Below are 52,934 nucleotides of genomic sequence, written 5' to 3'. Positions count from 1 at the left end.
TAGCGCAAATAGCCCTCGTGTAGCAGTGACTAAAGACTAATTGTAAGATTGTGTGATACTCTAGAGTAAGGGTGTTACATGAGTTTTGATTTTCTATGTTTGTATAGTAAGTGTTCTGCTAAGAACAATTTAACAATAACAAACCGTTATGTCACATTCTGATACATAGTGTTATTAATTCATAACAAGTTAGTGTAGAATATCCTGTTTGTTGTTAACATTATTCATACCTGTTCTACTGTTATTTACAAAGTTAATGTTGTACTTTGACTTCATCCATAGCTTTTCACACTCAACATGAGAAGTGAGCCGTTAAAACAGGAGACAGATGAACTGATGGACAGACACCACGGTTCACAGTATGTATAAAACAAGTAGTACATAATGTTCTCTGTCAAAATTTTGACAAATATTGTCTACAGCTGTTTTCAAAGTCAGTCTTCACTGATTGGTGTTTATATCGAATTCTGTAACATCATAAAAGGGTGAGATAAAAAGTCTGTAAAAAGTAAACTTCTAAGAAAATTGTACGAAAACGAGGCTTGAGTATTTACTACTATGTCAAAAAATGAGAATTAGATAACAAATACAATAATAGGATTTGGGATAAGAAGTTAAAAAAAAAAGGTAAATTGTATACTGGGGAATCTCGTCAGACTTTGGTTTCTCACATCTTTGTGACTTACACTAAATAAATATTACAAAATTATAAAGTCCAAAGAAAATCTGAGTAAAATTATTCGTACAGATTTATAATTGTTATTTAATGTTGTATGTTGTTCAGTTGTACAGGGTAATTTAGTAAACCAGACATGTATGTTGTTAAGTGGTATCTGTAAAGTAATTAACACGATATGTATGTTTTACAGGATGCTTAAGTACTCAATCAGACATGTATGTTGTTTAGATGCACTGTGGGGAGACTTTCTCATGGTTTATGACGCTTCCACACACGACACTGCAGACAGCAGTTTGCCCTTGTTTTGACAGTACAATAAGCATGTTTTGTTTCATCAATGGTTGAATAACTTTCCTTATCTGTTTCTGTATTTAATTAATTCAAACACTAAATATTAAAAATGTTTTGATAAAAGAGTAACATACGAGTACTTACCATGAAGAACTCGAGAGGACTGTATCGATACGACTCGTGTATCTGTATGAAATTTGGCAAACTTTCAGTACACATAATATATATTTGTGCTGACATTTAGTGATTCAATAAAGAGGTGCACTGAGTAGTACATGTTGTCTCATTTGTTTGGTAAACATGTTACCTGCAAAGTAAAACTTACTTTGTTAGTACAAGCTATTAAGTAACATAACAAATTTATAATGACAGAATGGACAGACAAATATTACGACTGTGGTTTTGAAGCGTGTGTCGCGGACACCTGTGAACATCGATCAAGCAAGCTCCTTTTGGTTGTGATCTGTCCAGCAGTGTCTTGTGGTACAAACAATGCATTCCCGATGCTTAGTCACAGGGTTGAGTGCCCCAAGTAAAAATTTCAGTCTGCCCGCGAGGGCAGTTCAGTGTCTAAATTAGGCTTTTCTGCTAGCTATGGGTTAACTAAAATTGGGGGAAGACCTTATCGTGGTTTATGTTGTTTCTATACACGACACTGCAGATAGCAGTTTACCCTTGTTTTGACAGTAAAATAACCACGTTCTATTACACGAATGGTTGAATAACTTTCCGTATCTGTTACTCCCGTATACGTTTATACCCCTCGTCCCTAAGACATGTGTCCGACAACGGCCACTTGCAAACTCTCTTTCTTAACCTGAGGATGACCTAGGAAGGTCGAATCGTTTTTATCTCCTCAATAAAAGTGTCAGTACCCATAGCAGCCATTGTGATACACAATACATGTGTTAGTACCCATACCAGACATTGACATATACAAGTGTTAGTATCCATACCAGACATTCTGATACACAATACCAGTGTTAGTACCCATACCAGCCATTCTGATAAACATTTTATCTGAAGTAAGTTTCATCATCAAGATTTTTATTTTTTTTGCTTTAAATACTAAATCTGCAAAATATTGAAAACTTTGTCTCTGTTCCCTCTGTTGTATTGAATCTATTTCTTCATCTTCAATATAGTTATAATATTAATCATCAACCTTGAAATTTGCTTTCGTTCAGAAACATTGTTCGAAACGTTAATCCAAAGTTTCTCCACTTTAAAGAACCAAACCGAAATGTTCAAAAGTCGTTAGATTATCAGATTTGTCTGAAGAGACTATTGCTTTGTTTTACATTGGGCTGAAGCTACACGAGGGCTATCTACACTAGTCGTCCGAAATTTAGCAGTGAAAGAATAGAGGTACCTAGTCATCACCATCCACCAACCACTCTTTCACAAACGAATATTGAGACTGACCCTAACAATGTTCTCCTCACCCCACACATATCATAAAGGGTGAGCATGTTTTGTGGAGTTGGATCAAGAATTTCAAACAAAGCATCAACAGAACATAAATTTCACTGAAACAGTTCAAAGTGTTCTGTACTAACCATAGAATCGTTGATACCAGTGTTGATTACACCATGTACTGAACAAGTGGAACTAATAGAACGAAGACAAATTGTTCAGCGTGAACATGTCCAAAATTTGAGTATGAATTGACTGACTAACAACATTCATTCCCTAGCTTCATCCTGACGACCAGATTGTTAACCTGTGTAATTATAACATAAATAATCAGTGTAAATCAGTGCTAGCTAAAGGTCTTCAGTTCTCTCTCCACCACGTAGTCTCTACGTACCTAATTTAGTTTACACTTTCAAATCACAATACAGACACCTGAAGGACCTTCTTATGAAAGATAAAATAACTCTTTATCGATTGAGTAACATTTTTATGACGAAAATAAAGAACTTTGCCTTTTCTACTTCTTGTGATTTTATCCCTAATGTTCGTCCTTACCGTTTAAGCTCTGAAGAAATATTTTAAAAAAACTGTCGTTAAATAAAAATATTTATGTTACATCGTCCGACAATAACATTGTTATTCTTAACTAAAATAATTACTTGATTAAAATGGTGGTTATTCTTTACAACAAAAGCACATTTAAAATCCTTATTAATACCTATTAATTCATTATCATCGAACGTAACGAAACATTTCAAAGATACCTGAGAGAACTTAGAAAGAAAAATATCGTAGACATTTGACTGATAATGAGACGACACCAAGTAAACCATCACAGTGTATAAGTCGCTATTGTGGGTTATATAGATATAATTATCCTAAATTTACTAAAATCACGAACTAAAAGCACAGTTAATTAATAATACAGCAACATGGTACAGGCTATCTATTAACCATTGCAGAATTATCGACCCCCAGTGGCTCAGCGGTATGTCTGCTGATTTACACGCTAAAATCCGGGTTTCGATACCCGTGGTGGGCAGAGCACAGATAGCCCATTAATTATTGGCCTGGAATGGCTAGGTGGTTAAGGCATTCGACTCGTAATCCGAGGGTCGCGGGTTCGAATCCACGTCACACAAATATGCTCTCCCTTTGTCCCCAGTGGCTCAGCGGTATGTCTGCGGACTTACACGCTAAAAACCGGGTTTCGATATCCGTGGTGGGCAGAGCACAGATAGCCCATTTTGTAGCTTTGTGCTTAATTCAAAACAAAAGCAGCATTATCTTATACTGAAAAATATATTTTAGTAAATCCAATATAAAGTATTAATTACGTTATATTTTCTAATTTAACTATTATCTAAAGGACATGGCGTGCATATTTGTATCTATGTAATCGAAATAACAAATACATTGTTTCACTATCTACTAAATGGCACCACACAAAACAATCTATAAAAATCCCACTTTGGTATTCTAAATTCAGACAATTATAAAAATAACTACGATACGTATGACAAACCTATATTTATAAAGAACAGAATTTTAAAGTAGGGTTCATAACAAGAACCCGACTTTCACTAGAACTAAATCTGAAGGTTTTATTATATCTTTATTGATGTAATATCTAAATATAGTTTTAAGGAAAGGAGTTAAAAACTGTTAATTTTTAAATAAACGATAACACACTTAATAGACCAAAAATAATGTTTGCTTTGCACAATGATAACAGTTTTCCACTGCATTAATTACTGTAAAAATAGTATTTTTATCTTAAAAAATGACCAATTTTTCAGTACGACATTGTCAAAAACAGCCCAGTACTTGTTAAGCCTAATTGCTAAGCCTCTCACAGGTTGAAGAGTAAAGTGAATGTTACTTGTCTGACTTTTGCTTCTTATTTCAAGAAGTTGATTGAGATTTTTAGAATCATCTTATGTAAATATACAATAAAAGTATTCATACAAAACTTTAAACCAACAAATTGTACTGGTCGAAATATCCGTGGAATGTGAGATTGGTAATGTTTTGCTATAAAATTTTGTTATTTCTTCTCAAAGTCGGCTTTTATTTTAATGTCTGGTCTCCATAGTTACTATATGCAATTATTCAGTAATTTTGTGGTTTAACTTTATTGTTGCCTTTCTTCACAGTTTGTATTGGTTTCAAGTGTAACTATACTCTTGAATCAATTGTTGTTATGAAATGACGTTCGCCAAAGAGAAGGAAATGATACAAAAATAAAACTGATAACTGAGCGGTAGCAATGGGAAACCTCAGAAGATATTCAAAGTTGAGTGATGAAAACGAAATTTTATCCTTTAAATCTAATAAAGAAATTGTACCTAGATTATAAATAAAAGGTTTTTTTTTCGCGATAACGTGTATGATGATTTGTCGGTGTAGATCTTAAATGTGACAAGTTTTTTTATCGTCTGTAGATTTATTCTGTACATACGACTTTAACCTTTTATATATATTTATTTATATTCACTATATGCGTGTATTATATAAAATATAAAAATAGAGAGAACCACAAATATTTTAAGATTATATTAAAGTAAACAAATAGATTCTGCTAAGAAACAAGCATTTAAAGTTTAAAGGTATACACGTTCACTAACAGTGATAAAAACAAACTGTAAGATCGGGTGATACTCGTGGTTTTTTAACACTCCTACGAAAAAAATATTTACATCCACTAAAGTGATTTTGGGGCCTATCAGGCCCCATATATTTTTCCAATAGAAACACAGTGATTTAGCAACATTCATTACAAACAACTTTAGAATGGCTCTGACAAACATTTTTTTTTACAATTTGAGCAAACAATTTTCGACTGTCTATCTTTTGATCTGCCGCACAAATGGCATCGTCCTCTTTTTGCCCTCTTTGCAGGCGGTTCACATTATCTTTGCAGTAAATTTCTTTGATTTCAAGCACCAATTGCCGTATAAATTCTCTTCTGGCTCTTGATTTATGTTGACGAAGAAATTCTGGATGTTTTGTCGAGTATAGAACGAAAGCATTGTACGCAGCAAGATCTAGAATGTTATAGAATATGCAGACTGACCAGCGCTTTGATCGCCTCTTTGTTGTATGATATCTCACCAGTTGATCGAGAGGGTCGACACCTGCCTTCGTTGCATTGTAAAGATTGACGATTTCGGGCTTTCCATTCTCTTCTACTTCACCAGACTGATGCTGAGAACTCAGTAGTAGCACATATTTTCCTGGTTTGTCTGAGTGCCTGAGAAGAGTGATGTCGTCATGGTAGAAAAACTTTGGTGATAACTCTAGATTTTGCATTTATTTCAGGAGGCAGGAAGGTTCTTGATTTCCGTTACATAGTTGTTCATCCACTGTCAGGTATTCGCTTGGGTTGTAACTGTTTTTGCAATTTTCAATGAAAAAATTCCAGACTCCAGAGATGGCGGCATCTTTGATTTCTCTATTTCTTTGAGAGTGGATGTCAAATCTGATTTTTGAGCTCATTTTTTTGAATTTGTCTTGTGTAATCAGTTTTCGCAAAAATGGCAAACCGAATTCGGTTGAAAACATTTCGTCTATCGATGCATTTTTGGATTTGCTTATTCCAAGGAAAAGATTAGCTGCGATCCATTTCCAGAGGTCTTCTTCAAAAATTGGTTCTTTCATGACGGTGTTTGTTGATTGAATGATCTGTTCCATCATATTATCAGAAATGAAAATTTTGAATGTTTCAAATGGTGTAGAGTCTCTTGGAGCAGCTTGCCTTGTTATGTCTGGGTTCCCATTGAATATATTGAGAGCTGCGGTTCTCCTGATGATCCTTGAAGGTGTTGTTGAATAACTAAAATTCTTATCTTTGGACAAAAGTTCGTTCACTGGCATCGTAGTAAGATCTTCTTGATTACTTTCTTCACTTTCAGAAGGGTACGGAGCGATTTGTTCATCATTTTCGGCTTCAGAAGGATCATCATTACAACTTTCAGAGTAGTCTTCGAAATTATCATGTTCACTTTCATCGTCGGATGGTTTTGTCAGTAAATGTACAGCTTATCAAGAGATATCATTTTTGACACGGTTTGAAGATTTCAGCTCCTGTATATATAGGATTTGTGGATTCTTTTAGAATATTCTAGATTATTCTAAATACTTCTGTAAAGTTTCTAGAATGTTCTAGAACAGGCGTGGGCAAACTAGGCAATAATCAGGACCGTCTAAAATTATTGTTGGAGTAGAGTTATTATTCTAAATATACATCTTTTGAAAAGAAGTTGTAAAATTAATATATTTTTACTATAATTTGCTTTTTTCGGTTGCCCAGGCCTGTTCTAGAATTATTCAGGAAATAAATAAAGTCATTTTTGTTTTTCGATCTGGGGCCTAATAGGCCCCAAAATACCCTTAGTGGATGTTTTGAAAAAAATTTTAAATATTATTTCGCAAATGTCTGAAAAGTCAAAATATTATTGCTCCTTAAAATATAAAGGATAGGGTCAGTTAATGGTAATTTCATTTAAATACAAAATTATTAGCCTAATATTAATAACATTTCAAGTTGCTCTGTGGCCTATTAGGCCCCAATTTTCGTAGGAGTGTTAAACTATAATTCATGGAGCCCTTGAAATTAACGTATTTCTCATTTACTTTCTATGTTTTAAGTAACACAACAAAAATGTAAACATTAATGAATAAATAGTAATATGCATGTATACATTATACAGTAATGTACGGTAGCCGAAGTAGTGTAGTTTTGTAGGCAAATACGTTGTTAGGCCTACTGCATTTGTGTTATTGTTTAAACTAAGATAAATTTAACACCGCATTCAAAACTTGACAACTTTAAAACAAGAGAACAGTAAATTTTATGAGCAAGTGCACAAATAACACTTTCATACACATATGCTGCGAAATTCGACATACATAAACTGGATGAGCAGTAGCACTGAACACCTGCGACCTCAGATTCTACAACAATGGTTCCCAACCTTTTTATGGCCCGCACCTCTAAAAAATTTTAATATGTTCTCGCACCCCTCACATTAATTATTTATTTAAGAATAAAGGTGAACGTGGTCAAAACAAATATTTATAATTAGTTTTATTGATATGTAAACAAAACGAAACATTTGAAAAAAAAAAATATTACAACAAACTAAAAGTTGCATAAACTCTACATGGCCAACAAAAATATGTTATTTGGTTGGGAACCACTGTCCTACAGTGTTTACTGAACCGGCGAAACTTTGAACCATATAATTAATATTTTTACACATTTTAATTACAATTTTATTACCTTTCAAATTTCTTTTGTAAGTGTTGTAGGAAACATAAGATTTAACTCTGTAAAAGTATTCGACCTTTCACTGGACCTGAACCTGAAAATGTGATTATATCTTTAATGGTATAATCTATATAGTTTTAAGGAATGGAGTTTTTCTTAAAAAGTATTTTTTCAACAAATGATACCACATTTAATTGATAAAAAATAGTCTATATCAGTGCAATCTGAACACTTTTCGCCCGTAGTACTTGCTGTAAAATAGAATCTTTTTTCTTATAAAATATTCACTTTCACTTTTGTTTTCAGTATGACATAATGCAAACCAGCCCAAAGTTTGCTAACCCTAATTGCTTAGCTTCACACAGGTTATATAGTGATGTAAATGTTACTTACTAGTTGTCTAATTTTTGTTTCTTACTACAAGAATTTAATTCATATTCATACAAAGAACTTATGAGAATATACAATTAAAATATTTATACAAAACGTTATACCTACAAATTCTACTGGTCGAAGTACCCATGAAATGCAAGGTGAGAAACTTTTGACTATAAAATTTAGTTCTTTCTTCGCACAGCTCGGTTCTTACTTTAAGATTTCGTCTCCTTAGTTACTATATGCAAATATTCAATAATATTATGCTTACATTTTATTGTTGTCTTTCTCAGTTTGTATTGGTTAGAAATCAAGCAATATATCATGCTTGAAGTACCTGGCTGCCAGATGTTCACAATGAATAATACAGTGAACAGGGAGAAACTCTGTAAAGCTGGGATCACTTTCATAAGTGCAATTAATCCTTCATTTTCCCCACCATTGCAGGTGCTACATCTGTTGCACACTGACGAGTTTACCCAGTGGAATATCAGTATTTGTTCTGTCAAACGCATATTTAATGTCAACACCACGAGTTGTTTTTTTTAGTGCCAGAAAGTCCAACATTTCTTTCACAGTTACATCAGAAGAAACATAACGAATAAATACCGCCAGTTGTGAGTTGTCTTGTATGTCTGTAGATTCGTCAAGGGCTAAGCTGAATGCAAGAGAATTCTTTAAATCATTTTGCGTGCGACTTCAGTACTGATCTGGGAGATACGTCTCTCTTTAGTGTGGCGTGAAGCTATTGGTTGTGCTGTTAATCACTGAAGTTTTGTGTTATTTGAAAGTGACACTGCAGTAACTTCAGCGATATTCTTGTTAACAAATTCACTATGATAATATGGGCGTTTAGTACGAGAAATATTCCATGATATAACAGAACTAGCTTCAGTCGTTGTATCAACTTCCTCACTGAACATTGTAATCAGTGTCTGCTGGCTATTTATTGATGATTTTAACACAGTTAACTTGTTTTATCTGTAATTATGATTTAGGTGGATAATCAGGCGATACGTTTTTGTGATTTTTTTCACAGTGTTGTTTCAAGTTACTGGCTTTGTAATGACTGAATAACACGTTGCAGGTAATATATAAAGATTTACCTCCTTTAACGGTGAATGTAAAATATTCCGCCCACTCTAGCTTAAAATTTCTGTTTTCATCTACACACAAATAAGAAATGTTTGCTTTTTTGAATTTCGCACAAAGTTACTCGAGGGCTATCAGTTCTAGCCGTCCCTAATTTAGTAGTGTAAGACTAGAGGAAGGCAGCTAGTCATCACCACCCACCGCCAACTCTTGGGCTACTTTTACCAACGAATAGTGGGATTGACCGTACAATTATAATGCCCCACGGCTGGGAGGGCGAGCATGTTTGGCGAACCCGCGACCCTAAGATTACAAGTCGCACGCCTTAACGCGCTAGGCCATAATAAGATTGACCTAAGAATAACTTGTGTGATCTCGACAGATACCACGTACATGATGTAAATAGTCTTAAATACCTCTCCCCTTTTAACATGTATTTAAGGAATGTTACACAAGCTGACCACTACGCACTAGTTGTTGTTGTTGTTTTGAATTAAGCACAAAGCTACACAATGAGCTATCTGTGCTCTGCCCACCACGGGTATCGAAACCCGGATTTTAGCGTGTAAGTCCGCAGACATACCGCTGAGCCACTGGGGGGCCTACGCACAAGACACTTAATTATTGTTTTCCATTATTGTTTCATAATTTTCTTTTATAATTCTCTTATATTAATTTATTTTATTTTATTGTTACGACTAATAGTAGTATCGTTTTCTCTATGGAGAAAAGTAACATATAAAAAAAATATATTGAAATGAAAATCAAACAAAAAAAAAAGAAAAAATATTTAAAAAATTTCTTTTCGTGTCCATGCATGGACTGTGTCCTGAAGCGGGCCCGAGTACGGTGTTACACTCTATCGGCCTAGCCCAAAGCTATAACAACTAACAAACCCTGAACGTCATCAACGTTCGGGAAGGAGGAAGAGGCATCTGACCTTTCTGGGTATTTCACATCAATACCCAAATACCCACTTAGAGCGAACGAACGAATGTAGTAATTGAAAGCTTAGTAACAAGGTTTATTTGTAAGTGTAGTCATTGAAATTTGTAATTAGCGTTAATCATTTGATTCTTGTTAATTATTTTTTTTATAAATCACAACAATAATATATTATTAATCTGCTATTACTAGAATATCTTCATTATGCGGACATATTTAACACTTAAACTTTGAAGAAAATATAGATTATAACTCAGAATCCAATTCAAACTGAATGAAATTGGATGTCTTATTCGATTTCGAGCCAAATTTAGCTATCTGGAAACTTAAGTGACACACCAACTTGTTATGTATATGTAGGCCTCTTGTAACCAGGCTTAGATTTAATTATAATTTTAAGTTGTGAATGTACATATTGTAAGTTATTAGTAATAATGCGCGAAGGAAGTTGTAATAATGTGATAAAAATGTAGTAATCATTAAGAGTTTGTTTGTTTCTGAATTTCGCGCTAAGCTACTCGAGGGCTATGCGCTCGTCGCCCCTACTTTAGCAGTGTAAGACTAGAGGGAAGGCAACTAGTGATCACCACCAACCGCCAACTCTTGGGCTTATCTTTCACCAACGAATAGTGAGATTGACTGTACCTCATAACGACCCCACGGCTCAAAGGGCGAGAATGTTTGGTGCTACGGGGATTCGAACCCACGACCCTCAGATTATGCGGGCCTTAACCCATCTGGCCACGCAGGGCCACTAAGTAAGAGTAAGACTTAAGATAATTTGAATTAGGTTGGTTAAGAATCCCAGTGGTAGTGACACTACATTAACAATAATCTGAGTAAATGAATAACATATATTGTCTATAATACTTACAGAACCATTTTTCTAAAGTTTTATTATTTTAATCTTGTTAGTTTAATACTTGTAATTAAACCATGAATTATGATGTTCTTGCTTCATAGTTGAGGTCTAACAAATAACTTAATACTTAGTATTAAATATTTGTACTGACAGTACAATAATGTTTGATACTTAGAAGTTTTTACAATATTAATAAAATGTTTATTTTCTTACTAATATTCAAATTTTCTATAATATTCAAATATAATAAACCAAAATCTGTTTGTTTCAAGTTCTGTTCTTCATCTAAGAGAAGATTTTCCTGAAAGAAACAAAACAAACTGATTCAGTACTTCTGTCTATGTGTAAAATTATTAATATCTTGTTAACAGTATATCACAAAATCAACACTGCAGAAGTTGGAAATATGTTTTGATACATGAAAAATTACATGTACACATAATATGGACTGCACAAGGTGAAAGTTAATGTGTGTATAGGTAACTCTAAAAAGATAATCTGAAAACAGTCAAGGAATCTCATTAAAACAACATTATAATCTAAACTTGTAACTTTTAATATATATTGATATAAGATTATTGTTCCATGGTAAATGTTTCATAATGGCAACTTCTAATATATTAAGTGTATATTCACACAACTTGGTAGATTTTTTACTAAACATTACAAGACTGTTGCACACTAAAAGTCATAATTTTTAATAGATAATTTGTTTTATTAATATTTGTTCATTTGCATTTTAACCTGGAGGTTAACTCTCAGTCTTCTACTTTGAGTTATCATTATTATCACATCACAAAAAAGATGTCTTTCAAAAATAAACCTCCCATGGACTTTGTGGACTACTTTCATAAGAGATTTTGTAATACTGGATCAACTAATTCATTTTTTAGCCTTTCTGCAATAAAATATATCAAATACAAAACCTTAAAAACTTTAATACACAAACAACATTAGACTCGGCATGGCCAAGCGTGTTAAGGAGTGCGACTCGTAATCTGAGGATCGCGGGTTCGCATCCTCGTTGCGCCAAACATGCTCACCCTTTCAGCCATGGGGGCGTTATAATGTTACAATCAATCCCACTATTCGTTGGTAAAAAAGAGTAGCCCAAGAGTTGGCGGTGAGCGATGACGACTAGCTGCCTTCCCTCTGGTCTTACACTACAAAATTAGGGTCGGCTAGCACAGATAGCCCTCGGGTAGCTTTGTGCGAAATTCTAAAACAAACAAAGAAACATCATTACAATTTATGATAATGGTTGTTACAAATAAATGATTTATTTATATAAATTTTACAAACTCACAAATAATTTAGTCTCTCTTTGGTTCAGAATTGAATATTGTATCGATGATCCAGGTCCACGATTAGCGAATTAATTCTGACTTGATGTTGTTATACCTTGCTCAAGTTAACTTGCCCTTTATTCTTAGCTGTCCTTGCACCACTTACAAGGTAACTTTTACCGACGAAGATATTTAATGTCCTCTAAGAAATACTAACGTCATAAGTTAATTCACTTATGTTAAATGGATTGTAATGTTCGAAATCTATAAATATTCCTGGTACAATTCTGTGATTTTACGACGTTGATCCCATTACAACTTACGAAGCTTATAGTGTACTGACTCTAGCGACCAAACAACATGCGATTTTTTCCCGCGTTTTTGCGATAGCTTTTATAGCTCATAGTTTCTAGAAAGTTCGGTAGACAACAATTGTTGATTTATGCTCCACCAATCAACATACTATTTTTTCCCGCGTTTTTGCGATAGCTTTTTATAGCTCATAGTTTCTAGAACGTTCGGTAGACAACAATACTGTCAATCACTGATTATTACACACGTCATACATTGTTGATTCTTATGCTCGAAAATCTTCTAAATATTTAGAAACAGTTGGGACATGCGTAATACACATTTACAAATGTACGTTACGTTTATTAAACTTAAATAAATGTATAATAGTAAATCCGTAACGTGATGGATAAATTTTAATGTCAGAGAAAAGGAGAGCTGGTGAGTAAAAGTGGCTCACAGAACTGTTATTGCAGTGGTTCTCAACCTTTTTGTATGTTTCAAGAAATCATTCTCTTCTTTAAGGTCGATTCTTGACAGTGTTTCGAACTCTTTGGCGGACATGTTGTACATAACTAGTTTTTCTTCGTGGTCAATGTGGAGCCCAAGACGTTACCAAAGATGTGGGAAATGGCTTGTGTCCATAAAAACTTTAAACACAATACAATAATACTACGAAATACTTGACAACTATAGTTACCTAATAAACGGTAAGATTAATCTTTCACTGAATATCAAAATCAATACTCATGAATAAACTAACTTTCATTTAAACAAAACTATTTCTTAAATAAATTTGTCCCGACGAAAGTTTCGAAATTATTCAACTGAAACTTAGGTTTAACGTTGAAAATATGCCTCTTTTTAGAGTAAATTGGTAGACATCACGAAAAACCATGAGGTTTTAAAAGTCTCGTTGTAAAAAAGGGTTTCATATGCTCAATAATTACAGTGGTCAACACATTCAACAAACATTGATATTTTTTGTTACAGAATTCATTTGACTGACGTACAATAACGTTCTCCATTTTTAAACTGTTTTGACCACTTTTGTATTTACATGTTTTAACTCTCTCGTGTAGTATTTATCTATTATTTACAAATGAAAATGTTGTTCTAAATGTCTGTTCATAGATCCTACACAGTCTCCTGTGTATATATGTTTCTACTTAACAACAAACAAATCAACTAACTACTCACAGGACCAATGGTTAACAATTTTGTTGGAAGAAAGTCTTCTTTTATGAGCTAGAAACATCAAACAAGACCAGCACCAATGAAAATAGGTATAACATATGAAAGATAAAGACCGCTATCGACACATAGTTGTGCTGCGTATTGACACTGCTAGAACCCTGGTTTTCATACCTGTGGTGAGCAGAGCACACATATACATCTTTATGCTTAAATATAAAACAAAAGATAAAAGTGAAACGCAATTGAATCTATTTTTGGAAATTTTGCTTCAGTTCATATTAAACAGTCAACGTACCAACAAAGTTTTGAATTCCTCAAAATCTATTATAAATAGGTAACCAGGAACAGGGCTCATAAACCGTGGAAGATAACGATATTTACTTTCTGATCTTATATTTCTCAGACAGCTCATAATCTAGAACTCTCAACTATTTTACATCAACATAGAATGAGGAATAGCAGGATAACATTTACGTAACTTTCAAAATAATGTAATTACATTTTTTTAAAGTAAATGTTTCTGTGAATATAAACCTAATATTTGTGTCAGAAAGAATTTACCTAAAATAGTTATTGTTTATTTAAATACAAGGGTTTTATTTCCATAGTGTGCTTCGACTTTGGAAGCAGTATTTTTAACATAAGAAAACAGAGTACCTACTAACATTTCATGGCTTTAAAGTTTCACTTAACTAAAACTAGAATCTCCAATCATCTCTTAAATAACACTTTGACTTTATATTTGTATTTGATATGGCTGTTTAGTAGGCATTTAAATGTGCTATGCTGATAAAAAAAAGAAAATAATGTGTACATTCGATACGACAGAAAAGTAATTTCTAACGCCAAGAATAACTAAGAAATAATTTAAATAAACGTACCCACTAAACTGTGGTGTTTCCATGTAAGGTCGTTACTATTACTATTTGTAAAGCGATACTGTAGATCAAATGAAAAGAAATAATCTGTGTAAGTTTCAATGTGTATTATTGTACTTATTTTAAATCATACTTTCACAATCTAAAACTGAATCATCTATTAAAACATACCTTTTCAGTACGTCACTATATTACTGAAAAAGACAAGGGTTCGATTCCCCTGGATGGGCTCAGCAGATAGCCGATGTGGCTTTGCTATAAGAAACACACACACACACGTGTGTTTTTCAAAAGAATCTTTATTTGAGCTACAGATACAAAAAAGACATGACACCAACATAGAATGAGGAATAGCAGAATTACGTAACTGTTTCTTTATTTAAATTTTACATAATTTTGTTTTTAAACGTTTATTCAATTAGTGATTTTAACATCAAAATAAATTTTCCACACAAAGCTGTGAACTTCAAGGAAGTAGTCATGGAAATTGTACTGTTCTCAAATAACATGAGCAAAAACTATTAATTTGGTTAATATTAGTACACATAAAGTTGAAAGTAGTAACTACTAAGTCTAATTCAAATTAAAAATATACTTCATATGTTTTCCAAAATTTCAATCTCTTTATGATACGATGAACTGCATTTTTAATTGTAGTCATGTTTGGCCATGGTTGTTCTTCCCGGATGATGCGTTAGTTGTCTATGAAGTGACCATTGGGTAGTGAGATTTTCAGTTGATTTATTGCGCCACTCAGAAGAACACGTGATGGTGTATCCTAGTTTTGACACAGATTGAAACAGAAGGCAATTATATATTGTCTTTACAAAGTTATACTTTTTAAAACACGTGGACACCTTCCATCCAAGATGTTTAAAGTGTTTGTCAGCCTTTGGTTTCACTTTTGGTAAAGTTTCCATCAAACTTTTCTTTGAGCTGTGAATCGTCATTAAATATCCACGATCAGTAAATTCCATCTGAAACACTAATGTTTTATCAATGCAGCTGATGAAATCATCCTCACGCTCTTTTTGATCTTGAAGAAGCTTTGGTGATAAAAGAACTTCTGCTGGTTCAGTTTCATAACATGTAATTCCTTGTATGAATGTATTAATACTCTGATCGTCTTCAGGAATAATGAAATGTCTTTATATAATGAATAAAGAAAGGGAATATGGTCCCACATCCTTGAAACTGATATTTCTTATCTTCAGGAAGATACCAATGTTGTTCACGTGCTGGAGTGGTAAGTGAACTGCCTAGTTTACATTTGGAGAGCGTTTCAACTAGAATCTTGTGTCTGATTCCACCAATACTCAAACGTATAGTCTTTATTCCTTCAGGAAACATGGAAAAATATCAAGCTCTACTTATTTTACCTGAGATTTTTATTTCTCAAAATCTCATTATTTTACTTGCTATCGTTCATTAACTTGTCATGTAGTAACTATATTTCATAAATGTGTACATATTTTCATATCTAAGCATTACTTTTTAATTATTGATACGTAATACATTGTTTTATCAATAAACGACAATAACTATCATTGAATAACTTTTCTTTCCACGTTTCCTCATTTCGTAACCAATCAACAAAATACTTAACAGAGTGACGTACGATGGCTTGAGGAGTGAGTTGGAACCTTCATCTTCTATTTAAATAAACGTCACTAAATGTGTGCATCTGTTCATTAAACGTTTCCACATTTATTGATAAAAGAGCACCAAACTTGACATAGTGATTCAGTAAGACATGGGCTTCTCTTTTACCAACGAACAGTGAGATTGACCGTAACATTATAACGCCCCCACGGCTAAATGGGCGAGCATGTTTGGTGCGACGGGGATTCGATACCGCGACCCTCAGATTACGAGTCGAAATGCCTAAACCGACCTGGCCATGCAAGGTCACCAAGACTTAAGATAATTTGAATTAGGTTGGTGAAGAATCCCAGTGGTGGTGATACTATATTAACAATAATATGAGTAAATGAATAACGTTAATACGTAATATTAATAGTAATTCAGTGGCATGGTGATTTGACGAGCTGTGAAGTGTGATAGATACAAATACAATTATTTGGATACTTTATCATGATAGTAGTTTCATACTTTTGACTCAGAAGTTCCAAACTTATAAAAGGCAATTGTTCAAAGTCAAGTAACAAAATCTTTCATTATAACACCCATTTAATGTTGTGGAATTGTTTGGTATCCTAATAACTTTAAGTTTCAAGCAAAGTAGTTTAACTGTATAGTACTGATAACAGTGTCTCACAAATAATCAGTTAATATTAGATTCACACAAAACAATTTATGGAATAAATATACCCTCCAAGACCAACATATATTGTCTATAATATTTACAGAGCCATTTTTCTATAGTTTTATAATTTGAATTTTGTTAGTTTAGTACTTGTAATTAAACCATGAATTATGATGTTCTTGCTTCATGCCTGAGGTCTAACAAATAGCTTAATATTTAGTATTAAATATTTATACTGTTGATGTTCATCATTTTAATATTTTTGTATCATTGTGCATAAAACTTAATTATTGTATTAGTTTTTGCAGTATTAGTTGGAAGAGTTCCAGAAGTGAATAAAAATTTAATTTGTAAGAAGAGTATGGTATAAAGTATACATTATTTGATTAGAATAACCATTATAATTTAAGTTTATCAGTGTCTTATTTTGAGACCTATGATATTTATATGTATCAAAAGCTTGTTTATATACTTCAGGGGAACTGTATGGGTTTAAATGGGGAAACCTTGATAGTTATGCAAGTTATACCATTTTCTTTCACTAACGATACATAAGTAAAGGCAGAAATGGAATATCAGTAATCATAGAAATGACGCATGTGTTAGTTTGTAATAACTTGAAAACAAATTAAATAAAAAATGCTGCATTGACTGAAAATGTGGGATGTGTTTTCCTTCCTCAGTGGGCCATACTTTTTCAGAGCACATGATCTGCCATTGCTCCTTTTGGTCTTCGCATCCAGGCGCAATTGGATGAATTGAGTCTGTCCTTGGATAACATTACAGAATCCATTGGTCAGCCCATCCCACCGTGGCTCATTACAGTCCCCAAATGTGACCCAATTGGAAGTACCGTCTTTTGTTTACTGAACATCTTTAGAACAATCTTTCCATTCCAATGTATACAGATGTCTTTTAACACTTTTATAACTTTACCTTTTGGTACTGGCCATAATGACACATAACCCAGAACCAGGACTGGAAAGACCAACTTCAGGTAACGGGTGGTGGTTCTTGTACTTACTTGTTGGGTGGTGGTTCTTGTATTTACCTGTTGGTCTTCCTTGTGGGTTATGATCATCAGCATTATGCTACAGAAAGTCCTTTACAACTTTGTAGACTGGATGTCAACATTGGTTTTATGCCATTTTATGTTTTTTAATTGCTGTTTTGGTTTTACCTTCATTTCCTTTTATGTATTTTACTTCATTTACTTTATGTTTACCTTTTTACTAGACATTTGGCTAATTATTATTACGATTTTGCTACGTGTCTTTTAAAACTTTTATTTTACTTTACCTTTTGATAATGGCTCTTATGACACATAACCCGGAACCAGGACTGGAAAGGCCAACTGCAGGTGACTGATCGTGGTTCTTGTACTTACCAGTTAGTCTTCCTGGTGGGTTATGATCATTACTATTATGGTAAAGAAAGTCCTTTACAACTTCTTTTACTCTGCTTTCTCTCTTAACATTGTAAACTAGGTGTCAACACTGGTTTTATGTTTTTCTCTATTTTTCAATGCTGTTTTGTTTTACCTTCATTTCATTTCCTTTTATGCATTTTACTACATTTAATTTATTTTTACCTTTTTACCAGACATTTGGCACAGATAGGCTAGCTGCTTTGTGCCATAAAACATGAAATCAACCAACGAACCAACCAACCATCTTGGACCACCTGATTGGACTTGAAACATTGACGATCACAGAAGACTTCAACAATGAGAGAACACCTTGTTTCTGTCTTCTTTGATCTTGAGCTCCCTCTTGGTGATGTTGTTCTTCCCATGGTCCTTAAGGCAAAATTCTTGGGGTTTATTTTTCACCGTAAGCTTTCTTTCATTCATCACATCAAACAGCTATGTATCAAGTGTGTGAGGGCACTAAACATCTTTCGTGTCTTCTCTACCACCTCTAAGCGAGTGGATCAATGTTCTGTGCTCAAGGTGCTTGCATTTGATCCAAATTGGACAATGAGTTTATGATTCTGCCAGGACCTCACCTTTGAAGATGCTGTACCCCATTCACCATCTGGGGCTTTGGCTCTGCATGGGGGTTTTCTCACTTATTTAGTCCAAAGCTTGTACACCAAATCCTACTAACCTGTTCTTAACCTCCACCATTTGCTCTTTCTGAATAGATGGTCTGTCATTTTTCCTTTAGGCTTTTGTATGCAGGGACAGTTGGTTGAATTGGGCATGTCATTGGATGATATTGCTATCTCCACTGATCAGCATTATCCCACCATGGCTTATTACCATCCACACCTGTGACCTTTCTTTGAGCCATCTGAGGATGGTAGATACTCCTGATTAGAAGGTACTGTCTTCTATTTGCTGACCATGTTTTGAACCATTCTTCTATTTCGATTTACACAAATGGTTCAAAAATTAGGCAACTCTGTGGACTGTGCCAGAGTTTGTTGTGACTCGGTGTTTGCTTTGTTATTTGCTGCCAAGTTGCATGCCATTTACCTTGCCCTGGATGACATAGTACAATAGTACAAATGGTACAATGATTGTACTATTTGCAGTGATTCTAGCTCTGGAATCACATTAAATTCCATCCTGTTCTTGTCAATATTAAACAGCAACAACTGGCCCATCTTCTTCATCTTCCACTAACATACTTAATTTTTTAATGATTTAATGATTGAGAAAATAAAACATGACTTTTTAATTCTATGAACAAGGGAAAACTGCTTTGTGCAGTACGATGTATGGAACTGTCATAAACCCCGAGAAGGTCTTCTTCACTATTTTAGCTAACCTATATCAAATAGAAAGGCCAAACTTACACCCTGAAACGCCTTCGAGGCAGATTGTAATTTTGACTTGGGGCACTTAACTGTGCAATTAGGTATCGTGAATGTATTGTTTCTGCTTTCTAGACAAAGCTGGAACTGGTCATAGCTGAAAGGGGCTTGATCGATATTCACAGATGTCCACACACTTTTCCAAAACGATAGATTTAACATATTTCTGCATTTCATTATTGTTACGTTTTTGTAACTCGAAAATGTTACATACAAAGTTAAAGTTTTTTTCCAGGTCTAATTTTTTATCAGAGAAATCAACTCAATAGGTCCTCCACAATTATCATCTTTCTTTGTGTATTTGAGTGTGAGCTTTAATATTTATAACGTATTCAAGATTCCAGGGACATACACAAGACCTGTCGATACAGCCTTTTCGATGTCCTCATGGTAAGTAGTTTAACGTCAATTTCTCAAGAACCTTCTTTTAATACCTAGATACTCTATTAAAGAAATAAGGATGTAGTCACGAGAAGTTATTTAATGATTGAGAAAATAAAACATGACTTTTTAATTCTATGAACAAGGGAAAACTGCTTTGTGCAGTACGATGTATGGAAGCGTCATAAACCCCGAGAAGGTCTTCTTCACTATTTTAGCTAACCTATATCAAATAGAAAGGCCAAACTTACACCCTGGAACGCCTTCGAGGCAGACTGTAATTTTGACTTGGAGCACTTAACTGTGCAATTAGTTATCGTGAATGTATTGTTTCTTCTTTCTAGACAAAGCTGGAACTGGTCATAGCTGAAATGGGCTTGATCGATGTTCACAGATGTCCACACACTTTTCCAAAACGATAGATTTAACATATTTCTGCATTTCATCATTGTTACATTTTTGTTACTCGAAAATGTTACATGCAAAGTAAAAGTTTTTTTTCCAGGTCTAATTTTTTGTCAGAGAAAACAACTCAAGAGGTACTCCACAATTATCATCTTTCTTTGTGAATTTGTGTGTGAGCATTAATACTTATTACGTGTACTGAGAGTATTCAAGATTTCAGGAACATACACAAGATTTGTAGGTACAGACTTCTCTATGTCCTCATGGTAAGTTGTTTTACGTGAATCGTTTATGAACTTTCTTTTAATACTTAGTGACTCAATTAAATGAATAGGGAAGTAATCACGAAAAGTTATTTAATGATTGAGAAAATAAAACATGACTTTTTAATTCTATGAACAAGGGAAAACTGCTTTGTGCAGTACGATGTATGGAAGCGTCATAAACCCCGAGAAGGTCTTCTTCACTATTTTAGCTAACCTATATCAAATAGAAAGGCCAAACTTACACCCTGAAACGCCTTCGAGGCATACTGTAATTTTGACTTGGGGCACTTAACTGTGCAATTAGGTATCGTGAATGTATTGTTTCTGCTTTCTAGGCAAATCTGGAAGTGGTCATAGCTGAAAGGGGCTTGATCGATGTTCACAGATGTCCACACACTCTTCCAATACGATATATTTAACATATTTCTGTGTTTCATCATTGTTAGGTTTTTGTTACTCGAAAATCTTACATGCAAAGTAAAAGTTTTTTCCAGGTCTAATTTTTTATCAGAGAAAAACCTCAAGAGGTACTACACAATTATCATCTTTCCTTGTGAATTTGAGTGGGAGCATTAATACTTATAACGTGAACAGAGAGTATTCATGATTCCAGGGACTTACACAAGACCTATCGATACAGCCTTTTCTATGTCGTCATGGTAAGTAGTTTAACGTCAATTTCTCATGAACCTTTTTTTAATACCTAGAGACTCTTTTGAAGGAATAAGGATGTAGTCACGAAAAGTTATTTAATGATTGAGAAAATAAAACATGTCTTTTTAATTCTATGAACAAGGGAAAACTGCTTTGTGCAGTACGATGAATGGATGCGTCATAAACCACGAGAAGGTCTTCTTCACTTTTTTAGCTAACCTATATCAAATAGAAAGGCCGAACTTACACCCTGTGCTGCCCTCGAGGCAGATTGTAATTTTGTCTTGGGGCACTTAACTGTGCAATTAGGTTTCGGGAATGTATTGTTTCTGCTTTCGAGACAAAGGTGGATAGGTCATAGCTGAAAGGGGCTTGATCGATGTTCACAGATGTCCACACACTTTTCCAAAACGATAGATTTAATATATTTCTGCATTTCATCATTGTTAGGTTTTTGTTACTCGAAAATCTTACATGCAAAGTAAAAGTTTTTTCCAGGACTAAATTTTTATCAGAGAAAAAAACTCAAGAGGTACTCCACAATTATCATCTTTCTTTGTGAATTTGAGTGTGAGCATTAATACTTATAACGTGTACTGAGAGTATTCAAGATTCCAGAGACATTCACAAGACCTCTCGGTACAGACTTTTGGATGTCCTCATGGTAATTAGTTTTACGTCAATCTCTTAATAATTAGTGACTCAATTAAATGAATGAGGAAGTAATCACGGAAAGTTGTTTAATGATTGAGAAAATGAAACTTGACTATTTAACTTTATGAAGAAAGGAAAACTGGTTTGTGCAGTACGATGTATGGAAGCGTCATAAACCACGAGAAGGTCTTCTTCGTTATGTAGTTGGCACTGTGAGGTGATAACTAACTTCCCTCCCTCCACTCTTCTACTATTGAAGAAGGGGCGGCTATTGCAGGTAGCCCTTGTGTAACTTTCCGAAAAACTGAAAACAAAACAAACATATCACGATGTACTTATCCAGTGATATCGAGAAAACCCACTTGTAGAGAAATATATATGCAAAAACGGCTCGTTTGGGTTGAGAAAATATTTTACATAGAAGAGCGAACAACGTTTCGACCTTCTTCGAGATTTATAGTTTGAAAGAGATAAGAGAATAATATGTCTCATAAAAGGTTGTGTTAAGGCAAATGAACCCACATGTCTGGGCTTTGACATCAGAAAGATGATTATTGGAAGCACAAAAAGTGGAATAATACTGAACTTAAGAATACAACTGTAGTGACGCGTGTGATAGCATGATATTACTGCGATTAACAAATATTAAAGTTTAGCTTGTCAGCTGAATTCTAAAACAATTGAATTGGCTTAAGTGAACTTTTGACAATAAAAAGAGAACTGTATAGTGCCAAAGATACAAATATTTTCTCCATAGTGTAAATAATTTGTACATACATTTAACTTGTTTCAAACATATTTTATTTTACAAACAAGTAGAGTGCATGTTGTTCATTTTTTGTCAGTTTTACTTCCAGCAAGTCACAGACATCTTGTGTAGAAAATTTCGTAGCCCAACACACCTATAAATTTATATTACTATTGTGTTAGTTTACAATATTTGGTGAGCCACAGCCGTGATTATACAGTGGTAAGTTGTGGAAGAAGAAAATGCTAAGGACAGTGGAAATAAATAGACCTATTTGTGCACAACTATAGTAGATGTGCAAATAGCTATAGAACCATCTTAAATTTTGATAAATGGATGGAAAGAGGAGATATATCTTCATGGATAGACCAGGAAAGATAGGCCTTGTGTATAACAACAACAAGGCATTCAGCTAAAGTGAAGCCCTTTCAGATACCTTATAAAGCAAGAAGCTGAGGCAATGTTGGAAGCTGGAATTGTTAAGCCTTCAAATTCAGCCTCCCATTTACCAGGTTTGATCTCAGAAATTAGGAATAGATTAACTGTTTGCGCATAAATTACCAAAAGCTGAGTCTTGTGACGAAGTTCAACACCAAACCTATGGACAACCTAGAAACTATCACGTCAGGTTCTCTTCAAAGATCAACCTCAGTAAAGGTTACTGCCAAATCCTAATGAAGACATGATTTACAGAGAAGACAGCATTTGTATTGCTAGAAGGATGTTTCCAATTTAAACAGATGCCAAGTCAACTCGGCACAAGCATTCAACTGCATGATTAGGAGAATGCTGTGCAGCAGGTCTCACCATCAGACCATCCAAGTGCTACTTTGGATATTATGTGCTGAGACTGAAAGACAGCCATGGAAAAGGAGAAGATATATCCAAATACAAGACACACTCGCTCCAACTAAAAACGCAATGAATCAGATCCTTTCTGGGCTTAATATGATATTACAGGAAATTCATCCCAAACTCTATTGAAATTAAAGCAACATTGACTGACTTGACCAAGAAAGGTTTATCCAACAAAGAAAAGTGGAAACAATAACACCAGGCTGCATTCCAGACTTCAACAAACCATAGACTGTTTAGGCTGATGCTTCAGTCATTGAAATTGGGAAAGTGCTCTTACAATGATATAGAAATGGGCCGTTTCCAGTAATATATACAAGTAAAAAGCTGTTAAGTAGTGAGAAAAACTACTCCGTTACTGAATGAGCATGTCTGCCCATCATACTTACCATTAAGGAGTTCCAGAACTATCTGTACAGGAAGGAGTTCATCATCTAGACAGACCATCAACAATTTGTCTACATTCAGAGATGCAAGTCAATAATGTAAGGATCATGATGTGAGTATTGTACCTTTGGAACAAACAGTTCCACATTGAAGCCATCAAAAGTACCACAAACATCGGTGTAGTCAGTATCAGTATACTTTGTGGGTGAGCTGAAAACATCTTTATATATAGTTAACAAAAAATATCTTAAATAATTTCCTTGAAGAGGGGCTTATTGTCAGATATTAAAGACTGTTTCGTGTAGGTACTGTTATAAATTAATTTGTGTTTGTAATTCATTAATATAAAGGCTATGGAAACTTACAGAAGGCTTAAGTGATGGACGTATAAATAGCTGTGATCAAACGAGAGGAAATAGAGTAAAAGTTATGTAAAAGAGAAGTTTGGTTGGAGAAAAGTTACAAAATGTAAAGTTAACTGTCATAGGAGTTAATGGTCTAATGGGTGATATGTTAAGAGTGATATTAAACAGTTTTAAAGAGATCAGGAGAATAATTTGTCTCATCAAAAGGTATTCTAAACTACATGAACCCACCTGTGTGGACTTGACAAAAGGAAGATGATTATTAGAAGTTCAAAGTTCAAAAGACAACTGTGGTAACTCATGTGACAGTATAAATGAATTATTCGTGGACAGTACTGTATTTAAAATAAAGAACAACAATATGGCTTGTCAGTTGAATTCTAGAACAAATGAATTAGCCTAAGTGAACTTTTGACAAGATAAAAAGAAATGTTTAATGTTTAACATACAACTATGATCTCCATAGCACAAAGAATATTATACATAAATTTAACTTTTTCTGAATATATATGTATATACATTATTGTAAAAACAAGGAATGCATACTGTTCATTTATTGTCACATTTATCACTAACAAGTCAGACACTTATTGTAGAAGAGTCATTAGTCCGACATACACACACACACACACTAGCAGAAAGCATCTTTACAACAATTATCCTCAATAAATTAATATATTCATATTTGGTTAAAACACTTATCACTTAGTTTAAACTTTAATATTCACAGAAACTAAGTACTGAAACTACACCATATTATAAATGTTTAACTTCATGCCTTAGGAGGAGTTCCAGCTATTGTACATAAAACTCATGTTTTGGCTTTTGTTGATACATTGGTTCATTCTACATGTTTAAAAGTTGCATCTAAAATATTTACTTACATCACCAGTTTAGTGCAATATTTCTGGACAGGGTGGTATAGAATAATCTAATTGCTTATGTCAAAGTGACAGAATTATGCATTAAAAACTTTACACTTCCAGCACAAAAGATCCTTTCACTTGTATGTTTCAAGAGGATATCATGAGAAAAAAAAACACTAAACCAACACCTGGCCCAAATAGGCATTAAATACTAAACTAGTTCCATCAAGACAAATTAATAATGCTTTATATCTCTGGAATGTATCTTCATTAGCTTAACATTTTGCTATTACAGTTTTTCAGAAGCTTGACCATTTTAGAGCAAAGCTACACTGGGATAGTTGCTGTGTCCACCACGTGGAAATGAACCTCAGATTTCTAATGTGAGATTTTTCAGAAGCTATTAAACATCCTACTAGTTCACTGATCCAGTTTCAAATGGATTGTTGAATTTATAGAATACCGACAGCCCCTAATAATGTTGTAACAGAAAAGTATTTAGCTAATAAAGAAACATGCTGGAGACATATGTCATTATTTACCTTAGCAGTAGTGTCTCATAATGAACTTTATTGAATACATTTCAATTCTGATGTATTTTTTAAAAGTGTAGAAGAATGACTACAAGTTTATTTTATATATTCTTTATAATTCAGTGATTTAATTTTGCTCTTGAAATTTGACATAACTTAATTCAAGTCACATGTGGTTAGACCTAGAGCTAGGTGAAATTTTGATTTTTTTCAGAATTTTTTGTTAATACTCACTTTACAAAAAGTACAAAAGAGAAGCTTTGGAACATCTTAAAGTAACAGGTATCAACTACTGCATGATGATGCATTTTCCTTTCATAAATAACAGTAATATCTCATTCACCAACTCATTTCACAGCCACTCAAACTGGAGTAATTTATTTAATGAACCAATGGATTTTATGTCACAGACCTATAAAGAAATGTAATGCAGTTTCAAACTAATGTAAAATTCTGTTTAGTTTTTATAAAAAATAGATTAATCATTATTTAGGCTGCAGAGTGTCACTAATGTGTTAAAATTAAAATACAAGTTTACCAAATTATTTGGAAAATGAGACACAAAATAATATTCACAGTACAGTTTTCAGAAAGGCTATGAATTTTAAAAAGATATTGTGAGAAATTTAGAAACATTTATTATTGATTTTTCTTAATATCCTGGTTTCTGTAAATTAAAATATTTCTTTTCATTAGTTCTCAAGGAACTGGAGAAAAGGGCTCTCCTAATTCTTTTACATCTTAAAGACAACTTTTTTCGTACACAATAAATAATAGAATCTAACCAATCCATTCTTAGCAAAACCTGAGGTGGTATATGAAGTACATTTTGTACAAACAGTTCCTTCAATAAGATGCATATCTAGAGTTCCACAGTGTTGTGATGATGTCAGTCCATGGAAGTTTTATTTTTTAAATATATACTTTCATACATGATCTACAGTAAATAGCTGTGAACATAAACACTCCAGTTTTACAGTTAGTTATCTCACTAAATTATTATCTTTAAACTTTTGGTTATTTTAAAAAAGAGATCTGAGTGAAATATAAATCAGTTTTATAATGCTTTAACAAACCTCTTTCTCTACAAGTTCTTCAATGGAAATGTCATCTTTCTTTTTGTGGTTCTTCTTTTTGTCTATATTGAGAACAAAACCTGGTGGGAGTGTATGTCAGTTATGAAATTTGTCTCCTCCATTAGGGAAATCCCAGAACCAACCATACTTATTATTCTCAAGTGCCTCTGAAAAATATTTACAAATCTACAAGGATATGAATAGCCAACAATATAACATTAGTTAAAGTTCAAACTTTCAAAGATATCCACATCAGATTCAGATATTCCACAAGGAAAGAAAAATATTGTGGTCAACAGAGCTTGTTCTCAAGTTATAAATTTACTGTGCCATGTATTTCACATATTTCTTAACTTTAGGAAATGGAATAAAAATAACTAAAATTATATGTGAGAGAAATCAGTTAGATCACTTATAATATATCAAAGAAGTTTGGTTATTTTGATTTTATTGTTGTAATAACCCAACAAAGTGTATGTCACTGAAATTTTTCCCACTTAAAAATGTATTTCTGATAAATACTTATCTTTCTGCATGCAGTGACCATTCCTCACGTGCTTACCTTTGAGATTTTGTGCATGTCAGTAGCTTTGAACTGTCTCCCACTTACATTCTTATGTGAACTATGGTAGTACATGATTTAATTATCATGCAACAATAACCCTCCGTCTAGAGGAGAATGATACATCTTTCATGTGTAATGCATTAGCACTTGCACTTGAAATTTTCATTCTTAGACAATGAAATGTGTGGAAAGGTAGCTGTCAATCAGAAATACGTTTAAAAGTAAGGAAAATGTTAACTTCCAAAACAATCCACTTGTCTCTCTTCACACAGTACTTCAGAAAAGGCATCAAAAGGTGAACAGCTCTTGAAACAGGATATATTATAGTAAGAGCTTATTAGAGGAGACAGTATACTCTTTGTTTGGGTAGATGTATGAAAGAAGGAAAGCAAAAGGTGAACAGCTCTTGAAACAGGATATATTATAGTAAGAGCTTATTAGAGGAGACAGTATACTCTTTGTTTGGGTAGATGTATGAAAGAAGGAAAGCAAACTTAAGTCAGGTAGAATACAAGACCAGTTGAACTATCTGTACATAACAAGTCAGATGGACACAAGGTGTAGTGCAACTAGTGCAATCATCAGGCCATATGGTTTATATGTACAAGTTACCATATATATACAGGAACTGACTCCAAACAATAATACTTTTGCCCCATTTGGCTAGTAAAAACAACTATATAATAGTGGGGGGCCTATGCTACACTGACATGGATACTTCTGCCTTATTTCCCATTGCACTACACTGCCTGCTTGGACACGACCAGAGAGGAACTGTCCAGTATTTCACTCAAACACATTATGGGGGGTCACACTGTGTACACTTTTGAAAGGTTCCCTTATCCCATTTATCCTGATCACTGCAAAAGTACTTTACACAAGAAATCTATTTTGAAAACCTGGCATGTCACTTCCCTGATGCTGGCTTTTTACATGATATTATGTGAAAGATGTGGTTTGGAATGGACATCAAGATACTCACATATACAACCATAGAAGTCTTGCAGAAAAACTCCATCTCAACAGTAGTCACTCAAAAATCAGGTTGGATGGGCTTTCCTTTACCTCTGTCATTATATGGATTTGGAATACAAGTATAGTAGCCACTGAGTGGGTTCTAAATATAAGTGTTTAAAGATATAAATTAGGTGCTTACCCCATTAAGAGTGGCAAGTAGGTTGAAAAATAACACCTGGAGGGATAATATATCTGTTTGAAGATAAATGCCAGATAATGAATGTGTGTATGTCATCTATAATATTCAATCCAATGGTTTTTACAACAGTGACATCAGAGTGAATCAAGGTAAAAAGCTGTTGAGAAGTGAAATGATAGAATTTGAGAATGTCATTCTCATGGAAAAACAAATAACCCAGATAAGACCTGAACCCATCTGATAAGAATAGTTGACTCATGGTTCATGAATAAGGAGGAATCTTAGAGCAAGAACAGGTATATGCATCCTGAAAGAGAGCAGTGCAAAACTAAATTACCTGAATTGGGTATAAAAGACAACCATGATCAGAACAATCATTGTGAGCTGAAAATGATGAAAGAGAATCAGAAAAAAAAGACCCACCACTTGTCCAAGCTGCTTATATGTATGGAAGGAAAGATCAGTTAGAGAACAAAATGGAGCAAGATTTGTGGAACAAAGTACAGGAGGCATATAAGGCATAAATATCAGAAACCTGACGACCTTAAGTCTAAGGAAGAAGGAAAAAAGCTTCATGTAAAGGTGAAAAAACAAGTGGCTTAGGTTTCAAACAGGTATTAGATAAACATGTAAAGAACCACAAGAAGGTCTCAATAAGGTACATAAACTGAGTCACGAAAAGGAAGGACATGGAACAATAGCAGTAAAAGTCAAAGATGGCTAACAAAGCCTCATGACATCCTGCCATGGTGCAGACTGAAAATCTCTGGTCAAAAACCTGATAAAGAAAACCAAATGATGAGCGACAAGACAGCCCAGTGGCAGAAGGTTTCTGATGAGTCAGTAGGGATAAAAACACCAATTGCGTTTGGGATCCTAAAGTGAAAGGATGAATCAAGCAGAACGAAAGAAGGGCAATACAAAATGATAAAGTGCTCATTGAAAAAGAAATGGACAGTCCCACGTGTGAACAATAAAGGACAACATTCCCAAATAAAATAATAATAAAGTTGGAGAAGGAGGAAACCAAGAGAGAGCTGGCTAACAATGTGCTATCAACAGAACTTGACAAGGGGTGTTATGGAACTTCAACTAGAAACTGGAGGGAGGGGGTTAGATGGCAGGGAACACATTCAGAGTTGTACAACACGAGCAAGACGGTGTATACAGCCAGAACGTTGGTTATGTGACCTTGAATTAAAAGAGCTCAGGTAACCAGATATTCCATAATTTGCAAACAAAGTGAAAATGGATGAGCCCAAATAAGAAGTGGAGAGAAAAGGAAGAAATATAAGAGTCAGAAACAACCCAAAAATTAAAACATGCCTTTCCAGAGAAACTGTTTCTTAATTAATAATGGATGTATCTGTAGAAAAGGAAGAAGCAAAATGCAGCCATGTGTCCAGAATGGAAAAGAAACAAAGGCCAAGACTGTAAATGTAGCAAGTTAAAGCCTTCATAACATGGCCGGAAACATAAGGAGCAAGAGTCATACCAAAATGTAGAACCTCAAAACAGTATAATGTATTGTGATGATGGGATTATTGGAAGGTGATGAAAGACATCCAAGACATGGACCACCTTAATTTAAAGGTTGGGGGAAAACAACCTATTAAGACAGTGAAACTCCTTTATTTAGAACAAGGAAATCATCAGAAGTTGTTTAGAGAAGTACAATGAGAAGATATCAGTCTCCAAGATTCAGGGTTTTATGGAGAGGTGGGAACAGTAACGTAGAAAAAGAAAAATAACATTCTATAAGGCATTTAAATCCAAGAGCTCTGACATTGCGTCATTGGGACAATGGTGTTGAAAACAGAAGAAAAACAATAGGGAAAGAGGAAGATATGACAGACAAAGGGTAGAAACCAAAGTGATGCAAAGGTCAGTTATGAAGTGAGTAGAAAAGATAAAAAAGCAATTCAACAGGAATCAAGTCAACTAAGTTCAAAGGTTAGAGGTAGCTACCAGTGGAATAGACAAAGGATAACCCCTTGGGAGGAGAGTATGGTCAGAGGAGGCAGAGAGAGTGAGAAGAGGAAATGATGAAATAACAAGTGTATGTGGGTCAAGGGATGATAAAGATGATAGAGTAAAGACATGATAAAATGATGGCATGAAACTTCCATCCAAGACTCCAAGGAAAGAAGAGCATCTTGAACACCTTGTGGCAAACGAGTGGAGCAAGACTGAAGTCATGTACAGAAGACTGGGGAATGTAAATGACAGAGAAAAGGGTGTCACACAAACAGATCTCACTTGCACAGAAACCATGAAAATAAATTATTATAAATTTAATGAAAGTCATAAGATAATATCAAAAAGATAATAACTTTATAATAAAGATTGATAAGACTTTGCACAAAGATTGCACAATTTTTTTTCAAAATTAAAAAAATTAATGTTCCTGAATTAAGAATAAAGATAATTTCAAGTTCATATGAGAACCCATGAGCATGGAGGATGCATCACCTTCCTACTGGTGGAGGGATATTACTACACGATGACTATATTATGTACTCTTGCAATTCATGTCAAAACATGTGATTTAGGTGAGAAATAGTTTAAGATTAGTGGCATAAGCAAAACATCAAGAGTTGGCACACAAGAATTACTATTGTATGAAGAGTTAAGTGGATTGTTTAAAAATGATTATCACTCAAAATTATAACAAGTTTTATCATATATAGTCTCAGTAAAATTCAGAGCAACAAGACAGCAACAATAATTCTTAAAGCTGTAATAGTTGGTTATTGAGAAACATACAGCATTCTAAACATACCATTCATGATAGAAAAACAGGTAAATTCAAGAAGTCTTGATAGAAATGAAATGGAGAATCCCATAACCCAAGTGGGTTGGTAAAGTTTTGAGAAACTGAGAGATCATTTTCAGTGTTAATAGAATATTTATGGTTGTTGAAATGTTCTCTAAGGGTTTTTATGTTCTACATATTGATGACTGCATTTGTTTTACACTGTGTAAGAAAAATGGTGTTTTTTTGTATAACAAGTGATTTCTTTACATAACATTTCTTTGTTTGTGCATGTCAGAAAATGAGTTAGTGGTTTTTATGAACTTGCAGGTTTGACAAAGGCTTCATAGCATCGATGACAATCATTTTAGAGTAGGATGTTATGCACTTTTCTGTGAACAAGGATACCTTTTAGAGTTCTGTTTTTTGGAAGGAGGCAACAAGAACTTCAGGAAATATCTGTTTATGACAATGATTGAGCTGTAGAAGATAAAAACGTTTCTTCAGAATCTGAAATGTTTTTGAGTTTAAACTGATAAGTAATAAGAGAAATTCTATTTGAAAGTGTAGTATTACTTGAGCTTGCTCATCTAAATACTGTTAAATTTTTCATAATTAACATAGATCCTGGAATCAGTGATCTACATTCATTGGTTTCATCAGAAAATTAACTTTATTCATTAATTAGTTTTATGAAGAACAAATTTACTAAAACTTACTATTTTTAAGATAATTTTTCATACCTGGTTTTATAAACTGATTAGTATATTTTTATTAGTCAATCTCCAGGTGTCATTTATTTTACTTAAAAACCCAAGCATAATTTTATATATACACATTTATCCATTTCCAAACTAAAATATCCATAAACCTTTTCACATGCATTTTTGCCACCAGCTACATTGTACCAGAAATGAAACACTTGCAATAGTTCAGAGAAAAATAAACGTTTCCTGGAAAACCAAATATAAACATATCACTCTTCAATTACACCTCCACACCCATTTTGTCTCTGAGGAAGAAAGGTCAGCCTTTCAAAAGTGCTTGGATTACAGAGTTTCTATTTCAAAAGTAATACCATAATAGTTAGTAGTCTTTCACAAGAAGATACTTTTTTGGTAAGTCAATCTTGAAGATAATACTTCTTGAATACAGTCAGGTTATTAAACTAAACAGGTATTAAATTTATGATACAACAAAATGTTCTGTTACCAACTGGAGTACAGAAAGTTTAATAACTAAAATATCAGAAAGCTCACAAAGAAGTCTGTTTTAATATTTATACATTATGAGTATCAATATCAGTGTCTTTTTAAATAGATGAATGTGTTTCATGGTAATCACAAGTTTCATCACGTGTAAAGTGTAACATCACTGACATGTTTTGAGAGAACAAACCAAATGCATCGTCTTTTACAGTTACAAATTTATATATGATCTATACATGACAAGTTTATTCACGGGGTTGTTAAAGTTTTTAATGGTGAAAATGTATTTTCTGTATTTTAATACTGAAAACAACATTAAATAAAAATATTTTATAAACTTGTTTATTGTGCCACTTGGATGGAAAGTACCCAAGTTGGAAAATCTTGATTTTCTGTCGAGTAACATGTATTTGAACTTACTATATCAGTGAGGGGTTCTTCTTATCAGCTTACCCATGTTTCTTTTCAACAACTTTTAATTTAGCCTCATCCCAATTTTCCTCGGAGTCTTGTAGTCAAAAAATAAATACATAATGAAAGAGCTAGGTTCAATTAAATATCTAAATGTCTTTCTTTGTAGTAAAACTAATAACAAGATGGTTCCACAAAGTTCAAGCAACAAACATAACAAAATACAATATGAAGTAGCAGAATATATTGAGCAATTTCACTGAAGGCCAACTGGCTCATAGTTTATCTCCCTATCCACAGAAACTCAAAGTAGCCAATCATATCAACATACCTATTCATAAAAAAAATTATATCTAATGAAAAGCATACACCACATTATCAAGTAAAATACTTAATAAGTTTACAATTTTTGTATATTAGTTCTGTTCAAGCACAAATCAGGAATTAAACATCCACAGTTTGTATTTATTACCAGTAGTTGAGAGTACTTGTCAAAGAAGTAAAAAACTATACAAAGGACAACATTAAATAATGTTCCTCTTTCCTTTTTTTATTTCTAAATCCCTAATTACCTCATCAGATAATAATTGTGTACCCTATATTGTGGAAAGTAAAAAGTGATTCCTTGAACTAGTCAATAACATTCAACCCATTAGTACCACACCTTTTACAACCCATACAAGAAAAAAATGCACATGCTTACTCCTTATTTTTTCAACCACTGTATTATTCTAACGTAGTATCATTTTTTATTTCACTCTGGGTTTCTTTTATTCACTAATTTTCAAATTACCCTTAATTTCACATGACAGCCTTCATTTTTCTAACAGTTACCATTTTTAGTTAAACAACTTATCTTCATTATTTGAACAAAATAAACATACTAGAACATTATTTAATAAATATTTGCAACATACTTTGTAATTTCCTACCATATGAAGGTACAGTAAACTTGTACAAGTTGATGACAGTTTTTTATTTGGTGAACGTATTAAAAATATGATTACAAACACTGCAACTTAATAAAATCACAATGTCTGTTAAAAAGTAAAAAACAGTAATTATAAACAGAGCATCAACAAAATAACTTTATTATGGTTTAAACAATCTCAAGTTATGCAACCTCTTTGTTGCATACAATATATATTTCAGTGTATATCATTAAACCTGATGATGACAAAACCTTTTTCCAAACACTATACATTCATTATCATGTTAAACTTTTAATAAGATTTGTTAAACATTCAACCCATCTTTAAACTGTACAAGCTCACTTACCTTATGCCAAGTTATCATTCATTTTCTCTTTGAAGAAATTTCTGTAGCTTTCAAATACGTATAATTTTATACAAAAACATATTCAGAATTCACAACAAAGGGAACAGAAAATAAATTTTACAAAGCTATAAAAAACAACTTAATTTTTAACTTTATCAACACATGATAGTTTTAACTCTGTGCTGTATCCAAGTATATTTAAACTTTCTTAAGAACTGTTCTCACAGCAAGAATAGTTTTTCTTTCTTTCATATATGAAGAGAGGTTCTAATTAGACTTCTGCTAGTTTAATTGATAAGTGTACATCACAATCGTTGTTTTTATTTGAACCTATGAGTTACAAGTAACTAGTGATACAATTAATTAGAAAGTCTATTAATATTAGTTCATGTAGGTTTTAATGAACAATTTAAAATTTATATCTTTATTTCTACTAATGTGATCAATTAGAAAATGAAAACGGATAGACAAACATTTGAAGTCTTTAATTTATTATAGTTTGAAAGGAAAACCATGTCAACATCTATATTCACATTTTAGTGTTTGCAAACATCAATTCTGTTTTCAATTCTTTTTTGTCATTTTTACTTATTTTGGATATCAACAGAACTAAAACATTTTGTCAGGAGCATTATTACTTTCAAACAATGAAAAACATATTTTAAAGTAGGCATATGTTACAAGAGCTACAGGTGTCAGAAATAATAACCATAAATAATTATTTAAAAATTTAGGTTAAAATAAAGTTTTTTTATTATCATTGAGAGAAAACAGATAGGTTTATTAAAATCTTGTTACCAAAATATCTGGTGTAGATAGCCTAGTTGCTTTGTGCCATAAAATGCCAAGCTAACCAACCAACAATGAAAATGTCTAAACCCCTCTATTATATATTATAAATTCTGAAAAATAACGCTAACTTTAATGAAAACAAATCTCCATAAAGTCTAGAATGCATGTACACTGTTTATTTCTTGTAAAAGCAAGGCCTGAAAATTTACCATTCAGTTAATGTTCATATTATTGTATTAATAAGTTAATGTTTGAAGCTACACTTGACTGTTATACATCCCCTATGGATGTAGTAGAGGGTGAATAACAACTAAGGATCGGTTAGAACCTGATAGATTGAGATATGTAGTACAGGATGAACAACAACTAAGGATCAGTTAGAACCTGGTAGATTGAGATATGTAGTACAGGATGAACAACGACTAAGGATCAGTTAGAACCTGGTAGATTGAGATATGTAGTACAGAATGAACAACAACAAAGGATCAGTTAAAACCTGGTAGATTGAGATGTGTCGTACAGGATGAACAACAACAAAGGATCAGTTAAAACCTGGTAGATTGAGATATGTAGTACAGGATGAACAACAGGTAAGGATCAGTTAGAACCTGATAGTTAGAACCTGATAGATTGAGATATGTAGTACAGGATGAACAACAGGTAAGGATCAGTTAGAACCTGGTAGATTGAGATGTGTAGTACAGGATGAACAACAACTAAGGATCAGTTAGAACCTGGTAGATTGAGATATGTAGTACAGAATGAACAACAACTAAGGATCAGTTAAAACCTGGTAGATTGAGATATGTGGTACAGAATGAACAACAGGTAAGGATCAGTTAAAACCTGGTAGATTGAGATATGTAGTACAGGATGAACAACAGGTAAGGATCAGTTAGAACCTGATAGATTGAGATATGTAGTACAGGATGAACAACAGGTAAGGATCAGTTAGAACCTGGTAGATTGAGATGTGTAGTACAGGATGAACAACAACTAAGGATCAGTTAGAACCTGGTAGATTGAGATATGTAGTACAGAATGAACAACAACTAAGGATCAGTTAAAACCTGGTAGATTGAGATATGTGGTACAGAATGAACAACAACTAAGGATCAGTTAAAACCTGGTAGATTGAGATATGTAGTACAGAATGAACAACAACTAAGGATCAGTTAAAACCTGGTAGATTGAGATATGTGGTACAGAATGAACAACAACTAAGGATCAGTTAAAACCTGGTAGATTGAGATATGTAGTACAGAATGAACAACAACTAATCTATCGTATATTATTTGCACAGTCATTATCATGTTTGACGGTAACCAGAAAACATTACTAAGATGTTAAAAATATTGAAACCAGATTATAATTTTTCCACACTACAGGAGTCTGGTTTTATTTCATACGTTTAAATTCTAATGTGATTTATAGTTTTTCAAAGATGTTTTTTCCTGTAAACTGTGTCGTATTCCGCTCCCACCACATTTTCACATCTCTCTGAATTACAGGTAAGTAGAGTTTGTGTTGCAGTAAAAAATGATGAATTATGGACGAAGTAATTCGAGGCACTTCTGTTACCAGGGCATAAAAATTCTTTGATCTGATGGTTGACATCGAATGTTCGATAATCACCAGATTCTCTTGACACTTAGTATAATTTGCGAACTTTACACTTGGTACAGTCTGCATACTTAACACTTGGTACAGTCTCCGTACTTCGATATTTATAAACAGCTGACTTAAGTGCATGTTGTTAAACATTTTCAGTCGACTTGTTTGCGTTTCCTTTTGTTTTTTGGAATTGCGCACAAAGCTAAACATTGGGCTATTTTTCTTCTGGTCACCTAGGGTATCGAATCCCGGCTTCTATCGGTGTGAGTCTACAAACATACCGTTGTGTCCCAGAGCAGGCTCAGTCGACTTGTAATGTGAAAGCGTCGTTTGTTCTTATCCTAGAATAATCTAGGAACATAGAAGTTAATCGAAAATACACTTTAATCATGTAGAACACGCAGTCAGAATATTTGTGAAGACGCGCCTTGTTTCATCTCTGGATGTTCATGTTAATGACAAATTGATGAGATGAACTTATGATGAAAATCTCGTGATTACCATTATCGAGATAAAGGTCAGTATCCAAAGAAGAAACCACCATGTTTAAACTGGTTTCACTTTTTATAGTTGTACAACTCTAGCTTTTAAATAAAAAGACTTTGGAAAGCTCTTGAATCTCGCTCAGGTTTTATACGTGTTAAGATATTATAAATGTGACTAGATTCTGAAACTTTGATGTGTGCTGCTATTAGAAGGTTCGTGAAGATCTTTATTAGTTCCAACCAATGAGAATGTTTAAGTTCCCTTTGTTGTCTGGTATATTATGGATGCTGTTCTTAGGTAAACATCAGTATTAGATCGACTAATGTATTTTTCTGTGTTGTTTTTTCTATCCTTCCGGTGATAATCTGTTCATATTACTGTTATTAAGATGAGATATTAAGCGAAGATACAAAGGGACATTGAGTAGTTGTCCGTGACAACACCTGGATTTGTAAACATGATATTTTTTGTGGTATCTACTCTATGATGTCCTGAACGTTGAGTAAAGCATTTTGGATGACAAGGTATTGCTGCGAGACTTCGTCCCAGATAAACATTAGACACAAGTAAGGTTGAAATTATAATATTGATCCCTTCGGGAGAAAAAGATCTGTTATTTATCGCAGTCCTGACTGGAATTCATTTCTTGAACCTATCTGAACCGACAGCATCTGATGTTCCACTAAATGTACAAAGAAACATCCAGATCCATAACTTGAGGCTGCAGTTTTTTGAGCGTATAAAGAAACGAATACTGTGTTGAGTTAGCTGAAGATTTTCATAAAATCGAACAAGAGATGAAAATAAATATTTATACGATGAATAATATTCAACCAATGGCATGAGGCTGTAAAGTTTCTTATTCCCGAGATTGAGCCGAGATGTTATGTGAATAAGAAATAAACTTTTATTTTACAAAACATTGTAACCCCATGATGGGGAGTAGGCGATGTTAACTGGTTGTATTTACTCCAGTCTGTAGCTGCTAAATTAGGGACGGATACCATAGACAGCTCACGAGAGCAGCTTTACACAAAATTAGAAACAAAAACATATCTTCATGAACCTTCACTAGATGTATAATGATGTCTCATCAGAATGTGGAAGCTCTACTAAACTTCTGATCGTGACGAGTACAGACATCAACAACGTTTATAAATGATAAATAAAAACAAGTATATTCTGTGAATCAAACATAGCCCCCCAGTGGCTCAGCGGTATGTCTGCGGACTTACTAAAACCCGGGTTTCGATACCCATGGTGGGCAGAGCACAGATAACCCATTGTGTAGCTTTGTGCTCAATTCAAAAAACAAAACAACGAATCAAACATCATCAAAAGGAAGAACAAAAAGTAAACTTCAGTAAACAGTGTTAAATATTTCGTCCTGAAACTAGATTTGTAAATACGGAAAAACCAAAATACAAAAACAAAATATATACAGAGAATCAGTTATTGTACAAAAAACACATCTTCATCTTTTTTTTTTAAATATTTACTCAAAAATAAGCTTGCCTTTGTTTATATTTCAAGAATAAGCAGACATATTACATATCGAAAAAATAAATCTTTTATTTCATTCAAGACTGTATGGAATTAAATTTGACATAGTTTCAATCTTAGTATATAAACCCAAAAATAATAATTTTTATACATATATAAACATACATTGAGTGATAATGGGTGTTTATTTATTCATACACATTTTGTAAAGCACTTCATCATTTGCATACAGAAAATTAATAAACCATGTATCCTCCACTGGTTCAGTTGAAAGTCTAAAGGCTTAAAACGTTGAAAGCTTGTGTTTGATACAGGTGGTGGGCACAACACAGATAGCCCAATCTGTTGTTTTGTGCTTAGCTAAAAACAATACTAACCACGTGACGTGTTAGTTTACTGTTTCAAACGTATAAATGCACAGACATACTGATATCAATGATCATGTTAGTGGATATCTGTCCAACAGGTGCACTGTATACAAAGTTCGTGTGAGCTGCACACCTTGCAACATATGATTATGTTTTAACAACGAATTAAATGTTTGTTTATTGCTATATACTTAGTGTTATAGATGTATTAAATTTATGGTTATAGTGTGTGGATCTTCAAACGTGTGACAAATAAGATACAATATTCAATTTCCTGAATTTTATTTCTAACACACACCTTCACTGCTTTCTGGTGTATTCCAGGCGGTTAAAACTAGAAGATCTAAGCCTTTTGGAAATGGTTACGGTTTCTTCTTAACAACAACACTGTGCATTTTAAGCCTACAACACTTTTATCCAGTAAAAAAACATGACATGAATAACAGTTTGTTCGTTTGTTTTTTTGGAATTTCGCAAAAAGATACTCGAGGGCTATCTGTGCTAGCCGTCCCTAATTTAGCAGTGTAAGACAAGAGGGAAGGCAGCTAGTCATCACCACCCGTCGCCAACTCTTGGGCTACTCTTTTACCAAAGAATAGTGGGATTGACCGTCACATTATAACGCCCCCACGGCTGGGAGGGCGAGCATGTTTGGCGCGACTCGGGCGTGAATCCGCGACCCTCAGATAACGAAGCGCACGCCTTAACGCGCTAGGCCATGCCAGGCCTTTACATGAATAACAAGTGCTGGGTGATCAGTAACTTAGTCAGTTAAATTCCTTTTTATTTATTTATTTAATGAGTGAACACAAACACGAGTTATGTGACTACAAAATACTGACGAACAGGAACTTGAGGTATTATGTGGCGATATTACCTGGATTTTCCCCGGATATTGTCATTAACATAGCCAGTTTAATTAGAACACATACACTGTTTCTCCTGATAACAGCTACAATTCTAAAATTACCACATCTATCTAGTAGGTGAGCTCCTGTAATGTTTACACATATTAAGTCGATCATACAAACTAGAATGAGTAACTTTAAATTGTTTTCTGTAAAATGTTAACAGAAAGCGTTACTTGGTGTAAAAATAATAGACAGGGAAACTTTACAGTGAAAATATCAAGGAGTTAAAATTGTATTAATCTGAATGTAAGCGACGGTGTTTCGTGTTGTGACAGTTTATTCAATTTATTGTTGATTGTAAACGTCAATCATAAATCACGAATGAATTAATTTATGGATCATGTTGGCGAAGCATGATTATAATTAATGTACTTGTCATCAGACATGAACGTTAGACCTACCATACTTATAATACTATATTCTATAGCCAGTCCTGTGGAAAGTTTCAACAATTACAAGGATACATAATACTAGTATTCAAATCACACTAATTCGGTCGTATCTATTGGACACGACGCGTTTCACTCAGTCCAGAGCTCATCAATAAAGTGCATTATTAAAAGATATAATATGACTAATACTGGTATATGATAATTGGGCTCATTCGATTGTTACGAAAGTTACAGAATGGCTAGTTGTGTTCTTCACCTCAGGATCATCGAAACCTGGTTTTTAATATCATGAGACCGAATACTTAGTACTGAGCCACCAGAGTGAAAGATGCTTTTTGTTTGTTTGTTATTTTATAGACATGATTAAAACGATGTTTAACATAAGGCAGTGTTTAAAATGATCGAATACATCAATTGAATAACGTGTCTTAAAACATCGGCAATTGACAAATGAAGGTTTAATATCTTCTAATTAATTATATCTACAGTGTTTTGAGTTGTTTTTTTGTTGTTGTTGTTTTGGCTCAACACAGTAAATGTATATTAGTGTACGTTTTCAATCTATAGCTATGTATACATGGTGTTCGGAAAGTCACTGTGTACTTATATACTCATTAACATACTTGTTTCAATATAGAATACAGGAGGTAAATATGAATGACAATTATAAACAATGTTGAAAGTGGCATCACTACAGGCCTGGACCCTTCTTATTTTGTTTCTAAACACCGTTATCACTTGCTGGCTTGAAATAGACTGAATAAAATATGATTACAAAACTGCACAGTTACTTTCCAAACACCTTGTATTTATAATGACGAAGTTCATGTTTATTTACACTCAAACTTCTCAGAGCAACCTGTTGAACCAATGTGAACCAAAATTTGTATTTCAACATTATGATCTGACTGACTGAACGTTGTATTGGTTGCTTTCTTCTCTTCGTATATTTCTTTCTTACTTTTGTGTATTCTGATAATGTACTTTGTCATACAGTTTACTTTAAAGTAATACTTATGTATATGTATGTATTTATATATTGCAGAGCCTAAAGCTGATATGACAGTCGTTTTAATGTTACCTTACTTCCATAAGGAACAAAATAATGAATTAGCCTTGCTATAAGTAACAAAGTGACCCATGGTGGTTATGATGACGATGTCTGGAACGAATGTTTTGTGGTATTCATTTCGTCATCGTCCAGACTAGCTGTACTCCACACATTTGACACATATTTTCATTATAAGACTAATGGTCAAATCCTACTATTTGTTCAGACAAGAAATGGAATAAGGTGTCAATGTGGACTATCTGCCTCCACTCTAGTCTGTCTCTTCAAATTTAGCGCATATAGCATTGATGTGGCTTTTTGAGAAATCCAATAAATGAACAACAAGCTAGATGACATATTTTAAATGTGTTAATTACTTGTGTTTAGGTGAACAGCATGTACCTCAACCACATTTGACAACTTTCTTTTCATACATTTTGTTACATTTGATGGTTTTTGACTAACAGAAGTAGGTTCAGAAAGGTGAGAAAAGGTCACGTGATTTTTCTTCTATTTTTGGAAAATATATTTCTGTTCCATATAAAAATAATTACAGTTCTTCTTTATTTGTAGTTAAGCACGAAGCTACATTATGGATTATCTGTGTTCTGCCCACCACATGTATTCTAGCGTTGGAAATTCGCAGTCATATCTTTGTGCCACTAGGAGGCAAGAGAACTTTCTAAAGATATATTAATTTTTGTTAATTTTTAATAGAGAATCCATACCTCGCACCAGAAACACAAAACTGTATGTTGTAAAAAGTTCTCTCCAGGTGTTACTACTGGAAAAAAGTTTGACGTTTTTATCTCTAAATATTGTTTTGTTTCTTTGTTTGGAAATTCTCACAAAGTTACAAAAGGGATATCGGTGTATAGTTGTCCTTAATGTTGAACCTATAGACTCTGGTTTACTTGTTTCTGTTGTTACTCATTTAATACGTCGATGGTCCGAAAGTGTTACAAGCGTTTTCGTAAGAATTCTAGTGAACAAACACACATTTCCGTTTTATGAACCCTAAATATATTTCCTCAAAAACCGCAATACGTATAAAAAAATGTTTATGCTAAAACTAAACATAAAAGCACGTACTTTAAAGATCAAAATCGGTTATAACCCAGTATGTGATTCCGAGTTAACTACATTTTTCAGTACTGTTATACGTGTAAAATATAGAATATTGGCTTATTGTTAAGCTTCTCAGTGCTAAACAAGTTTGTCTCTGCTCTGTTGCTTTATAAAAGTGACAGTTAATTACTTTATTCAGCCAAATGTTCAAACAACTATTTGGTAACGACGGATGATTTCAGCTGATCAAGTCTAAAATACAAGCAAACTCTATCGGTGTCTTAACTGGCCTCTGACTTGGCTATTTAACTATATGTAACGAGGGGTCCTTTTGTAATGTGGATTTCCTTCTGAGGTATATTTTGTCAAATATACATCACATTTTTAAGTTTATACAATCCTTTAAATATTTAAATCTCGATTATAATAAACTAAAGTATGTTTTGTATATTTTCTTCCGAACTGTTACATTAGCGCCATCTCTTGCTTAAAAATATTCTATATATGAGATTTTATTAATAAAAACACATTGGAAAAAAATTCTTGTAATATTAGATCAACGTTAAGCCGAAGTTCAATACTAAACGATGCCATTTACTATAAACAGTTTTATAATACTGTTGATTAACTATGATGCTGACATTTCTTTGTATGTGGTTTTTCACTAATTTGCATAATAAAAATATTTTCTCAGACATTTGCACACGCACGAAGATAAGTTATACCTTGGTGCACACCTTCAGTGTGGGTACAAAATCTCGGTGTCTAGGTTCTTTTTTCTTGGTGTTATGGTGGTTACTCTTCTTTACTTTGTAGTTTCTCACTATATTTCTCATTAAAAAGATGCGCACACACGTGGATAAGTAATAATACCTCATGTAGTATGTGTACAAAGTTTTAAGTTTCTAGGTTCTTTTCTCTTGTAGTTATGGGGGTCACACACAAACCAAAAGCCTCGGACTTTTATTATTGTGGATCAGTTTGTTGCTACATGACAACACTTTAAAATATGCGTTTTAAAATTAGCGTACACTGTGAAGATATAAATAATTTATTTTGTTTTTTCGATTTCGTGCAAAGATACAGACTAAGGGGATGGCAGCTAGTTAACCACCATTCACCGCCAACTGTTGATTTACTGTTTTAACAATACATAGTGAGCTTAACCGTCACTTTATAACGCCCCAACGGTTGAAAGGGCGAGAATGTTTGGTGTGACGGACATTCGAACCCGAGGCCCTCGGATTACGAGTCGAGTGCCTTAACCATTTGGTCATGCAGGGCTGTCATAGAAGGAGAACTGCTTAACCTAAAGAATATTGCTATATTCTATTTACCAGACTGTGAAAAAGGAGTAAACATTTTACAAATAATAAAATAATTTTCCATACCCTCAACTAGTTCTCCTAAAATTATTCTAGGTTTTTTCTATTCTAACCGTTTCAATAGCTTCAGCGACAATAGTCAATATACAGTTTCTTTTTTACCATTTTTTTTCTCCCTTACTTCGCACTCAATTCTTCTTTTACTTCTCAGTATTTTCCCTTTTTCATTTTATCTGTCTTACAAGTTTTCCAAATTTCTAAAGTATAAACATTATTTCCATACCTTTTGCACACTTATTAGGAAGAATACTGCTCACTGATTGTGAACCTAAAGGATTTTGTTACGTATTGTAAATTGTTTTTATTCTCAGTGCCTTTGTGGTGTTAATACATTTCTAGTTCAGCATGTAATTTACCTATTTTGTATTCATATGAATTAAAACGTTACAAGTCAACCATTGACACAGCAGTATGCCTGCAAAATTAATACTCAAGAAACCTGGTTTTGAAACGTATAGTGGACATTTACAGCTAGATGGGTAGTTATGTGCTTAACAAGGAAGAAACAAAAAGTTTCAGTTTTTCTTGCCATCTTGTTCGTGCGAAAGCCAAGAGTGGTGTTAACCTTAATCTATACTTAGTACACTTAGTTTATACTTAGTCTACTTTTTAACGCTTTGAGAAACCCTTAATGGATTAAACGGTGCCACTTTTTCCTTCCCCAAAAGCATTCCATGGTTTACTTCCAAAATTCAATGCTTCCTTCTAGGTGTAAATTATGGTATTATTTTAAGCACTCACTACACTTTCCTTCCACCTTTGACTGATTAAAGATGTTTTACAAATAATAAAGACTGAAGTAAAACATTTCAATGTTTTTTTTGTTGTTCTTGTTTTCTTCAAATTTTATTTTTTTATGTTGAAAATTATCTTCATTCACATAGAAAGCTCACCCTAATTTATGTTTCATCACGTAAACTTTGTAAGATAATACTGTGGTCCAATACGCCCGGACACCCCTTTTCAATTTTTTAGGACTTTTAAAGATTTTAAGGGGTTCAAGGTCAAACAACCCAAAAATATATATTTTGGTTTTGTTCGCGGTCGTATTTACGGCACTAAAAATAAGAATTTGCAATAATATAAATTTTGGTACGCCCAATTCATTGATGAGACAAAAAATTGGGTTTCCCATTTTGAGTCTTTTTAAGAGGTTAGAGCTCAAAAAAAGATATATGGAGTTTTTGTTCAGTTATCCGAAATATTTTGACAAGTTTGTGTGTGTGTGTGTGTGCTTTCTTATAGCAAAGCCACATCGGGACTATCTGCTGAGTCCAATAAGAGGGAATCGAACACCTGATTTTTGCGTTGTAAATCCGTAGACCTAGCGCTGTATCAGTGGGGAATTTTTGACAAGTTTTCCATACGATCTGATATAATGATACTTTGGATTTACTTATTTTTACCTATTGTAGGGGTCAAAATTCCACAAATAACATAATTTTAAGGTTGTTTGATGTTTATTCCACCGTATTTCGGCCAACATAAATGATATTTGGTACACAAGTAATTTTTCTTCCAAGTCCTAAACAGAGATATAGGCAGCTTTCGATGTGACTGTTTTCACGATTTTCCTGATGTTAAAACTGGCCAAGTTAGGTTTGCTCATGAAAGTTGACGTCTTTAAATTTAATTTTTTTTTCATATATGTAGTGTTCTCTCTTCACTTATTGTCCGTTTATAATTACAACTTTAATAAGAAATTATCATCACCATAAACTGTCCGTCGAGTGGTTTGGATGAAGTTCTTCGTATGATGTACTGAAATCCAGAACTCCGACCAGAAGCAGAACCGGAGCTATGTTCGTTCCTGGAGACGTTCAGAACGTTGAGGAGATCAACTTTAATAAACCTGGGGTTAAAAACTATCACTTAACACTCGCAAGTAAAGCAAGTTTGCCGAAAGAAACGAATTAGTAAAGGTATGAGACCAGTTAAGACAAACGGTAACAATATGAACACAGAATAAATTTGTTGTGCGTGGACTGGGATCGTCGATACAATATTCATTTCGAAACCGGATATACGACTCCGTATTCTCTGTAAGTTTGTAACACTGTTGTACATAAACCATCATTTGTAATAACTGTTAGTAATAACCGTAATTATAAATTGTATAATTTTGGTGTTTGTACATTAAAATATATTTACGTAAAGAAAATAAAACGGAAATAGTATGTATCAATCTTGTTGACAAATAAAGTTAATGCACATTAACTACTAATTTCAAATTGAGTTTGTGTTTGCTTACAGCAAAGGCCACATCGGGCTATCTGCAGATCCTACCGAGGGGAATCGAACCCCCGATTTAAATGTTGTAAATCCGAAGACATACCGCTGTACTAGCGGGGGCGATTTCAGTTCGAGCTTCCTGTCATTTGAGAATGTAATATGAAACGTACATAATATAATAAATCGGAGAGGTTGGTTGGATGGTTGATTTGATGTTTTAAGGCGCAAAGCATCTAGGCTATCTGCGCAAAAGAACCTGTAAAAAATTAAAAATAAAATTGTTAAAATTCGTAAAAACGAGTCATTTTAAAACAAAACAAAGTCTAATTTTTAATTAAAATCTTAAATGGAGTTGAATCCAATTTTTACAACTAGTTTACAGCAGTAAGAGAGAAAATAAAGTCATAAATTTTAAAAGACATTATGTAGCATAATTTTAATTATTATAAATTGCTAGGGTGACTAACAGATAGGTTCAAACATCAGTGTTACTCATCTGAATTTGGCCTTTCCAGTCCTGGTTTCGAGTTATTTGACGACACTGCCATTTTCCAATTTTGTATGTAACTAATTTTACTTTAATTCGTAAAACGAAATCATGTTAAAACAAAAGTCTAATTTTTGAATTAAATACTTAAAAACATTTGTAAGGTGGACAGTGTCACCATCGTCAATGACACTTTCCGGCATCAGGGATAGACATGTCTAAAATGGTGCCATTGATGAGTCATCCGAAATAAAATTATGATACGTAAGAGTACAAACTCTGGCATTGTTTAATTTTCGTTGTTCTATCTACGTCACATTAGGTTTTCATAGATATATTGTTGTTTCATTTCAAAACGTTCCCTAGGTTTGTTTCTATCATGAATAAGAACGGTTACTCAGTGTCGCCGTGACTGAAAAATTTAATAAAAACGTTTTATTGTATATAAGAGGATTTACACATCAATGGAAGAAATAATAAAAAATTAAGGTTATTTTAAATTTTTCACAAAATCTGAACCATTGGTTAATAAATACTTCCAGTTCAGCAACCACCGCACGTGTAATATTATGTATCATAGCAACGTAACGGAAATTCGAAAAGGAACACAATAATTCTAATTATGAGAAACGTTTAAACGTCAAAAGTGTTAGCACAAGAAATTATCGATATTATATTAAGTGGAAGTAAACGCAAAATAAACAAATCTGATTCATAATTGTTAATAATGAAGGTAAAACAAAATTATTTTAAAGTTTTTCGTTAAATACAAAATGGGTGTTATCTAAGTTGTGAAATAATTAAGCCACGAATAAGAGACTCCTCTTGAAAGAGCTTTTCCAAACAAATATCGACAGTTTAATCCAATGGAATGTTTGTGAATAAATAACTTGTATCAAAACTAACCACTAAACATTCATTACAAGGATGTATGCCTTTAACAAATGAAAATGAATCCAGGACAGTTAATTCATTAAATGTTAATGGATTAAAACAGTTACAAGGAATTTGGCTGTTTTATAACTATGGGTTCTGATTGCAGAAGGTATAGGGCGTAAGGGATGATTCTGTTTATGAACATTAGGGAGACCATACATTATACAAGATCGTGAGCCATTGGTTGAACGCAGTGTCTGTTATTCTTTTGTTGTTTTGTTTTTTTAGTCATTTTGGAAGCGTTAAAGTTAAAGATTAACATCAGTATATTTTTCTTGTTAGTAACTTTACAAAGCTTTATAATTTTTGTATTTTGTAAATACTCATGACAAGCAATTTTTCTATTCTTACATCTAAAAATTACACACTAAATGTATAAAGTTTAACCAGGTAACGATGTTCTTTTAATCGGTCTTTTTCCTGTTAAACTTTGGCGTGATACATTTTTGTCGTATCTTCTCGATTCTTTCCAGCAGCCTGGCATGGCCGAGCGCGTAAGGCGTGCGACTCGTAATCCGCGGGTTCGCGCCCGCGTCGCGCTAAACATGCTCACCCTCCCAGCCGTGGGGGTTATAATGTTACGGTCAATCCCACTATTCGTTGGTAAAAGAGTAGCCCAAGAGTTGGTGGTGGGTAGTGATGACTAGCTGCTTTCCCTCTTGTCTTTCACTGCTAAATTAGGGACGGCTAGCACAGATAGCCCTCGAGTAGCTTTGTGCGAAATTCGAAAACAAACAAACAAACAAACCTTCCAGCAAGCGTTTATGACACTGATTGTAATTTGTAATATTACAGTTTAAAATTAAGGGACTTGGTACAAAAGTTTTAGTTTTACAAGTTGGTAGAAGACATATCTACATCCACGTTCTAAAGTTTGAAGTCAGATTTCTTTAGTGAATGGAAAGAGAATCAATATACAACCCACAGATTTTCTGGTGGAAAACGTAGTTTAAAAAGAAAAATTACAATTCTTGTAACCACAAAAACTAATAATACTTAATTGTTTCTAACTTGTAAAATGTTCATCACAGAGGCATACACATGAGTATACATATATATAAAGACCATGCAACGTTTTCTTCTTGTATTTAGGTCGTCATGATCCTTTCAGTTTAATTTTTGGTAAAATTGGAAGAAAAATCTGTAACGTGTATGTAATCATTGACTTAAAATATCTGAACATTGTCCTTTTGACATCATGATGTTATTACTATTAGGTTTGTTCAAAGTTTTAATTACTTTGAGGTGAAAGGTACCGGCAGTTTAGGCAATAATGTAAATATATTTATTGACAGATACATGTCATACATGTTTTGTAATGTGTTTCGTGTGCACATGTATGTACAAATACATTCCTTTATCAATAATATTAGCATGATATCCACAGAAGCAGTTAAACTTCAAAACTATTCCAAATACAAATCATAAAATTATCAAGTTACCAGAGAAATTAACATTTATTAATTATTGTGGTGACACCTCATAATTTATTTTATACAAATATAAATCTCACAGATGTTTTCCTAACTTACATAGGATTACAGTACAATAAAAAGCACCGCGTATGAGAGGTCCTGCTTCTTAATATTGTGTACAAAAGACATCAGATGTATAAAACTGTTTATGTATATCTAAAGAAACGAAGACAAGTCACTAAGTGTTAACCTCCCGCTTATCGTTTCCCACATGATTAAAGTTGTAGATAATCTTTGGATTGTGATGAGGAGAATTCACTACTTAAATTATTTGAATATTTCTACAAGACCCTGGTGTGTCTATTAAATGTATTTGTGTGGTTTATCGAATTATATATAAAAACTATTAAATAAAATAGTTATGTTGTAAATAATTACTTTCTGTAAGATATTTAGGTCATGCAAACCTATCTTAATTTTATACCAACGTATGTATGTGATATTAATTCTCAGCTATGAAATTTTCAAAACATTTCATCGTAATGATTTTAAGAAACAATTAAATATGCTTGTCTTTGTTGTAGATTTTAAATACTGATTTTGTTTATTCCTAAATCGTTTTAAAACGTTCCGATTATTGTATATTTTAAAACTACAAATTTTGTTTTTGTTTTGATTCGAAAAACGAAGTACACGGTTTGCCTCTGCACTGTGCCATTCAGGACATACAGGGTTTTAAGAAAGGAAAGGCCTTGACGGCGAAATGAAACTTCGTTTGTTCGAAAGTGAAATGACTTATCTAACCATACATTATCTTGTTCCATAAAATAATATCTATTATCTTATCATAATTCAGCCTCGTAATTCAAATAACATACAAAATGATAAATCATTATTTTCAAAATTAAAAAAGTTCTATAGTTGCTACAGAAATTGTTCACAAACATCTTTTCTTCTAATATCGTATCATCAGTTGAGCTTGTACTTCTCAGTTTATACCTAAAATCATATCCTTACTGAAATAAATCCCTCTATGATTTAAACAGTTAGAAAGAATTGAAAACTTACATGACGCGTTTTCATCAGTAAACTATGGCATTGGGAAGGTAAGTAGTGGCAATGGTATACATCACTACAACCGATTTTGGGAAACAGCGATTGGCTAAAATCAATAAAAACGCTCTTTTACTCAAGTTACAAGAACAGATTGTTGCTATTTTATTTCAAACTATTCTGTTTTTCCTGCTCTGTGGCTGAGGGTGTCATACAAAACTCAAATAAATAAATAATAATAAACGTTGGAATTGTACCTTAAATCATAAGTAAAATAAAAATTCGTGACTTTCATTGAGATGTACAAAATGGAATAAAGTAAAAGAATTCAATAAATAAATATTCATATGAAGTTTTTCATGTTTGGAAATACAAATTAAAGTTTATTTTCCACGTTATTTTAATTCAGTAGTACAATTTTCCCCTCGAGGCTATTACTAGTTCTTAGGGCGTGAAAGAAATATATATTAATTTCTTATATGAGTATAAATTATACCTTCCAATGTTTACCAAACATGTACAAATAACGCCTTGAGAGGGTTCATTCCAGCTAGTTATTAATACAGAAGTTCAAATGAGATATCTGCACATAAAGTTCAGTTTGTGAATACATGTTATAAAGGGCCTCTCGTGTTCATTTAAACGTGGGCTGAATGTGTTGTCTTGGTGAAACCATACCTTGTTTGGCATGCAGTGCACACAGACATGGTAGTTACTTTTCATTGTTGCTGTAACTTTCACCCATCATATATTACAAGAACATGGGTTTGCGACTAGTATCAAACCTGAAACATATTAACGGCAATAGAATAATGAAATGTGTGAACTTTGCTGTCGATACATATTTTCATTTGGTATGTGTCACTTATTGTGGAACGTATAGCCCTTCCATTCGGTCACGCTAATTTTCTCGTTTTATGGACCTAAGACTGGGTTAATTTTACGCCATTTTCACTTGCAACTCTCTACGTTTCAGTCGTTGATGCTTGAAAGTGAGGAAAGATGATCGGATATATAGACTGTTATCATGATTTTAAAATAAAAATCCTTTGTTTAAGGGCACTTAAACAACTAAGATTAAAATAATTTTCCATCACTCATGGAAATATTGAAAAAAATTCCAATATCCAAAGTTTATTCTTGTTAGCTTGGTACATTCTGAATGTTTAATGTCACGAAGCGTGTATGGTAGAGGTAAATAGTAAACACACTTAACACATTCAAAACAGGAGATAAGTACTTGTACATCACCAGGAGATCTACTCAACGTTGTTGTTGTTGTCGATACTGAACGAAAATTTCCAGCTACTCGAGGGCTATCTGCGCTAGCCGTCCCTATTCTAGTAGTGTAAAACTAGTCATCACCCCCCACCGCCAACTCTTGGGCTACTCTTTTATCAACGAATAGTGGGATTGAAGGCCATATTATAACGCCCCACGACTAAAAGGGCGAGCATGTTTGATGCGACTGGGATTCGAATCCGCGACCCTCGGATTACGAGTCGAACGCCTTAATACTGGGTCTATGCATTTCTGTCTATATATCATCTTCAACAACACTATTTGTTCCATTATAATGTTTATTTGTTTGTTTTTGAATTTCGCACAAAAATACTCGAAGGCTATCTGTGCTAGCCGTCCCTAATTTAGTAGTGTAAGACTAGAGGGAAGGCAGCTAGTCATCACCACCCACCGCCAACTCTTGGGCTACTCTTTTACCAACGAATAGTGGGATTGACGGTAACATTATAACGCTCCCACGGCTGAAAGGGCGAGCATGTTTGGCGCGACCGGGATGCGAACCCGCGACCCTCAGATTACGAGTCGTACGCCTTAACACGCTTGGCCATGCCGGGCCTTAATCATTATAATGTACTGATGTTGGAACAGGTTACATTTACAGTTAATGTTAAATAGGATCCATAACTAACAGATATAAAATGCTGCAAAACACAGAAATAATCTTTATGAAGAAAGATTGAGTACACTGTAAATCAAACGTAAGCGTATACAGATAAATGAATAATTATAAACCAGACATTAGTGTATTCTGATATCTAGTTTTTAAAGAAATCAACCGTCTGTGTGCACTAATGTGCTAAAATGTGTGATTTATAAAGTACCCCTCTTTATACACTAATTGTTGTTTTATAACTACCTAAATCTCACGTTTTAACACACAGAGAATTGAATACGTTTAAGATTCATTAAAGTTTACACCGTATTGGGTATGTTACAAGTCAAGCATTAGATTATGTAGAGGATTATAAATCAGCCATTATAGTACACAGATGGTTGAGTACGTCATAAACCAAACATTATAGAATACAAAGCATCAAGTATGTTTTGTTTTGTTTTTCTTAAATATTCTGAACCTCGTACTATGAAGTGGTTGCTATAAAGTTATGGTTTATATACCAAAAACTGTGTAAATGTTTAAAAGCCAGTCGGTCTACATTGGTTACAAAACATAAGTAGATGATATTTTCACATTCCTCTAATTTGTTTATAGCAGTTTCATCGCACATATCTGATTTCGAGTTGTAATTGATAAATGTGAGAGAAAAACTTCAGTTAAAAGTGCTTGGTAACAGATGTGGTGAGAGCCTTTAACAAATAAACAATTTAATAAAGTTGTGTAAGTCTCACGAACAATAGAAGATATAGGGATATGATAATTAAACGAAAAAATCTAAAGTGTTCGACATGGATCAGAAATAATTATTCGTTTCTTTTCTGCCTTAAGAAGTTGTTTATTTTGTTTCATTATCAATTTTGAAAATATTATTATCTTTGAATTAATTATAGTGATTAATAGAAATGTATTTAACTGCGTCAGTGTGTTCCAGATAAGATGGCTTTTAAATGTTACATACTTCGTGTGAATAGAAATTATATTTCATCAATTTAGATACATTATGTTGTAAAGATAAGTAAATATGTACAAATTATCGACACTCGTATAATTTTAAAATTAGCTGAATAATTATTATACAACGTTTTAGAGT

General features: G+C 33.4%; 1 long non-coding RNA gene across 1 annotated transcript; it reads right to left on the bottom strand.

Annotated features, from left to right (window-relative positions):
* Positions 1 to 11,114: 11,114 nt before the first annotated feature.
* On the bottom strand, positions 11,115 to 12,560 carry LOC143243321 (uncharacterized). Its single transcript, XR_013024253.1, has 3 exons — positions 12,239 to 12,560; positions 11,976 to 12,151; positions 11,115 to 11,233 (listed from the first exon to the last, which is right to left on the bottom strand). It is a non-coding gene; the product is annotated as an uncharacterized LOC143243321 (long non-coding RNA).
* Between the last annotated feature and the right edge of the window lie 40,374 nt (positions 12,561 to 52,934).

This window comes from Tachypleus tridentatus, unplaced genomic scaffold (assembly GCF_004210375.1).
Source record: "Tachypleus tridentatus isolate NWPU-2018 unplaced genomic scaffold, ASM421037v1 Hic_cluster_2, whole genome shotgun sequence".
Taxonomy (NCBI): Eukaryota; Metazoa; Arthropoda; class Merostomata; order Xiphosura; family Limulidae; genus Tachypleus; species Tachypleus tridentatus.
This window is presented reverse-complemented; position numbering and strand designations above follow the sequence as displayed.